The 71626-nt window shown below is 46.3% G+C and overlaps 2 protein-coding genes across 10 annotated transcripts; one reads left to right on the plus strand and one right to left on the minus strand.

The window, feature by feature from the left end:
- The first annotated feature begins 15524 nt into the window (after nt 1-15524).
- Nucleotides 15525-33899, plus strand: LOC112883130. Of its 2 annotated transcripts, none has more exons than XM_025948364.1 (18): nt 15525-16215; nt 16532-16768; nt 17018-17208; nt 17359-17518; nt 18594-18731; nt 18824-19010; nt 19518-19663; nt 19809-19991; nt 21048-21158; nt 21692-21811; nt 21906-22050; nt 22686-22849; nt 24718-24804; nt 31206-31534; nt 32323-32404; nt 32520-32650; nt 32825-33080; nt 33195-33899. In XM_025948364.1, exons 1-18 carry the CDS (start codon nt 15910-15912, stop codon nt 33531-33533), a joined length of 3312 nt encoding a protein of 1103 aa, XP_025804149.1. In that variant the 5' UTR covers nt 15525-15909; the 3' UTR covers nt 33534-33899. The 2 variants fall into 2 exon arrangements, with proteins under 2 accessions (XP_025804149.1, XP_025804148.1); XM_025948363.1 differs by having other exon boundaries at nt 15528-16215; nt 32511-32650.
- Nucleotides 33900-34054: 155 nt separating this feature from the next.
- Nucleotides 34055-41081, minus strand: LOC112883132 (BTB/POZ domain-containing protein At5g47800-like). 8 transcript variants are annotated; one of them, XM_025948370.1, is made up of 8 exons: nt 40654-41081; nt 39620-39715; nt 38586-38734; nt 37922-38004; nt 37727-37796; nt 36452-36517; nt 34810-35964; nt 34055-34720 (listed from the first exon to the last, which is right to left on the minus strand). In XM_025948370.1, the coding sequence occupies exons 4-8, from the start codon at nt 37978-37980 to the stop codon at nt 34280-34282; spliced, it is 1791 nt and encodes a 596-aa protein (XP_025804155.1). In that variant the 5' UTR covers nt 37981-38004; nt 38586-38734; nt 39620-39715; nt 40654-41081; the 3' UTR covers nt 34055-34279. The 8 variants fall into 8 exon arrangements, with proteins under 8 accessions (XP_025804155.1, XP_025804151.1, XP_025804150.1 ...); XM_025948366.1 differs by lacking the exon at nt 38586-38734; XM_025948365.1 differs by lacking the exon at nt 38586-38734 and having other exon boundaries at nt 37922-38007.
- Nucleotides 41082-71626: the final 30545 nt, after the last annotated feature.

Genomic DNA, 71626 nt, shown 5'->3' on the forward strand with positions numbered 1-71626 from the left:
GAATCAACTTCTCCTCGATAGGTGCCACCCCGACCCTATCTCGAATCTCTTCGTTCCGGACTCTATCCCTTCTTGTATGCTCGCAGAACCAACGCAGCATACGCATCTCTGCTACACTCAGTTGCTGGACATGTCACCTTTTTGTAGGCCAACATTCAGCACCTTATAGGATCGCTGGGCGAATCGCCGTCCTATAGAACTTACCTTTTAGCCTCTGTAGCACCTTCTTGTCATAGAGGACGCTAGAAGTCTGCCGCCACTTCAACCAACCGGCTGAAATTCTATGCCTGACATCTTCATCAATGTCTCCATCTTTCTAAAGCATTGATCCTAGATACCGAAAAGTATCCTTCTTGGCCACCACTTGACCTTCGAGGCTAACGTCCCCATCCTCATGCCTAGTCGGGCTAAAGTCGCACATCATATACTCGGTCTTGGTCCTACTCAGTCTGAACCCCCTCGACTCTTAACGTGTGTCTCCACAGCTCTAACTTCATATTAACCCCTGCCCTACTCTCGTCAACTAGCACCACATCATCAGCAAAGAGCATACACCAAGGGATATCACCCTGTATGTCTCTTGTGACCTCATCCATCACCAAAGTAAATAGATAAGGGCTCAATGCTGACCCCTGATGTAGTCCTATTTTAATTGGAAAGTCACTGGTATCGCCATCACATGTTCGAACACAAGTCATCGCATCCTTGTACATATCCTTGATGAGGGTGATATACTTAGTCGGGACTTTGTGCTTTTCCAAGGACCACCACATGATGTCTCTCGGTACTTTGTCATATGCCTTCTCTAGCTCAATAAAGACCATGTGTAAGCCCTTCTTCTCCTCTCTATAGCTCCCCATCAACTATCGTACTAAGAAAATCACCTCCATGGTCGACCTCCCAGGCATGAACCCAAACTGATTTTGGGTCACCCTTGTCAATCTTCTTAGGCGATGCTTGATAACCCTCTCCTAAAGCTTCATCGTATGGCTCATCAGCTTAATCCCCCGGTAGTTAGTACAACTTTGAACATCTTCCTTGTTCTTGAAGATCGGTACTAATATATTTCTCCTCCATTCCTCCGGCATCTTGTTTGACCGGAAAATTAGGTTAAAGCTTAGTTAACCATACTACTGCCCTCTCGCCCAGACATCTCCACACCTCGATGGGGATGCCATCAGGACCCATCGCTTTACCTCCCTTCATCCTCTTCAAAGCCTCCCCAATCTGTGCCTCCTGAATCCTCCTCACAAAGTGTCTGTTGGTATCATCAAATGAGTCGTACAACTCGAAGGTAGGACCCTCATTTTCCCCATTAAACAACTTGTCGAAGTATTCTCGCCATCTGTCCTTGATCTCCTCATCCTTCACTAGAAGTCGATCTGTCCCATCCTTGATGCATTTGATTTGGTTTATGTCCCTTGTCTTCCTCTCGCGGGTCCTAGCGATCCTATAAATGTCCTTCTCTCTTTCCTTCGTATCTAGCCATTGATAAAGGTCATCAAAAGCCTGACCTTTCGCTACACTTACAGCTCGCTTTGCAGACCTCTTCGCTAATCTATAGCCCTCGATGTTGGTTGCGCTCTTGTTGAGGTGAAGGCGTTTGAAACACTCTTTCTTCTCCTTAATAGCCCTTTGCACCTCATCATTCCACCACCAAGTCTCTTTCACTTCCTGCTTGCCTCCCCTACTCACACAAACACTTCTGAGGCCACCTTCCGAACATATGTCGCCATCTTTAGCCACATATCATCTACATCTGCTCCTTCTTCCCAAGGACCCTCGCCTAGCATCCTCTCCTTAAACTTTTGTGCCTCTTCCCCTCTAAGCTTCCACCACTTCGTTCCCACAATCTTGGCACGTTTGTCCCGATGGGCACGTACCCGAAAACAAAAATCCGCCACCACAAGCTTGTGTTGGGGGACAACACACTCCCCAGGTATCACCTTACAATCTAAGCAGGCACGTCTATCCTCTCTCCTAGCAAGGATAAAGTCGATTTGGCTCGAGTATTGTCCACTATGGAAGGTCACTAGATGGGACTCCCTCTTTCTAAAGAGGGTATTCACTAACAGCAGGTCGTAGGCCAACGCAAAATTCAAAACATCCTCCCCCCTTGTTCCTACTACCATACTCGAAACCCCCGTGTACTCGCTCATATCCTACATTAGTCGCACCCACATGGCCATTGAGGTCTCCTCCTATGAAGAGCTTCTCACTGATAGACACGGTACTAACCATGCTATCAAGATCTTTCCAAAACTGACTCTTGGAGCTCTCACTAAGACCTACCTGAGGGGCATAGGCACTGATCACATTCAGAACCAAATCTCCAATGATCAACCGCACTAGGATAATCCGGTCGCCTTGCCTCCTAACATCTACAACTCCATCCTTAAGGCTCTTATCGATCAAGATGCCTACACCATTCCTACCCGAAGTTGTCCTCGTGTACCAAAGCTTAAAGCCAGAACCCTCCACCTCCTTCACCTTTTGGCCCTTCCATTTAGTCTCCTACACGTATAGAATATTTACACGCCTCCTAATTGCTACGTCGACTAGTTCTCTTAACTTACCTGTTAGCGACCCTACGTTCCAACTACCTAGACGAATCCTAGTTGGCTCAGCTAGCTTCCTTACCCTTCGCACCCGTCGAGAGAAATGCGAAGACCCTTGCTCATTTTTCACTACACCCGGGCGCAGATGTAGCGCGCCACAGAGGCTACGACGACCCAACCCTTGCTCACTTATCATCGTACCCGGATCACGATACGATGTGCCCCTGAGGGGATGACGACCCGGCCCTTGCCCATTTAACACCACACCCAGGTTCTGATGTAGCGCGTCGCTAAGTGGGTTACACCCCAATGAATTTCTTATGGGTTTCATTTCCATTAGAGTGGCTGATTTTTTACGCTGGTTCGCCAAACCTAACACAACCCTCCACATTTTCTCATCACGGGCTTGGGACCGGCAAAGGCAGTGTTAATGGACAAATATATATATATAGACACACACACACACACTACCGACATGGCTGGTCTTCATGGCCATCTCTCTAAAACTTAACTTCAATGAACCCTAATTACAATGGAGAAGCTGCCGAGCAAGAATCTCCTTATAAATTTAAAAAAAAATAGTCACCCAAATTATGTCATTTACAAATCTAACTATTATAGCATGCATTATTCAAAAAAATTCAAAAATAGTAGTAACATGAAAAATAAAAAAATGTTAACATATGCCCTAGGCCCAGCCCATCTGCGTTTTCCCCGTGGGGGTGGATCCCCGCGGGGACCCGACCCAAATACGGCGGGGACGGGGCTAATTTTTTCCCCGCAGGGATATTGGATCAGGCCCTAAAATCCTTTCGGGGCGGGGTGGGGGTGAGTTTTCCCATGCGGAACACCGATGGGGACCCGAAAAATCCTTCTTAACAGCAATTTCCCTAGTGGCCCAATAACTAAGTGCAGCCTAAAAGCCCAATAGCTCCATATATGTACTTTGTTCCCATAAACCCTAGCTCTATCCTCTCATTTTCTTCCCCACCCCACTCCTCATTGCAGCAAGCAGGCGGCGGCCGCCACCAGCCACCAGTCGTCCCTATTGCCTCACCAGCCTTCTTGCACCCTCGCCGGCCATCTCTTCGCTGCTCCTCGTGCTGCCGGCCTCCTCACGCAGTCGCTCCCGCGCTACTCCTCGTCGGCCGTCCCCTTTCGCCGCCGGCCTCCGCGCGCCCGCGCCTCACGCGTCCGTCCCCTTGCTGCTCCTCGCGCCGGTGCCACCAGCCTCCTCGCTGCTCCTCGCCGGCCGGAGTCGAGGCAGCTTCCCCCACGGGGCCCCGCTGGGGACATCCCCGTCAGGGCCGGGGATGGGGATGGTCCCCCCCCTGTTAAGCGTATCAAGGCCGGGACGGGGAATGAGATTCGGGGATTGGAGAGGGGACGGGAGCTATGTCCCTGACCTGCCCCACCCCTTTGCCACCCTAACTTCCGCGTGCTGTGGGCGTAGCCTACTTTGGTTGTGCATTGCCAATTTTGTTACATGTTCCTCCAAGAAAAGGAAGAAATTCACATGGGATCTATTTGCCACGGAAAAACGAGAGAGACGGTTTAGCCTATAGATGTCCAACAGTGCGGGCCATGCCGGCATGGCCTGTGGCGGGCCAAGCACGGCACAGATCGTGCCGGGCCAGGCACGGCACGAATCATCTATCAGGCCGTGCCGTGCCGGCCCGCGTGCTGCTGCCTCTGCCCAACCATGGCATGACCTGGGCCAAATTGGGCCGTGCCATGCCGGTGGCCCAGCCGGCCCTATAGTACCATGCCGCCCGCCGGCCCAGCACCTTCAAAACACCTCAAATTGCATGTTTCAATACAAGGATGCCAAAAATAATAGAATTTAACAAAATTGCATGTTTCAATCCAAGGATGCCAAAAATAACAGAATTTAACACAAAGTCACAAACACAACAGAAATGACAAACGAATATTATTGGAGCTGTAGTGCAATGCTGCCTCGTTAAAAACCTTCCTAGGTAAAAACTCACACCTCGTGAGAAAACCCTAGAAAGGAAAAGAGTACAGCTAGCCCCTAGAAAGGAAAGATCTTCCACCCCCTCTTTCTTGCTGCTCTTTGTCCCTATTGTTGTTGACATCTCCATCCACTAGGTACATTGCTTCAAAGGTGGCTTCAAATTCCTTGATCTCTTTCTCCACAGTGTGCTGACTTCGCATATCAGCGAGCTCCCAATCCTTTATGCAGGACAAGACTTCAACCAAATCAGGAGTTAGCCACCGCCACCGGTCCTCAAGCACCCTGCCAGCTAAACTAAAAGTTGACTTTGATGATACAGTAGAAGCAGGCACAGTTAGAACATCTTTAGCAAGTATAGAAAGCACAGGATAGGTCAACTTGTGCCGTTGCCACCAATTTAGAACACTGAACTCAGAGTCAAACTGGGTGACTGTATCACTATCAAGATATGAAGACAACTCAGATATAGCAGCAGCAGTAGATGATACAGATACAGGAGTACCTGCTGGCCTTCCAGGCAAGACATCCTCTTCATAGATGTCATCCCATGCCTCTGAACATTACCTTCGCTTCCAGCGGATTTATGTTGTTGTGCACTCAAGAGTGCAGCACCAAATTTCATTTCATATATCTGAAAAATCTTAGTTATCTTGGAACAAATAGATGTAGGATATCTTGAATAATCTGTGCCCGTTAGTCCAGATAACTTCACAAGAAGCTTATTGAACCCCCTCATTTTAGCTCTAGGATCCAATACAAAAGCAAAACAATATAGCATGGGTATGTTCGTCCAATATTTCAAAAATTTTGTTTTCATAGGAACAACAGCATCTCTTAGCAGTCTATCATTCTCAAAAGCAGTTAGATGTCTAGCAATTTTAAGTATATGATGTAGCATTAATGTTGAAGTGGGGTAATAAATTCCAGACAATGCAACAGACGTATCATAGAACAATTTGAGAAATAATACCTTTTCAACAACATCCCAGTGGTCATCAGTCAATAAAAAAGAGTCATCTTTCTTAGCTAGACAGTTAGTTTGGATAAAGACAGAAAATGTGCTTCGATAAGAAACAAGATGCTTAAGCATTAAGTAAGCAGAATTCCACCTAACATCCATATCCACACCAAACTTGCTAGGGGGCACTCCTAAACTCAAACAAAAGCTTTTAAATGCAGCAATACGCTGGTTTGAAGCATTTAAGAATGTAATTGTAGTTCTAAAATCATCAAGATAATGCTTCAGTCGTTTCAAACTAGATTTAATAATAAGATTAACAATGTGGCAATTACAGCGCTAATGCAAGAAAATATCAGATAAGTCATCTTCTTTATCCTCATGAGGAATTAAATGGCCAATGTACTTAGAAAACACAGGTTTTAGAACAGATACTGCAGTTCTATTAGCTGAGGCATTGTCAAGAACAATAGAAAATATTTTATCAGCAATGCTATAATCATCTACCACCATGGCAACTCTGTCAGCAATGTGTCAGCAATGTTCCTGCCAGTATGTGCCACTTCAATTGGCCTTAAACCAAGCAACCTCTTTTCTAACCCCCAATCAGAATTGACAAAATGAGCAACCACACTAATGTAGTCCTCTTTAGCCTTACCACACCATATATCAGAAGTAATAGCAACAGATGAAACTGAATTTTTTAAGGTTTCAGTAAGTTTCTCCATACGTTCATTAAAAAGTTTGATCAAATCTCTAGCAGTAGTTTGCCTAGATGTCTTAACAAATCTAGGATTATGAGCATTCACAATATATTCTTGAAATGCATCAGATTCAGCAAAATAAAGAGGCAGATCAGTTCTAGCAATCAAACGGCATAATTCAGTATGTGCTACTGCATCAGAGTACTCCCAACGCACAAGAAAACTGCATCAGAGTACTCCCAACGCACAAGAAAACCATCAGGATTATATTTAAGAACAGATTGAATTCTACCGATACGTTCCTTTTCTTTCTTAACAGGGCAATTATGGCGGAGCAAATATCCAGTGCCAGAAGAGAATTTAGCAAACAGGGTTTGCTTGCAGTGATTGCAGATGGCAGTGATTCTTACCTTTTTCCCTTTCTCAATGGTGGTGACCTCTGTGAAGTCATCCCACACTTTGGACCTTTTCTTAGATCCTCCTCCTCCCCCAGCCGCCGAAGCTGTGCTTGCGTCAATTGGGCTCGAGGATCCAGTTCCCGTCCCTGTTCCCGCATCGGCGTCCACATCGATAGCAGCATGCGCGCCGCTACCGAGGATGAAGCACCTAGCATCCTCTGCGTCGTTCTGGTCTTGAAGCATCAACTCCTCATCCTCGGCAGCCCGATCTAGTTCCATGGTCGCCACCTCCTCTGCGCCTCCGGTTCCTCAACGGCGCACGCGGCACACCCTCGATGCAAGCATTGAGCAGCACCTACGAGAGACAGATAGAGGATTAGGGTTAGGGTTACAGGCCATGACGAACATAGAAGCTTAGAGACGAAGAGCACGTTACCTGCGCAACCGCCGGAGCACCAAAGTCGCTGATGAGGGGACAATGGAGAGATCTTGACCAGAACGCGATGGATAGATGGAGGATTAGGGTTAGGGTTAGGCGAGAGGAGGAACGCCAGGGAGAGGATGAGAAGAGGAGAGGAAGGATAGGGAAGGTTGGAAGGAGATCCACGAGGAGCTATGCGGCGCCGCCGTGCTGGCGAGGCGGCTATGCCGATTCGCCGTCACCTCCGTAGCAACTGGGAGAGGGGCAGAGGGCGAGCGGCTGCGGCTGCGGTCGAGAGAGGGGAGAAATGAGCGCTAGGGTTAGGGCATGAGAGCAGGGGATGGACGGGAGGGTATTTATACCCTGGCGGCTAGGTGGGTTAGGTCTCATTTCTTACCAGGCCGAGGCCGTGCCTACTGTTGGCACCATGTCGGGCTCGTGTCAGCCCAGCTTGCCGGCCTTCGCGTCCAAGCACGGCACACTAGTCACGTCGGGCCGGCCCGGGCACGGTGCAGGCTGAGCCGTGCTGGGGTCGTACCGGGCTAAAACCGTGCCGGGCCTCAGGCCAAACGGCGGCCTGCACTGTTTGGACATCTATAGTTTAGCCTCATCGCATATAGCGGGTAGATAACGCCAGAACGCCTAAGGCAACATGGTCTTCCGCGGCATAAAAAAGTTTCAAATCCCTATTTGAGATAATATAGAAGTAGAAGCTCGAGTAAGTTTAGTGATGCCGTGTCATACCCCAGCGCCCAGCCCAACCCAACTAGGCCCCTAGTCCAAGTTGCAGCAAAAAAAATCTTATCCTACTGATTTGTTTGCTCAAAGGTTCTTAGTGACCAGAAGCTATTTCAAAATATGGTAATGTTACTTGGTAATCCAAATATCTGGAAGACTAGGAGTCTATGCATATCTATACATGATCTATATTCTCTATATTAAAAGAAATCAAGTTATTCCTCCAATGTTTATCCACCGTAATCTCAAGCAATTACCCGGTCAGTTACCAGCTGATCTTAATATCATCACTAATCACCTCATGCATGACTGTTATTTTCTTGATCCGGCCAAGCATGGAAGCCTCGTTCTCTATTCCCCCGAGTGACACTCATAGCATGCTTGTTTCCTTGACTCCTCAATCAATTATTTAATCTTGCATGCATACACGTACTCCATCCTTGATATATGCCTTAACACTTGAGCTTCATTGTTAGTTTGTCCGTTTAGAATGCCAACAATCTGCAATTACTCTAGCATTGTCGTCTCTCTCCATTATTTAGCCTCATTGCTCCACCGCCTATGCTAGAGTATACTAAGTACGTACCTAAGCCACCAGTGTGTGTTGTTTCACACGCACCAAGGAGAGCAGAGAGAGAGCAAGCAAAAGAGAGGGACTTGGAGAGTTGGAGAAGAAGCTCGGATCATCAGATGCATCGCTACCGAAGGATGCGCCGCCACGGTCATCATCGACGCGCTTGGTGATCAAGCCGAAGGTGACGTGCACTTTGGCTTAGCTTCGATCAAGCATGGCTGTGGAACCGGTGGACGTTTGGGATTCTTTACAAATGCAAGGCAAGCTGATGCGTACCCACCTTTGATGCATTTTGAGCCTTTCGAAGCATAAAATGTTTAAGTACTGTTTCTTTTAGTATTGCAATATTTTTTTATGAATAAGATGTTGCATATGCTTGTGACTATGGCCACTGTTGTTGCATGCAGAGGCGGATCCAGCGTGGGGGTGGGGGGCTCCAGCTCCCTATCCCTATCGCCATGTATCCTACGGAGTGCCCCCCCTCCCCTGATTCCCTATCCCCATGTATCCTACGGAGTGCCCCCCCCCCCCCTCCCCTGATTTTTCAGCTATGGGATAGGGAGCTGGAGACCCCCCCCCCCCCCCTCCCCTAATTTTTCAGCTATGGGAGATGAATAAGAGGAAGAAGAAAATAAGGAGGAAAAGGAAGAAAAGGAGTAGAGGAGCATAAAGGAAGAAGAAGAAATAAGCCCCATCTACTTGAAGTCTTGGATCCGCCACTGGTTGCATGGGACTGTGGTTGGTCGGGAAAGTAGTATGCGGCAGCTCGGTGGTGGTAGATATGGTGGAAAACATCAACTAAGGTTAATGCCAATTTGGTGGCCGATCATTGTACGTATACTAGTATCGCTATGATCCTGAATGTGCATGTATAGGCTAGTACCTACATAGAGAATCGATGGTGTAACCTCACTCTGGGCGTTCGGGTTAGCCCGAACTTTCGGGTCGGGTTATTCGGGCTTTTGAAAGTTCGGGCTTTCAGAACCTAAGCCCGAAATGGGCCTGCACGTACTACTACCCGAAAATTCGGGTACCCGAAAACTTCGGGTTCGGGTTCGGGTAGCCCGTACTACCCGAACTACTCATGCTCCTAGAGTCCTGGAGGCTGGAGGGGGGCGAGCAGGGAGGCGCCGATGGCCCCTGGTCCGTGCTGGCGTGTGGCGTGCTCCTGAGCGGGGAGGCCGGCTGCGGGGGGCGGGGACCGGGGAGGCCGGCAGCGGCGCGCGGGGAGCGGGGAGGCCGGCGGCGGGGGGGCGGGGAGGCCGGCGGCAGCGCGTGGGGAGGCCGGTTGCGGGGCGCTGGGAGGCCGGCGGCGGCGCGCGGGGAGGCCGGCGGCGGGGCGCGGGGAGGCCGACTGCGGGGGAGTGGGGAGGCCGGCGGCGGCGCGCGGGGAGGCCGGAGGAGCACGCGGCTAGGGTTGGGAGTTGGGAGTCGCTGCGTCTGGGAGGCTGGGGCCTGGCCGCCTGGGAGCTGGGAGCCTGGGACTGGGAGAGTGGGATGCCGGGAGAGTGGGCTGGGCCATGATCCGTTCCGTGGGCCGTGAGACGGAAAGAAAAAAAAAAGTATGGGCTAAACGGGTAGTTCGGGTACCGCGACCCTAAACCTGAAAAGCCCGAAATTAGTTCGGGTTTTGACAATTGCAACCCGAGAAACATGTTCGGGTATCGGGTAATGGGCTGAATGGGTTCGGGTTCGGGTTTTTCAGGTTTTGGTCTTCGGGCTCGGGTTTTCTGCCCAGTGTGAGTGTAACCCACATTGAGAAAACGGCGCTGAATGTAGGGCCGGCCGTGAGTTGGACATAGGCCAGCTGTGTCAGTATTTGGAGTTAGTGGTGAATATTAACGGTTGGATCATCGACGTGTCGGACCAGCCGGGTGGGCTCTATACTGTAACTCGTGTTTGGGAACACCTCTATATTCCTCGGGTTGGTCAACGCGTAAACGGTCAGACGAGATACTCGGGGAAATTCATGGAAAATGGTACATCTTTGGAGAGTGTAAAAGTGTGTGCTGCACCCGGGCTGTACATGGATTGGCTACTTATAATATTGGACCCCACCAAATCAAGTTTCATAAATTAAAATAAATACCTTTTCTCAATTAATTGTTTTAATAAAGTCATTATCATCCTCGGAGATGGAGCCGCTGGCTCACTTGGGAGGAGAAAATCTCTTGATGAACGAGCATGTAAATTCCTTTTTAGTCTCTTTTTTCTTGCTGTACTTTGTACTCATAGGTTAGTTGCATGGTGGGGTAGCAGTTATGAGATTGGCACGGATCTCGAGATGATGAGCATGGAGGAGATATGAATAAGCATCGGTACGTATGTGTTTATAAATTTTAAGATGACATGGTAAATTTTAGTTTAGTTGTTCCATATTCTGTAATCCATTTTCTATGAACTTGTTTTAGAATCCAATTTGTTATCGGGCCATGGTTCGTGGAAATCGAACTCCGAAAACTTCTAGGCCCTCTTTTGGGGGTGTGACACGCGGTCATTAGTTATCTGAAAATATGTTTTACTTAAAGTTTTGTCTTTTGGAAGTGTGACACGCGGTCATTAGTTATCTGAAAACATGTTCTGTTTTCAGTTTTATTACCATAGTGTGAATTGAAGGAATAAATCAACCACTAGTACTCTTCCTATGCTTGGTTGAACTTGGTTGAACTCCATTTCTATTATTCAGTTCTTTTAAACTTGGTCGAGAATTGTAACAAGCACATGCATGCCAACTTGGTCATATGCATGCAGCTTGCTAGTACTCTTCCTATATGTATGCATATCTAATTAAAGGTAAAATAGACGCTCTGATCCCTCAACTTTACTTCAAAGGGCAAGTTCATCATTCAACTTTTAAAAAGGTCAATTTAGTCCCTCAACTTTCAACTTTTATTTTTAGGTCAAATTCATCACTAATGTGATGCTCTATAATACCATGAGACTAATGCGAAAAGTCCTCTTTATCCTTGATTATTTCCTTTCACAATTTGCATGTTGAGCAGTGCTACGAAAAGTTGATCAAATATACGCATGTAATTTTATATGATTTAGATTAAACTAAATACGGAAGGATGCTTCAACACATATGAGAGACAACAAGCCAGGATACAGAATATTGGACCTGTTGTGTCCTATCATTGATTAATTGTAGCGATACAACAATGGAAATTGAGTATGAGAAGGAGCTAAGGGTAAAAATGACTTTTGGAATTAGTCTCATGGTATTATGGAGCATCAAATTAGTATAAGGATGAATTTGACCTAAAAATAAAAGTTGAGGGACTAAATTGGTCTATTTGAGAGTTGAGGGATGAACTTGACCCTCGGAGTGAAGTTGAAGGATCGATATGCCTATTTTGCCCTAATTAAACTTGTGTGCTGGTTGTTGGTGTGGTCAGTTCAATCCTCCAATCAAATTCGCAAATTCAATCTACTTTCTGACTTGATGACAACATGACAATGTTGGAAATATTCCAATATTTTCTGTTAAAGATTGTGATCTTCATTGTTAAAGCGTTTAACCACCTAAATAAGATTAGGGGAAACCTAATGGATTGTGATCAGTAGGCTCATAAATCTATTCCAAACAGAGATTGGTCCCAGCCCCACAGTATCTATATATACTTAAGGTCGTAACTATTATTAACATATGTTTTCTAAAACTCTAGTCACCTCAAATCTAATCGCTAGGAGCGCTGAAGGGGTCTAGAAGGCCAAGTACTTGCCAGGGCAGTGTCGTTGACCCAAAGGCCGTCACCACCCTATTGCTACATCTGTACCGATAAGAACGTCTACTTCCTCTATGACTCAGGCGTCATCAAGGAGCTCCTAAACCGCTATTGCTAACGTTGGTATAAGATCTGCCCACCAAATTCCGCATTATGTGATTGATATCATGTTTAGGCTAAGGATCCTATTTAGTTGCTAATTATGTTCATTAGCAGAAACAACATTTGGTAACTAGAGCCATTCTTCTGCCTTACGTGATTCAATCTATTAAGAAAATGCCTATAAAGTTCTCTATGTGGTCGGTTTAGATTGGTTTAAGGTGTTGCCCAGATTAGATCCTAATGTGCAACAACATCTGGTTTTATCTTCATGTGCAATTAGCCCCTGCAGATTGGTTAAAGTACTAGAGATGCACTATATTAGATCTAAACTGTGGTAATCAATTTAATATTCATGCATTTAGAGCTAATCCATCTCGGTTAAGGTAAAGGTTAGGATTTCTGATTCCCCAAAATTAAATCCCTATTTAAGTTTTACCACAATTAGACCCAAATTTCATGCAATTAGTCAATGAGTACAGCACTAGAAGGGGAAAGCCAAGTGCATTAGGCTGTCTCCAACGGGAGACTCTAAACTGTTCTCTACCCTATATACAGAGAAGATTTCGTTCTCTATATGCTCCAGCAGCGTTCTCTAAATCGTCCTCTAAAATAGAGAACGTTACAGGTTTTCTCTATATATAGAGATTTTCTCTCCTCTTCTCTATTTTTTCTTTACGTTTTAAACACTGGATTAAATAAAAATAAAATATGTTCATAGCATTGATGTATGATAAATACGTACGTATAAAAAATTGGAATAAAATACGTTTCTAATATAGGGTTTAATGTATAGAGAATGAGATTTAGAAAATGTTGTTGGAGAGAAATAAGATATAGAGGAGAGAATCTTATAAAGAAGTCTGTAAATGACGGATATAAAGAACGATATAGAGAACGACGGTTGGAGATAGCCTTAGATGCCAAGGCGGATCCCCTCGACGGGGAGCCGCGCGACTTTCGCACGTCACCCCGGCGAGAGGGCCCGCAGTGGTGCATCAGGAGGCGACCCGGGGCGCGGCGCATGAGCACACCCGCGGGCCCGACACGGCGCCTGCGCACCACCGGCGCTGCGCCTGCGGCCGCACACGCGCGCCCCACACAACTGGCGGCCAAGGCCGGCCGTGCACGCTGCGTGAGGAGCAGCGGCAGGGCCGAGACCCTGGCGGCGCGGCGCATGAGGAGGCCGCGGCGGCGCGGCGCTGGCGGGCGCGGCCAAAGGGCGGCGACCGGATCCAGCGGCGGCGCATCAGCACGCGCGCCTACGGTGGCGCTGGCGGCCCGCAGTGACGCATGCAGCAGCTCGGCCGGCGAGCCATAGCCTGCGCGGGCGCGCAGCGTCCTGCTGCCACATCCTCAACCGCCTGGCACTGGCAGCAGCGGCCTCCCTCACCAGCAAGTTGCAGTGTCCCTCCGCCCACACCTCAAGTGCTCCGCCATCAGATGTAGCAGAGAGAGAAGAAGCAAGAGTTGTAGTCTCGAGCACGAAGCAATTAAGCACACACGGAGATAGGAGAAAGAAAAGAAGGCTGAGCTGCGTGCATGGAAGCGCTCGTGCAGGTCGGCGAGGTCGCAGCCGCCGCCGCCACAGGTCGGCGAGGTTGCCGCCGCCGCTGGGTGAGGTCGAGAGGTGGCAGACATCTCTTGTTTCAGCATTTTGGGCCGCCGTGGAGGCGTATTCTGAAGAGGCCTGCGGCCCACGCTGAATTCGGCTCGTGTGCTACTGTAGTGGGCTAAATTAGTCTTTATTTAGCGATTTTAGCAGGCTAATTACCGCTATTGGCGGAAACTAGGTCTCGGCGCCAAAGCTAAGCATTGTAGGTTCAGCCCTTCCTAAACGCTATAGCTAGCTATAGCAGACCCTATAACCATTTTGAACCTTGGTGTGGTCCGGAACAATTGGAAGCCACCTCCTGAGGACACCTACGAAATTAGTTTTGATGGGTCGTTCGATCCGAGTCGAAGATCAGGAGGTTAGGAGTTTGTTGTGAGAAACACTACCGGTGAGGTTCTAGCTGCAGGGGTGGGTAACATCACCTATGCGGCGTCACCCTTGCAAGCTGAAGCTGTTGCAGTGTACAAGAGCATCTTTTCAGGCAGCACGTTTAGGTATGACACGAATAATCTTGGAAATGGATGCCACAGTTCTTGTTTCTGCCCTCACTATTGGTTATTTGGTGCATAGGATACGAGACGTTATACCTTTAGAGTTCTCATTTTGTATTGTCTCTGTGTGTAATTGAGTTGTAATTAGGTGGCTGATTGCATAGGGTATGTTTTGGTAGAGCTCCATCTAATTCTGATTCTCTGTAAAAGCTGATTATTTGAGAGAAGTGATTATACGTCTGAAAATAATTCTGTTTAATTCTCTAGCATAACTTTTAAAATCAGGATAGATAATCACTTCACATAACCCGAAAAAGCTATTTTTTTCTAGCTACAAGCCTCTTAGTTTATTTCACATAATCACTTTACGGAATCTACTCACAGAATCAATAGAGAATCACTTTTTTCTGAATCAGGTCTGGAGCTTTGCCAAAGGCATCCCTTAGCAACCCATGGAGCGTATGTGTTGACCTCATGTTTACCAGCCAAATCCCAGACTATGGCCATGTTTGGATCCTCCCGAACTAATGATTAGCTAACTAATTGATAAAATCGAGATGGATAATCACTTCACAAAATCCGGATAAGCTATATTTTTTCTAGCTCCGAGCCTCTTAATTTCACAAAATCACTTCACAAAATTAGTAGAGAATCACTTCTTTCTAAATCAGCTTTGGAGCTCTACCAAACGCATCCCTTAGCGACCCCATGGAGCATATGCGTTGACCTCATGTTTATGAGCCAAATCCCAGACTATGGCCATATTTGGATCTCCCGAACTAATGATTAGCTAGCTAATTGATAATTGTATCTTTTAGCTAGCTAAAGATTAGCTAACGAGTTATTAGTTGGATCCACCAAGTAATTATTAATTGCTAATATCAATAGACTTTGCTACCCCTGTATTTTTTTGCCAGCAGATATGGTATCCCAGGTGTGTAGTATGGTGGGAAAATAAACGGAACGGGTGAGGATAATATGATCTTTTGAAAGTTTTAGCTATGATTAGCAGGGTTCAACCAGCTAATAAGATTACACTATTTTGATTAGCTAGATTACCATTAGCTACTCCATTAGCTGATCCAATCTCCTAGCTAACTAATAGTCAGAGGATCTTGTTTTGGGCGATTTGCATAACTATGGTGTCTAATGCAGGATTGCTTTGTAATAAAAAAAAGATCTCCGAACGCGCCGGCCGCCGGCGACCGGCGGTCCTCTGTTTGTCCCGCCGTCTGTCCACCCTGCTTCAAAAATGGATATTCGTGCGCCTCTAAATCCCATAGGCCACTGCCGGCCGGCCCCAGCAGCCAGTGGCCCTGGCCTGCAACTCCCCTCCAAAACCAGGCACGAAAGAAAGCAAGCTCCCCACATCGCCGCCGCTTCCCTCGCACTACCGCCCCACCCCCACCACCACCTCCACATCTCCGCCACCCGTCCTCCTCCGCGGGTTCTCCGCAGGGCGCGACCCATGGCCGCGGCATTCGCCTGAGGGAACCTCTGTTCCCGCGAGGCATTCCACCCTCCGTCCCAGGATCCCCCGAGCTGCCCCCACGGTGCAAGATCTCGTCCGCGATCCGAAGGCCCCACCGATTGTTTTCCCTCTGATCTTGCTCGATCTTGGAGCAAGGCTCGAACTTTTCTTCTCCCATGGGAGGCGGCGGCGGCGGGTTCCGGGGCAGCTGCCGGGTTGGGACCGTGCTGCTCTTCTCCGCCTGGGTCGCGCTTGCGGCGCTCAGCAGGTTGCTGCAGCCGGTGCCCAACGGCTGCGTCATGACCTACATGTACCCGACCTACATCCCCATCGCCGCCGCGCCCAGGAATGTCTCCTCCGACAGGTACGGGCTGTTCCTGTACCACGAGGGCTGGAAGCAGATCGACTTCGCAAAACACATTAGGGGACTTAGAGGCGTGCCCGTGCTCTTCATTCCCGGCAACGGAGGAAGCTACAAACAGGTGATCAAGTCCCGCTTCTTTGGCTTGTTTTCGTCGTCCTTGGTTCAGAACTTTGTTCTGGAATCAAATGTGGTCCATTTAGTGATAAACAACTCGGATTGGTTGGTGAAGTCCATATAGACTTGGCATAATCATGTCTTGTGCATCTCTGTTCTGCCTAGTGTGCTATTGTCAGAGGGTATTATGTGCAAATTGAATTCTTATAAGATAAAAGATGGCTGACGGTACACAAGTTATACACTTATGGTTCAGCTTATTTTGTTCCAAATGCACGCAACTACTGCTGTTACTGACGATTATCATATTTTGCATCTAGGTCCGGTCATTGGCTGCAGAATCTTTTCGAGCCTATCAGAATGGCCCACTTGAGCCCACGTTTTATCAGGAAGCATCTAGCATTGTATCAGGAAATGAACTCAAAGGTTTTTCAGTTCCATCACGATATGGGCGCATGCTGGATTGGTATGCTGTTGACCTTGAAGGAGAGCACTCTGCAATGGATGGTCGGATACTTGAGGAGCATACTGAATATGTTGTCTATGCCATTCACAGGGTACCAGTTCCAACCTTTAAGATTGTATCTTAGCTTACGTATTTGTCCCTTTGCTCATTACTGTCATAATATAACCTTCTGTAAGAATCATCGCCAAATAGGAAAGTTACAGCATTGGATTTTTGAAATGTTGTTGGATTTTTGAAATGTTGAAGAAGACTATAGTTTCGAACTTTCCATGGACATTGCAATGCTTAAGATTTTCATCTAGGTTTAAATTTCACAATGACTTGATCTTGTGCTTTGCAGATCCTTGACCAATATAAAGAATCACATTTAGAGAGAACAAAGGGTGGTGCTCAATCTTCTCATGACTTGCCATCTAGTGTTATACTTGTTGGCCATTCAATGGGTGGCTTTGTTGCTCGAGCTGCTCTTGTCCACCCAAACTTGAGGAAATCGGCGGTGGAAACTATACTTACACTTTCCAGCCCACACCAGTACTCTCTCTCTCTCTCTCTCTCTCTCTCTCTCTCTCTCTCTTTGTTGTAGGTTTTTTTAACTGGTGGGGGGGGGGGGTCCTTTAATGTGTATTGCTTGTCATTGGGTGGATGAGCAATTGGTTCTCAGGATGATAATCCCTTATCCAGGTACCCTCCCATTGCACTTCAGCCATCCTTGGGTCATTTTTTCTCCCATGTCAATGAGGAATGGAGAAAGGGATACAAGATGGGTGTATCACATGCAAGCAGTCCAAAGTTGTCAAATGTTGTTGTTATATCTGTATCGGGTGGGATTCATGATTATCAGGTACCTTTTCACTGCTGTCATTAATCTTTATGCAGATTTAGTTATGCCCATGTTATCTTCAAGGACAAGATGGCTTTTTGGGTTAACATTTACATTCTACGATTGCTTGCTTTCCAATAACCTATGGTTTCAGCAAAACCTTTTTGGGTGAACATTACATTCTATGATTGCTCACTTCCAATCACTTATGGTGACAGCAAAAATCTTAGCTAATATTGAGAAAAAGAGAATCATGTCCATAACATACTGAATCAACACTATAAAACGTATACTCCTTATTCTACATTTATTTAATGTGCTGTAATCTGTATGTGACATGTCACCAATGAACAAGTGTCGTGACAACTCTAGTATATTATCATGTTACTTAGCCATGTTGATGTTTCGATATTTTTTACTTAGCCGTGTTGATTATTCGATATTTGACATATGGGATTATTTATCACTTTCTGTTTATAAATTTTGAAATAAAGTTGCCTTGATCCTTGTTCTAAGTTTTAAATACATAATAAACTCATTAAAATTTTAGTTCATTTCTAGTGGCCATTTTCCATTGCATTTTTGTTTTCCATTGTTCGACTGCCTGCAAGGCTAGGCTAGTGACATTGACCTGACCAAGGTCTCAGGCAAATGGGTCAGCGTCAGTTAGTTAGCGCACCTAGCCGCATGAATGATGGATTCTTTAGATGCCATGGTTGAAGTCATACATGACACTGGGGTATTTCGTTTTGGTGCATAATCTTGGTCTGCAGCTACCTCAGCGGTTTGCAGAAAAACTGCTGATCTGACATATATACTTAACCGGTTCAGTGGGAGTACTATTTGAATGATCAAGTAGCATGCCCAGCCCATATAAGGGCCTGCTCTTCTCTGGTTGGACAGTTTGTTGGGTTCCAGTTCTGATATTTAGTCTGGGGTTCCATAGAATTATAGATCATTTATTTAAGATTTTTCTTTTATTTAACTTTGTAATGTTTATTAAACTTTGGACGTTCGCAGCCACTTTGTGACATGAATGTGTTCGTTTTGGAAGTAGGATAATCTAATTGGAGATTTCTCACTCACTTTGATTCAGATTAGGTCAAGATTGGCATCACTGGATGGAATTGTGCCTTCTACGCATGGCTTTATGGTAGGAAGCTCCAGTATGAAGAATGTTTGGTTATCCATGGAGCATCAATCTATCCTATGGTGCAATCAATTAGCTGTACAGGTCAGAAATGTGTGTTAATGACAATTGACAAATTTTGAATGTTTTGGACTGTGTGGTAGCATTAATAGTTATGTTGACTTAATGTTCTCCAGGTTGCTCACACTCTTCTTAGCATCATAGATCCTGTAAATGGGCAGCCATTTTCAAGTACACAAAAAAGAGTTTTTGTGTTCACAAAAATGCTCCAAAGTGCAGTTCCTCAGTCTTTGAGTTCGATGACTCATGTTCCTGGTTCTCTATCATCTAATTTACCAGCCAGTGATAACCGGGAAGCTGGAGGTACAGCTCATTCTTTTCCTCAAGTCCTCTGCAGTTAGAGCAATTGGAAAGTTGGTTGCTTACAACATGAATTATTTATGGAATGAGCACATACTTCTTGGCCAGATCTGAAATCTATGGAGACCTTTTTTTTCATAAAACTAATTCTGTTTGTAAACGTTCTAATGTGAAAACATTTTCTTTGTCTCCAAATTAATTGGACTTATATAATGAACTAAGATGGTTTGTTTGCTCTAGTTTCTGACTTTCTGTTGTCTTTCCATGATCGTCTTTATTTAATTTTTGTGTCTAACAGCAGTACACTGCTATAACATGGGGCTCATGGAATTGGTAACTTTTTATGCTGTAGGGAAAGCCTGTCAAACTGCTACTTTAGTATAACATATTTATATCGCACTTATTCAATCAAATGTTATGTAAACCCTTGTAGTTAATTAGGGTATTATCGAGTTACATAGTGTGAATTATTCTTCTTATCTGAACGTATTGATATATTTTTTTGTGTAGAACTACAGAAAAAAGATTCACTTCCTTGCCCGCCATCCACTCAATGGACAAGTGATGGCCTTGAAAAGGACCTGTATATTCAGTCAAATTCAGTTACTGTTTTAGCAATGGATGGCAGGAGAAGATGGTTAGATATTAAAAAGCTGGTAGGTGACTGGCCTTCTAGTTTTCAACTGCAATCTGTATTTGATGGAAGTTTTGTTTATCATTTAGAAACTTTCATTGAAGTTAGATTGGATTACTACCCACATATGATGAATAGCTGACAGCTTTGCTTTTTTCTTGTGGAAGGGATCAAATGGCAGAGGACACTTTGTTTTTGTAACAAATCTTGCTCCATGTTCTGGAGTAAGGATTCATTTGTGGCCAGAAAAGCATCATTCACCTGTGCAAAATGAAGTGCCTGCCAGTAAAAAGATAGTGGAAGTTACATCGAAGATGGTCCAAATTCCTGCAGGACCTGCTCCAAAACAGGTAATATTTCAAATTGTTCACCTAATCATTATCATTATTTTACATTCTGTCAGTAATCCCTTTGTCTGAGGAATTTGGGTAGACATTACACCAGTCATCTTTGTAATGTGACGGTCCAATTGAGGACAACTAAATCGGTGTCTTTTGTTACTGTTAACTGCAATTTCTATGCCTTATTTTTGTATAGTGTGTTAGGCCAGTCTATGAACATGATTCTTGCATTTTTTAGGTTATATAGATGGATATTAAATATACTTCTTGAAAAGCTTGTGCTTTTATGTTGTGGAAATGCCAGTCAGTTCCTGCTACCTTTTGTCTTGGGGACAATTGCACTCTTGCCCCTGTATATTTTTTCACCTTTTATGTGTGCCTGCATTTTTGAATGTGAACCTACGGTCTTGCTCTGCCCCTATATCTTAGTGCCGTTTGCTGCAGTCTGTCTAATTTACATATGTGGATAATTTAAAGAAAATCTCATTGACGGACAAAAGACTGAAGTGCCCACACTATTACAACATGCCATCTCTTCATCCTCTCTTCCTCTTCTCTTCTCTTTTTTTCTCTGTCTCTACAACGGATCTGGGCAAGAGAGCAGGTGCTGGCATGCATGAGATGGGGCTATGTTAGCACACAAAATATTTTGTTATCTATCATTATGTACTTTTAGTTTAATTTATGCTATCTCTATATATACTGTTCTAAGCTGACATGTTATCACTATTAAATTAAAGTTTCTAAATTTTTAATTCAGAAAATTGAGTTATTTTTAATTTATGTTTTAAAAATAAATGATTGAGCTAAATGTAGATATACACATTGAAATGCCGAAGTTCTAAACTTTTTTATTTAATTATTTGCTGTAAAAACATATATATCAACAAAAACGTGCCTTTGTTAATAAAATATGTACATTACGTGCCTTTGTTAATAAAATATGTACATTCTTTAAATCTAATAGGATCATGATCGATACGATCCCTTCCATGTCTAACAAAAATAAATCACAACATTGACAACCTTGAACCTTCATAATTATGTGTTATGCTTTTTGAGTAGGTTGAACCTGGGAGTCAAACTGAGCAACCACCACCTTCTGCATTTCTTCTTTTGAGTCCAGAAGAAATGAATGGTTTCAGCTTCATGACCATATCAGTGGCGCCTCGACCGGTATTCTCTTGTGCCATTCCTGTCTTGCACTAGAATGTTTTTGGTACAGTTAAATGCTCTTAAAAGATTTTTTTGCAAATCAACCTTTTGGACATAGCATGTCCACCACATTGATCCCTTTACAGAAAATTTGCAGCTTTTACAACTAAACACAACTGAATAAAAACAGAGTAAATGCACAAAAGGCACAACACCCTGTGAGGTGGGTACACTAGACCACAGAACATGATAGGGCCTCAGTAGGACTTTGTTTTTACTGTGTAGATTGGTCATTTATTTGTCCTATTTACACAAATGAACTTGCAATAGTTCTCCATGACCAGAGCACCTATACTCTCACATCAGTCAGTAAATTAGGTTTTCTTATATTTCTTAACTATATAGGCAATTTCAATTTAATTCATATCCCACCTATCATCTTCGGCACCCTGTTATGGCAATTATTTTTTTAATCAGTGGAAACAAATTATGACTGCTCTGAACTGCTGATAGAATTTTTAAACCCACTGCTTGCTCTGAACTTCGTTATTCAGACAATTTCAGGTAGGCCTCCCCCAGCGGCCTCTATGGCAGTGGGACAGTTCTTCAATCCAGAGGAAGGGGCTAGTGCACTTTCTACTGGCAGGATTATCCGCTCCCGCTTTGCTCCTGAAGTTAGTAACTAGTAACTACCGAAATTTAGAGTATGATGTTTCGTCTATTGTATGCTATGTAATATTGGTCAAATCTTATAATTCTTGATCTCAGGAAATATTTCTGTCAGAGGATCATCCGTTGGCTCTTAACTTGTCATTTTCTGCAAGTCTCGGCCTTGTACCAGTAACATTATCACTGAAAACTGCTGGATGTGGAATAAAAAATGCTGGTGACCAAATGGAAGCTGAGAGAAATAGTGAGACATTACTTCACTTTTGTTCTGTATAAATACTGATTTTGAGAGCAAGTTACTTTTTGCTCTTGTCCTAGTCTTTACTGGTAACTTTGGTGATAGTAATAGCTGATAAAACAAATGTGGACTTAACCTCTATACTAGTGTGTGGTGAGATATCATCAATTAGTATGTGTCCAATAACATTGAATAGCATGTAATACTGCCAACACTCCTGTAGTGTAGTGGTAAGCTTCCCAGTTGAGGAAGACACCAACCAGGGTTCAAATCCTGGTGGCAGCAAACAACCCCCTCGCTGGCAACCCAAAAAATAGTGGCAGGGCGCCGGCGTGTGGCACCTGTGGTTGGTTTGGGCCATCCTACCAAGGGGTAGTTGCAGTGGTCGCTAACACAGTGGGTCGTGGTTGGCCCAGGTTACGGTGCGGCCCTATAGGGTGAAGCCGGGGTTCGGGGGGTTTCTCGGCCGGCCTGGCGGAGGCTTCTTCTTGATGCAATGCCGTGGGGGCGGTCTTTCCCCCGCCGGTCGAGCTTTTTTTTTTTAATACTGTCTACATAACCAGACTAGTAATTATGCTGATTACCGGCTGACCTTGTTTGCACTACCTCAATGACCTTTCATATGTTTTTTTGTATTGTAGATCTTTGTAAATTGCGGTGCTTTCCACCTGTTGCTTTGGCATGGGATTCTGTATCAGGCCTACACATCATTCCAAATATGTACTCAGAGACTCTAGTGGTTGATTCATCACCTGCTTTTTGGGACTCAGCTGAAGGGACGGACAGAACTACAGTAATGATCCTGGTAAGGTTCTGTTTCTATGTTGTGTGCCTTTAGATTAACAGTAAAGTAAGTTAGTGAGTCAAATATGCTCTGTATATGGAAACTGCCATGCAAAAGATCAGTTTGTTGTATGGTATCGCAGAATACAGGTTCTATTATTTTTAGGACATAGGATCTATGAGGCACTATATGTTTTTGTACACTGACTTTTCTTGTTTTTGCACGAACTTAGCATTTTACTAAATTCATTGATCCCTGTGTTTATGACTGCTGCTAGCTGTTGTGCACTGCCAGATGCTAGCTGTTAGCCTTTTACAGACCTCCAGCATATGTTTGCAGATCAATACTAGCAACCATACCCGTAACATTTTCTTGTGAAAAGTACAATACTAGCAACCTGCTTGAGTTACTTGCCAACTCGTTATGGTTGCAGATCAATACTAGCAATTGTACACACATTGCCCTGCTTGAGTTACCACCCCATCATTTTAACAAAATGAATTTACTTTTGAGTTTTGCTAGCAACTGTACCAGACTACCAGTACCCATTTCCTGTGAAACTTAGAAACGCTTTTTTCCCATACATTAGTGGTCAACAGCAGGAATACTAAATACATTTACTCCCTCTGGTCCAAATACATGTCATTTAGGATTCCTACCAATCATTTTTTTTTAAATTTGACCATCAATATGTGAAAGATTACAAAGGTTGACAATGTAAGATAAATGCTACTAGATTCATCATGATAAGTACTCTCCGAAAATTTATTTTCCATTTTTGAAATGTCATATTTCATAGATTGGTCAAATCAATATGAAATGACCATCCATGCCCTTATTGAATGATATGATACAACTACTTCTCTTCTTTAAGAGCAATTAGTTAAGGAAGAAGTCTACATCACCCCTCAAACTATTGCAAGTGGGCTACTTAGCTCCTACTATAAAACCGGGTATTTACACCCTCATCTTTGTCAAACCATTCAAATAACCCCTAGAATGGTTTTACACAGCGGTTTTGCACAGTGGCGCACTGACATGTGGGTTCTCATCCTCCTCTTGGTCGTCGCCATTTGCTGCTTCGCCGCTGCCTCCACATGAATGCCGACTGGCCGCCGCCCTCCCGAGCTGCTCCGCCACCGGCCCCACCTGAGGTTCTCCACCACCATACATGGCCGCCAGCCCTCTTGTCGTGCTCCCTCTCCCCTCATGCATACACAGAAGCAGCATGCTTGCTCCCAAAGGACGCCGAGCTCGCACGTGCTGCTGCCCCCACGCCAAAGGACGTAATCTTGCTGCTGCCATGGGCTCATTGGGCAGGTTGGCCAGCTGGCTGCCATGACAAAATACTGCAACAACTAAATTCTTGATTCTTCAATGGACAAATTTGTGGAACATATTCTCCTGAAGCTACGGACAAACGTAGCAGAACGGAGGGAGTAGTTTATAGTACTACTTTTGTATTTCCAACAGTGCAGGCAGTTAGCTTGTGGTCACCCATTTACTTAACAGATAATTTGGTTGTTCAAACCTGTTGCCTTTGAGGGGTTTGATTATTTTGCAAGCTTTATCTGGCACCAGTCTATTTTCAAAGCCCACTGATTCAGCTCTATCCACCCAAGTTCAAGTACTTAAAAAGTAAACCCATGTGGACCATCTTAATTAATCCTAAATTGGAATTTTAGAATTTCTAGTGTTGTAGTGTCAGCTTCTAACAAATACTCCTATTTAACTTACAGTCTCACAGAACATTATCAGACATTTTGGATGTCAAGTTGTGTGATATACATTTTTCATTTGTCAGAGTTAATTTCTCGTTTTTTAAATTATCCATAGTAAGAAATTAAAACAAGTTCTCTCTCAAATGTAACTCGTCTCAAAATTTGTAGGCTGACCCGCATTGCTCATACAAAGTCACTGCTCGTGCTTCACTAAGTGCTGCGGCAAGCAGGTTCTTTTTATTGTACTCATCAGAGGTAACCTTGTTGTTTCTTTGTACTTTGATCCACGCATGACAGCATGCTGTTACCCTTTCCCCTGAGTTGTATTCATGTATTGATGATGATACAGTAGTGTTATGTCTGCTAGATCACACTGATTGCTGAAAGCTATGTGATATGGATTAGGTTGGATACGGTTCCAAGAACTGAGAGTAGAGCACCCCCTGTCAACTGATCGCTGGCAGGACGCATCCCCATGGCCTGATTAAGAAGGGATGTTTCATCTATTCCTTGCTTAATCCATGAGAGATGCAGGCTGAACTTTATATACCATAGATGGATGTTTTGACCACCAAGGAAGTTGCCTGTAACCATGGAATCCTAAAAATATGCAGCTAACATGACAATGACTCACAAATTGTGAATATGCAACAGCTAACTGTGGCACCTCAATTTGCCCTGATGCACTGATAACCATGATGTTTATCATGTTGGATCTTTCTCATGCATTGCTGGTGGCTATAGCTCACTTATGATCTTGGAGTAGGTTTTCAGTATTTAATTTTCCCAAGGACTATTTGACCCACCAATGGCCAATTAAGCCTCTGTTGTTGCTGCACCACACAATGCTACTGCGTGAATGCTGTCTGTCACTGTAGTACAGCTGTATTATGTAATATACAGTAGTAATAAAAAAAATACTTGCCTATTGATTTTTCTATGTTTTGATTACCTGTTTAATTGACCTAATAAAATCATAGAATTTGTTCAATTTGAACATTTCGGTTGCATATGTATTTGCTGTACCATATACAAAAGCCTTAAAAAAAGATGGTTTCTGCGATAGTTAAGTCTAGTAGCTTTATTAGCTTTTATTTCCTTTAGATACTTTGCTTAGCCACCAAGCTACCTCTTGGTTGGCTGCCTATATATGTACCTAAACCTGCCTGTTGGGCCTTGAGTGAAATGAAAAATCCATTTAGGCCAACAATTGGTATCTAGAGCCTAGGGTTCCTCATCTCTCTCCACCCTATCCCTTCCGCTGTTCCTCCTGAGATCCAGCCGGCGGCGCATCTTCCAGTCCTGAGCGCTCCACTTTCGGCTGGCGCGAGGATCTAAGTTGGCTCGGCGTGCGCGGATCAAGGATGTGGGCCCGCGGACCCTGCCCCAAGGCGGCGGCGCGGCCCCCTCCTCGACTCAGAGTGGGGCGTGAGCTCCCGTGCGCGGACGACGCAGCGTGGCGAGCTCCCGTGCGCACGGACCCAGAGACGCGGCGGCACGAGATCCACGAGGCAGGCTGCTCCTCTCTGCGTGGGCCTGATGTCGGCCCAGGCTCCCAGCGCTCGGACGCGGACTTGCGAGCGGCAGCCTCCCTTGCAGGCGCGGAGGCTGAGTGGTGGCGTGCTGCTCCCCGGGCGGCGGAAGAGGCTGAGGAGGCCGAGCAGCGGCTGCGGCAGCTTGGCGGCGCGCTGCGCGCGAGGGCCAGCATGCTCAGGAGCGAGGGGCACGTGTCGCAGCGGCCCAGCAGGCCGTGGCTGAGGCCATGGCGGCGCTGCGCGCGGCGGAGACAGGCGACAACGACCTTGGCTCGGGCGCCGGTGATGACGACGGTGACGACAACGGTGACCTGGGGTCGGAGGACGGCATCGACGTAGAGGCCGAGCTCCGGCGGGCGGAGAGGCATTGATGCTTCTCCCCATCGCCGGAGCGGCGCCGGTGTGCCTCTCCTTCACCGGAGCGGGGACGCCTAGGGCGGCGGGGTGGATCCCCCGTTGTTCAGATGATCTTCAAGGACTCCAGCGGCGAACTATGCCGGTGCTCACGAAGACAAACTACGCTTGCTGACTGGAGCTCGATCATGAAGGTCAAGCTGCAGGTGCGGCAGATGTGGTACGCGGTGAAGTACGGTAACGTTGACCGCCACGAAGACTGGCGTGCCCTCGAGGCCCTTCTTGCGGTCATCCTGCCGGAGATGGCGCCCATCTTCGCCGACAAGCCCACCGCCAAGGAAGCTTGGGAGCGATCGTGCGCGTATCGGCAGCGATCGTGCGCGGCGGTCCATTCTCCAGAAGCTTCGGCACGAGTGGGATCGCTTGGCTTTCCGGCCGGGCGAGGACATCGACGACTTCACCCTCCGCCTCTCCAGCTTGATGCAGCAGCTGAAGCGGTTCGGCGACGATGACGTCGAGGAATGGGCGGTCGAGAAGCTCCTCCGCATCGTCCCCGACAAGTACACTCAGCTCGCCCTGGTGGTGGAGATGCTACTGGACCTCTCTGAGCTCACGATCGAGGAGGTGACAAGCCATCTCAAGGCTGTCGGCGACCGCAAGCTATCTCCCGTCGAGCCGACCACCGCGGTCGGCAAGCTTCTACTCACCGAGGAGCAGTGGCGTGCTCATCAGGGTGAGCGGAAAAGGGGAGGCTTTAGGCTCGTCGAGGGGCCGCGCACGTCGACCACGCAAGAAGGGCAAGGCTCCTCGTCCGCGTGACGGCACCGGTGGCGCCGCCGACGGCGAGCGCAAGGCCGCCAGCGATGATACCTGCCACAACTGTGGAAGGGCTGGCCATTGGGCCAAGGACTGCATACGGCCGCAGCGCGGCGGTTTGGCTCACGTCATGGAGGCTCGAGTCGACGACGAGCCGGCCTTGTTCCTGATGCACGGGAGTGTCGAGATACGCTCCTCTCCTGTGCCGGCCATCACTGCGCTCCTCCACTTCGACGAGCCGCGAGCTCACGCCTTCCTTGGGAAGGGTGCGAGCGACAAAAAGATCGACGGATGGTACCTCGACACCGGTGCCACCCACCACATGACCGGGCGACGTGAGTACTTCTCCGACGTGGACTCCACCGTGAGATGCTCCGTCAAGTTCTTGGACGCCTCCGCCGTGGAGATCGAGGGTGCCGGATCCATCATCTTCGTCACGAAGACCGGCGGGCATTGGATGCTCACCGGTGTCTACTACATTCCAGCGATGCGGAACTCGATCATCAGCTTGGGACAGCTGAATGAGAATGGGTTGTGCGTGGAGATCGAGGACGGGTTGCTACGCATTTGGGACACTCGTCGCCATCTTCTTGCCAAGGTGAGCAGAGGGAGCAACTGCCTCTACGTCCTTCACGCAGAGGTGGCGCAGCCCTGTTGCCTTGTAGCTCGACGCGATGATGACGCGTGGTGGTGGCACGAGCGCCTTGGGCACCTCAACTTTGAGGCCCTGAGGCAGCTCGGTGCCAAGGAGATGGTGCGGGGCCTGCCGCACATCGACCATGTGGAGCAGTTCTGCGACACGTGTGTGCTGACAAAGCAACGGCGGCTCCCTTCCCGCACTAGGCGAGATTCTGCGCCAAGGAGAAGCTGGAGCTTGTACACGGCGACCTCTGCAGCCCCGTCACATCGGCTACTCCTGGAGGCCGACGCTACTTCCTCCTCGTCGATGATGTCTCTCGCTACATGTGGGCGATCCTCTTCGACACCAAGGCAGCTGCTTCAGACGCCATCAAGCGTCATCAACTGCTGCGGAGGAGTGCGGCTGCAAGCTCCGTGTGCTGCGCACGGACAACGCCGGCGAGTTCACGGCGTTTGAGTTCTTGGCGTACTGCGCCGACGAGGGCATCCAGCGCCACTACTCCGTGCCGCACACTGCAGTAGAACGGTGTCGTCGAGCGCCGCAACTAGACGATGGTGGCCACTGCGTGTGCCCTCCTCAAGCAGAGGGGATGCTGGCCATCTACTAGGGTGAGGCAGTGATGACCGCTGTTCACCTGCTCAACCGCTCGCCTACCGAGGCACTCGACGGCAAGACGCCATGCGAGGTGTGGCATGACCGCACGCCGGCGGTCAGCCACCTCCACGTCTTCGGCTGCGTCGCGTTTGTCAAGGAGCTTGGCCATGTTGGCAAGCTCGACGACAGGAGCACACCAGGAGTCTTCATCGACTACGTGGACGGCGTGAAGGCCTACCTCATCCTCGACCCTGTGACACAGTGTGTGCGCATCGCACGCGATGTTGTGTTCGACGAGGTGCGAGGTTCGGCGTGGGACAAGACGGTGGACGACGGCTCGACTTTGACGATCAGCGACTTCACCATCGACTATGTCTACTTTGAGCGGGCTGGGGGAGTTAGCAGCTCTTCCTCGACGAGCGTGCCTCCCTAGTGCCCGAGTCTCCACCAGCCTCGACATGCTCTACCCCAACTCCGACGAGTACCCCAACGCCGCCGGTCACGCCATGCTCTCCTTCGTCGACACCGGTCCACGACGAGCGACACTCGGTGGAGTTCTCCACTTCGCTCTCCAAGGACGAGGACCGCGTCGACGCGTACCACGACGGCGAGTCTCTGCGGTACCGCACCATGGAGGACATCCTCGGCGAGCAACCGGTACCGGGACCGGTACCGCACGTCTTGGAGGCGGAGCTGCACCTGGCGCACGACGATGGCGAGCCGCGTCCCTTCGCTGAGGTAGAGGGGCATGTTGCGTGGCGCGCCGCGATGCAGCTAAAGATGGACGCCGTTGAGAAGAACCGGACTTGGGAGCTGGCGAATCTCCCTGCCGGTCACCGCGCGATCACCCTCAAATAGGTGTTCAAGCTGAAGAAAGATGAAGTCGGTGCGGTCGTCAAAGCACAAGGTCCGACTGGTTACACGTGGGTTTGTGCAACAGGAGGGAATTGACTTTGACGACGCCTTTGTACTCGTCGCACGGATGGAGTCCGTGCGTCTCCTCCACGCCTTGGCAGCCCAGGAGGGCTTGCGCGTCCACCACATGGATGTCAAGTCCGCCTTTCTCAACGGCGACTTGAAGGAGGAGGTCTACGTCCACCAGCCGCCGGGATTCGTCATCCCCAGCAAGGAGGGCAAGGTCCTTCACTTGCGCAAGGCCCTCTACGGCTTGCGGTAGGCACCCCGGGCGTGGAACGCCAAGTTGGGCACTACCCTAAAGACCATGGGGTTCATACAAAGCCCGCACGAAGCGGCCGTCTACCGGTGGGGCAACAGGACGAGGTGGAGGCATTCAACGAGGAGATGAAGGCTGCCTTCCAGATGAGCGACCTGAGGCTACTCTCCTTCTACTTGGGGATCGAGGTGCACCACGACAACTCCAGTATCAGTCTCCGACAGATTGCCTACGCCAAGCGCATCGTTGAGCTAGGTTGGCTCACCGACTGCAACCCCTCTCTCACTCCGATGGAGGAGAGGCTGAAGCTGAGCCGCGACAGCACCGCGGAGGAGGTCGACGCCACGCAGTACTGACGCCTTGTGGGGAGCCTTCGTTGCCTCACCCATACGCGGCCGGACTTGGCGTTTGCCATCGGCTACGTCAGTCGGTTCATGCAGCGACCGACAGTGGAGCATCTGCAAGCTGTTAAGAGGATCATCCGCTACGTCGCGGGCACTCTCAACTACGGCCTACACTACCCGAGGTGTCCTGGCGCGGCACACTTCATCGGCTATAGCGACAGCGACCACGCCGGCGACATCGACACAAGCAAGACACGAGCAAGAGCACGAGCGGGATGATGTTCTTCCTTGGCAAGTGTCTTGTCAGCTGGCAGTCGGTCAAGCAACAGGTGGTGGCTCTGTCCAGCTGTGAGGCAGAGTACATCGCCGCTACTTCTGCTTCGACGCAGGCGGCTGGCTCGACTGCTTGGTGATCTCCTTGGTAGAGATGCCGAAGCAGTGGAGCTCCGGGTGGACAGCAAGTCCGCTCTGGCCCTGGCGAAGAACCCCGTCTTCCATGAGCGCAGCAAGCACATCAGGGTGAAGTATCACTTCATAAGGGGCTGCTTGGAGGATGGGAGCGTCAAGGCCAACTACATCAGCACGCAGGAGCAGCTCGCTGACTTCCTCACCAAATCCCTTGGCAGAGTCAAGTTTCAGGAGCTGCGGTCCAGGATTGAGATGCTTCCTCTCAAGACCTAGAGGAAGATCAATAGAATAAAGGCTTTTAGTTTTTGGTGCCTGTGAGCACTCTGTCCTGTGGGTGGTTCGTGCCTACGTGCACCTTATCACCATTTCATGCTTTCTATGTAAAAGCTGCTAGACTTGGGGGGAGATTGATGGTTAAGTCTAGTAGCTTTATTAGCTTTTATTTCCTTTAGCTACTTTGCTTAGCCACCAAGCTACCTCTTGGTTGGCTGCCTATATATGTACCTAAACCTGCCTATTGGGCCTTGAGTGAAATGAAAAATCCATTTGGGCCAACATTCTGGGCTCTGGTCTGCATCTGCATATTTTGAGGCTAGGTTATTTTCTACTTTTCCTTGCTATAGTATATTGGCACTGGAATCTGTGTCTTTCACAATACCGTGTTAGTGAATATATATTTAACATGTCACTGCATGTTTACTTGGAACTGCTAACTACTGCAGTAACATAACTACATAAGAGGTCAGTAATGCTTTGTTATTTTTTTTAAACTATAGCCTGTTCAATTGCAGATTCTTGGTTTCATGGTGGCCATAATGTTTTTTGGCCTGATGCGACAGTCATCAGCATGGGAATGTGATTCTTCTGTGCCATCCATTTTGTCAGCTATAGAGTCTAATCTTGGGGTCCCAAAGCCATTCGTGTTTCTTTGCATCATGCCGATACTTCTATTTCTTGCCCTTTCATTTTTCTCAACGGAGCAAAAACCACCATTCTGGACCTTCTTGTTGGTTACTATGATCTGCTATATAGTTGCTAATGGTTTCACAATTTTGTTGATACTAAGTTCAAAATTATTACTGTATGCGGTTGCCATTCTACATGTCTTCATCAAGAGAAGGTCAGTACACACTTCTATATCCTTTTTTTTATCAGGAACATTTTTTTTATCTCTTCCATCCTTTTCTTGTTAAAAAGACCGCCCCCCATGGTATTTCACTAAGAAGAGCTCAATAGGAGCCAGGCAAAGAAAAAAAGATTAACCCATGCTTTGAGGCCTAGCCCACTACCAACCCTTTACATGAGGGTCCGCCACCACAAGTCAGCTCACCCATGCCGTATAGGGGGACCAGGAGTAACTTTTTTTTACCCAGCCTGAAATTTGCTCTCACAGGGATTCGAACCCAGACACCCAGTACCTGGGGTGCTACTAAGGTCACTGCAACCACTAGGCTGCAGGCCCCTTTGCAGGTGGTATTAGTCTTGAAATTACTAATTATCTTGATTAGATTGCTTTGCTTCTTGTATAAGTAGATAGCTTTTATTAGAAACATTATTCGGATTAACAATGCCATCAGACAATATTTTTTCTTATATTTTCCCGTATAAGAATATCTATAAGGAAGATGACCAGTTTTGGTTTCAGAACTCCCAGCCTTAATTCTACTGCAAATGATTAGTTATTATTTCATTTCAAGTAATCTGCAAATTGATTTATGGTTATTACCTATGTTCAATCATCTTTACTTGTTTATTTGCGAGTCCAACTTTTGATTTCTTGTCCATTGTCACTCGATAGGTGATTTGTTATGAAGCATAAGTAATCGCTGTATTGTTATATGGACTCTATGCTTACCATAAAATCATACATCATTGTTCTTCCTCTAATCTTGCAACGATGATTTACAGATGGCAATCATGGGGGGATGGTGTTCAATCTGCATTTCTTCGTCAATTCTTCACTTTCTCTTTTTCATTGCAGTCACTGAAGGTAAACATCCTTCTATAAGTGGAGTACATAGAAACCTGCTTATCTTGTCTTTCCTTTTCTTTTAGTCCCTTATATTCAGGTGCTAACTAACGTGCTTATGGAAAAGATTGTGCAGATGCTCAAGAACAATCCAAATATAATTGTAGCAATTACTACTTTACCACTTGTCTGTTTGGTTCATCCGGCTATTGGCCTTGGTCTGCTACTTCTCTCTCATATATTCCATGCTCATTCAAATCTATGCAGGTGCGTTTTAACTTTTAAGGCTGCTTTTGACAGTTTCAATTGCTGAAATATATTTGTACTGTGAGCAGAATATACTTAATTTATGCTTTATCTCCAACTGCTCCCACCATGTATATTTTATTTCATTTGTGGCTGCAACTCAATATCTAAAGTGGAATTCTTGTCTTGTCGCAGCTTTTTAGCAGCTTCTTTTCGTAGTATCACTCAGAAAAAGGACTTGTACAAATCCAAGATGGGTGATGGTCCAGTTCTGCTGTCCAAAAGTATATCAGATGGGCTCCAGCAACTTCTGCCGATGGATGATAGCCCAAGAGCTCCTAAAAGCTTTACCGACAGTCAACTAGAATTGTTTGATTATCGGCATGGGATCATGATCTTGCATCTTCTAACCACACTCATGTTTGCGCCTTCACTTGTTGCTTGGCTACAGGTTTGTCATTCTTAACTACCTGAACGTCATGAAGCAAATTCCTCCAAGTTTCCAGTTTTCTTTATTAGATTGTCTTAATCAGTGATGATTCCATATGTTCCTTCTTTTGTACAGAGGATTGGTATGGGGCAGAATTTTCCCTGGTTGATAGATTCTGCTATTTGCGTTGGTGTTATACTGCATGGACTATTTGGATCCCAACCAAATGTCAGCTGTTGTATATCTTTCAAGCTACCTGGAAGGAGAGGGCATGAAGTTGGTCTGAGCTTCCTTTACCTCCTGGCTGGCTATTATTCCTTCGTAAGCTCTATGGCTTTGGCGCCATATCGATCCTTGTATGCCATGGCAATCATTGGTTACATATGTTTTGCTTCCAGAATTATTGAGAGAAGAAATATGGTGAGGGGTGACATTAGTTCTAGGAGAAGTAGGAAGCACTCGCATAGACACTGACAACGTGGAAGTAGTAGTTTTGCTATAGTGTGGAACAGATTTGTGTATGATAGTGGCTTTTGGTTTCTGGTTAATGGTTCGAAACTGCAAAAGCCTGCTTGGGTCCTGAGGCCAGTTTTGGGAGTGAGCAAGGTAGATTCTCTTATTTGTGCAGTTTTGTCGGTAGCGATGAGGATGAGATTGTGATTTTGTGGAGATTACTCGTAGCTGAAAGGTGAGGTTGACAATCGGGCTTTTTAACCCTGTGGTTTGAGTCTGGTTTTCTTGTAACTGTTTTGTCCGGAACGATGAATCAGTTACTGTACATTGTTCAATTGCAAGCGAGTGGCCCATGAAATGACTTTCGGCAAGGTGCATTTGATTGAACTATGCCATATATCAACTTATCTGTACAAAAGTTTGTTAGAATTGGCTGATATTTGGAAGGCTATGAAAGAGAGGAGCTTGATTGGACAAAGATTTAAAATTCAAAGTAAAACCAGGATCTATTTGGTGTCATACTAACCAATTGAGGTAGAATATGATGAACATGAAAAATTTTCATTGTTGAGCTATCCTAGATTGTATGAGTGTAGCCACTTATTAATCTCCCACCCATTTTAATTACAAAATCTACCCCCTCATTCTCTTTCAAGTTTCAACAAGGATGCCTCTTACATCTCCCACCAAAAATGGGATGCACAGAAATATTTTTTTTAAAAAAAATCAAGAATCACAAGTATTAACAAACTGCACACTCGGCTTCATCACTCCTTGTTCCTCATTCTGCTCCCCCTCTCCTCTGTCGTCCTCTCCTTTCTCCCTGCCACCGGTGTCTTGGTCGACGCCGACAGCGACCTCGTCATGGCTGCCGTCGCTCCGTCAGCCACCCGGGTGTGATCACGGCGTGGCCGGTGCACGTCCGACTTGTGGTCGGCGGATGAGGCCGGTTCGTCCTCGTTGGTTCTTGGCGCGAGCCGGGAGATGGCGTCGACCGAGGCCCGGTCTGGTGCGACGGCAGCTCCATGGCTGGCGCCAGCGGCGGCACCCATGGTCCTCTCCTGCTCGACGAAGAGAAGCTGCACGATGGTGCGCAGCGGCATCCGGTCGTTGGATATCGCCTGCGCCCGCACGTCCGTTGACAGCTTCCGGCAGTCGATCAGCCGGCACAGCCGCTTCTTGTCCGCCTTGCTAAGCTCTGGGTGCTCCTGCACGTACGCCATCATCGCCGCCATTGATCAACTCCTCAATCCATGATATAAAATTAAAGTTTGCATGTTTGTTGGAGAGTTCGGACCTTGAGATAGATGTCGATCGCGTAGTAGAGGCTGTCGTGGTCACTGCGGGCGATGTCCGGCAAGCACTCGACGAGATCGACGAACTTGGCGACGGGGAAGTCGCGGTCGAGCGCGATGGTCCGCAGGCACTCGTCGAATATCCTGGCCACTTTGTCCATGGCGGCGCTCATCCGCTGCCGCTCGTCGGGCGCCGCGGGGCGCTGGAACTGCGCCAGGAAGTGCTCCACCACGGCCTCCACCGCGCCGACGTCGTACGCCTGCGGGTCCGACGGCAGCGGGATGAGCAGGTCCGCGGCCCTCGCCTCGTCGAGCTGGGACCCGGCCTGCCGGATCAGCTGCGCGCGCGTGGACGACGACGCGCTGACGTAGTTCGCCACCCGCAGCAGTCGGAGCAGGAACCGGCCGGTGACCGACCCCGGCTCGCCGGGGATCATCGTGACGATGGACTCCAGCACGCGGCGCTGCTTGGCCAGCGTCTCCTCGGCCGCCGAGCTCTGCGCCTGGTGGAGGACGCCGCCGTTGGCGACGGCGCCGGCACGCAGCGGGTCGACGAGGTGCTTGCACGCGTAGACGTGCAGCGCCTCGCCGATGAGCGGTGGCGGGAGCAGGCGCGACGCGCGGACGGTGGAGATGACCGAGCGGAACACCTCGATGTCCAGCTCCGAGATGTCCTCCGTCCACCAGTCCTTGGGGACCGACTGGTGGGGTTTCCTCGTGTACCCCGGCCGGGTGTACGTGTAGGACCAGGTGACCTTGGACGGCGGCATGAGGATCTTCTCGACGATGGAGTCGATGCAGGGCTGGACGATGCGGCTCTCGCTCCAGCCGGAGATCCGCCACGCCGCTTGCAGCGCGGCGACGGAGTCCTTCCACCCCTGCAGGACGCATGAGTCGAAGAAGGTCTCCAGCTTGGCCACCAGGTTCCCCTTGGCGACGGCCTCCGTCATCCGGAGGAACCGCGCCGCCAGCATCGCCGGCACCAGGTTCGCCGCGCTGATACTGATGGAGATGCCGTAGCAGAACTTGGCGCAAAGCTCGAAGGCCTCCTCGCCGCCCGGGATGTCGTGCAGCGCCACGGGCACCGGCTCCTCGTCGCCGTCGTCGGTGTCGGAGCAGAGGCGCTGCAGGAGGCCGCACTTGAGCAGCAGGGGGAACTACAGGTAAACAACACCTGAAATCAAGAGGCTGGACTAGATTGGAAAGGGGCGAGGCCACAAAAGTATATTGCTGCCGTATTCGCTTGTCAGCATTTCTTCTCGTCTATTTCTGCACTATATACGCAATTTTCGTCAGGTCTTTGAATTTGCAATTGTGAGCTCAAGCCCTCAAAACATGCTCTTCCTGCTTATTCACCTTCCTGGAGGCAGTGGCATGATGTTCCAGTAGAAGTTATCTAATAAGCATTTTAAGGTACCGGGAAATCGCAAAATGAATGCGAGACTGTTTTGTTGATTCATATTCAGTTACACTGAAACCAACAACATACGGGTCTGCACTTTGTAGTTTACTTTGTTATATGCTATGTTGCTCTGATGTCTATTGCTGCACCAAAAAAAAAGCAAGTGATCATCGGTTCTTTTCGTGTTTCTTTGTTCGTATTGTTTCTGAAAAGGTCACTGCTCTAGATATTCGTCTGCATACTTTGTAAGCCTGATTGCAATCGATGTCGTCAGACGCAGCGTTTTCATAGTGCTGACCAAATTTCAACTGCAAATAATGTAGAAGCAAGAAAGTGCAAATGTTCAGAATTATGTCTACACAAGTTACCGACGAGTTCAAAAGTAAAATTTATGCAAATCTGGCAAAATAGTTTCGGATGTAATTCTCTATAACTCTTTGCTTTGCAAAATGCCAAACGCTTGATTCAACCTGAATGCTTCTTTGTTTGCATATTCACCAAGAATACTAGTAGAAATTAGGTAATCATCTCGGAGACTTGGGGGAAATAATAGGATTAATGGAAAGACCAGCAGCAAGTGCACAGCCAGAATACTGCCGAACCACCATGGACGGTCAGTACCTGAATACCAACCTTTGAAACTAGAGGCAGAGCATAGCTTTCACCACTTGATCACTTTACAAATGGCCAGTAAACTACTCACATCAGTGGCATTCACAAGACGACCTAAAGAAGAACTGGACAAACTATTCTTCCAGCATCTTTACTAGCTAGGTTTGCATGTTATTCAGAAGAAGCTTTTGAAGCGTGCATCTGAAAAAGCGCGAGACAGGCTTTCTTTATGCCATTGTGTGTTCCGATCTGCATGTGAATTATGACAATCTTAGGTAAAGCAGATCCTCAGCCCGATGAACCAGCCGAGATTCGTTCATTCAATAAGCATTTTAATTAGTAAACAAAGATAGAGTTGGTTTGATGCCATCATTGGGCTTTGATCTACACTAATCATTGCAAGCGGCGACTTTGTAAAAGCGGTTTAGTTCATAGCATCATTAGATCCGTGACAATGGAAAGAAAGTGGCGAAGGGGAACATTTGACGCGATGAACTATCAGAGAAAGATGGATCAAGTGCAGCGCCCCCATCGTAAACTATGATCGAATGCCTTAATTATTTGGAGTTTTGTAAAGGTAGTGGCTATCAGATCTATGAGCCTTTACAAGTGGTTGCAACTGCAGTTGATTGACAAGAATATTTTCCCAATCAACTTTGTGCTTTCAGTGTGGAGCAAATCTTTTCAGGGGAGATGTTCCTTGCATTGGATTGATATGGGTATTTAAGTTGACTAACAAGCTTTTAAAACTACTTTTGAGTCACTGAAACCTAGACAAATAGATGTCCGTGTCAAAAACTTCGAAAAAGATGAACTGTTTGATTAACATCCCACGAGGAAAGTATGAATGTTTCATAAGAGGAAACAATGACAACTTTGCATAAATAAAAAAGAACTATTAGTACCTTGTGTAGCTGATACTTCGTGTTGTTGACATGGATGATGAGATCCGCGGGTACGTCTGACACTACTGACCTGATAAGCCATAACAATTGAAAACTGCTAAGTAACTCGATAGTTATTTTCAAAAAGTATTTTATGCTACATGGAGCAGATGTTAGTATTTCCATACAGAAAACCAAATGCTACATGATAGTTACCTGATTGCTTCTTCAGTGTAGAATGTATCGGGTTTTGTTCCAAGCTTCATGTATTTCATTGTGATGATCTTCTTAACGAAGTCCTGCTAATAATATAAGATCTCTTAATCCACTAGCTGCTTCAGCTGAATTACTTGACCACATTAACATATTGGAAAATAAGAGGAGCACCAAAATTAACCGAACAACAAATAGTCGGTTTCCTCCATTTTGAGTAAAAAACAGAGACAAACACCATGTTGAGTCATTGAGTGCTTCCTTCATTATCAAGTAATACTTCAGAAAAAAATTATGTGATAATCTCACAAAATTTTGCACATCCATCAAACAATGTCAAAGTTGAATGATTACAAAACCAAAACAGGGCTACATATTGTTCTGTAGCTAGGATTTCCAGCGACAGGCTGCTAGCAGTCAGTCACTCATTTTCAGATCCTTCCCTACAACAGAACAGCTGGACCTTCAAAAGCACAAAATCTTAAATCATACAAACTTCACAAATAAACCTTTTCAAGGACAAATTCTTAGAACTTAATTGATACCAAAAAGAATGAAAAGGCTTTAAAAGCGCGACTAACAAAATGCCAGCAAATTGTTCAGAACTTCCAAATTCAAGAAAAGCTTTTTCTTCAAGCAAAACTGGTGCGGTAAAGTGGATCCATACCTTGATGAATTAAAAAGGAAAACTCTGAAAACTTATAATCTGCCAGCTAAAAGCTGGACCTCATGCTCATGGAAAATGTGAGGTGACTGAGGTGTGGCCCTTCTTATTTGGAGAAAAAGCGCCAATCAGCCCCTGCAAATTTATATACTCTGGGAGGAGAGGAGCTTTCAGGACCACAGTTCACTTGTGCATGTGTATGTTTGTGTGGTGTGCTCTTGCTTGATAGCTAGCTTTGGGTGAGCTCCATATCCCATCCTAGCGCTCTCTCTCTCTCTCTCTCTCTCTCTCTCTCTCTCTCTCTCTCGGTCCTTTCGCCTTCTGAATATCTTCACGGAGTGTATATTATTGACATGTTTATTGTATGCACTTCTTTGAAGTTTATGCAAGCATGACTTCACAACCAGCGTCACACGCATACACATGGTGGCATCTTCTTGTGGGTTGATTAGGCTGACTCACCTTTTGCTGATGGTGTAGTGCTGATGTGACCTGTGCCCAGACCACACAACACACACACACACTCATAATCCAATATAGAGACAGGATGCTGGCCACATTAGTGACAAAGGTGTGAGTGGAAGATCAGTCCTAGCCTCATTACAGGCAGCTTTTTAAGGAAGCAAAAATCCAAGATAAGGTAATTTAGATTTTCTTTTGATCAAGGATAGATGCTAATGCTAGCGTTTTAATTTCTTAGAAGAAAAATCCAAACAAAAGAACAGGATTTCTAGGAGCTGGGAATCCCTGAAATCTGTTTAGTCAGTTTTGTGCTTGTTCTGTGCCCCTAGCCTTTCCCTAGTGCCCAAAGCGTCAGGGCATTAGGGAAGACATATGGGGGGCCTCCATGCAACTCATGTCCCTTGAAGCCTCATCATGCACCAAACTCCAGCTTGTAGCATCAACATGGAGAGAGAGAGAGAGAGAGAGAGAGAGAGAGAGAGAGAGAGAGAGAGATGAAAAGGCAGGAGGACAAACAGTGGTGATGGCACTAATACTCTGTGCTGCTTTCAGATGTAACAGTGCTAGTAGCTCACCTCAAGCAGGCCTCACCCCACAAGGCTCCACCAGACATGCATGCATCACCGGTTGCTTGCTTGCTTCCTCCCCTCCTTTTGCTTCTCACTCTTGCTCTGCACAAGATGTTGGCAACTTGGCATCACCCTTGTGTCCATTTATGTATGCAGGCTTGCCATGAGTGATTTGGGCACATGCAAATAATGGGGGGATTCTTTGGTTTGCTTTCAAGCATATCAACACTAGTCACAAGTTTTGCTGATTGCGACGCCTTTCGGTTTCTTTGAAATACTGAATTTGCCCCTTAACTAGAGGGATGTGGACTGAAGGTCTGAAATTAACATCAAGTGCAGCTAGCATGGAATGCATGCACTGAAGATGCCAGGTTCATTGCAAGTGAATAAGTGGGGGTTGGTGTGGGAGAGAATTGCATATCATGATGGAAATACTGGACCATGCGACACAGGGATTTAATGTTTGCAGCTGGTGCCATTGGAGAAATTGGTACAAGTAGTATTCAATGAATCAACAGCTAATTCTTTGGAAAAAATAATTTTCCTCTTGAGTAATGGACAAAAAAAATGCAAAATAATTTATATGAAGGGCATACTAGACGCGTGTCTCTGGGCTGTGGCAATTAAAGAGCATTACTTTTCCAGCATGGGAGAAGTGAACTCCATAGGCATTTTTATATCTCAAATTAAATGAGCACAGAAAAATCGTGTATGCCTTTGGATTGTAGTGTACCCATGCATATTAAATTTAGCTGCGGCCATTAGAAAGCCACCAAGGTCGTCCCAAACATTATTTGTTTGGCGAAAATTGGGATGGAAGAGCCGAGAAACTAAACTTCAACTTTTTTGCAAGATGCCAAACTTCTGTTGCAACGACGAGAAAGAACCATGGGCGAGCAGTGATCATGGTGTGGTTGCAGGACTGACCAATCCTGCAAACTCTCCATGGATCTAAAGCTTTGTGCTGAAGCAGGCGTGCAGCATGGAGCTATGGAACCGAGATGGCAGTTCTTTGAGAGTGACGGAGAGAGAAAGTTTACCTCAATTAGGATCCGCGCATGCTGCAGCTATGGGAGAGAGAGACCCCAACCTTCGTTCCCACTCGCTGATCCAGAAAATTTGGTTGAGATGTTATAGGGGTCTGCTTGGAGGCTCTTCCTTTGCCTCTCTCTGTGCGTGTGTAGAGAGAGAGAGAGTTAGAGAGAGAGAGGTGGAGAGAGAGAGAGAGAGACTCTTGCAGTATGAGGAGTGCGGAGAGGGTGGGTTTAGGCCTCCATGAGCTGAGGAAGTTATATGGAGGGAAGAAATGGGAGGATGCTGACAATCAAGCTAGAGATATCCCCCTCCCTCAAAATGATTCTTCTCGCTCTCACATGTTCTACATATAAGATTCCAATCTTATGGAGCGAAATCGAGAGAGAGAGAGTTGCGTGTGGTGAAGGAATGGGAGCAATGTGGCAACGAGAGAGGGGGTGGGGGGGGGGGGGGGGAGGCCAGGATCTCCTTGTTGGCTCCACAAGTCGGCGGAGGATCACTATTATTTGCCATCACTAGCTCGATCGACCTCTCAATAGGCCAAGAAAGCAGCATGATTAGTCCATGGGAAAACTAGGAAAAGAGTTGCAGTTGGCTTCTTTCCCATGTTTTTATCCGAAAACGTTTTGAACTTTTGATTACCATCTTCTATAATAAATAAAGTGGTTCTCTAATCTATCGGCTTAAATTTAGCCGTGCTATACCTCTTTTACCAGAAAAGAAAATTTGAAAAGTACACATCCCCGGCCTAAGGAAAACTCGATTGTTCCTTACACATATGTATGTTTTTTATTGCTACTCCCTCCGAATCCTTTTATAAGGCGTGTGAGCTTGCATTCCATATACCAAGAATAATTAACCCCGATACCATTTTATCAATTGGCGTGTGGAACCATCATCAATTTGCATGCATGCATGCAGTGAGGTTTGTGGCTGACCAAGTTGGAAGAAGATCCAATAGCTAGACCTATCCAACTGAGCTTTAATCATCCAGACGCATACAAACACAAGCTTCCGTGCGACTTGAATGACCGGAAATAAAATACATCGGCATATACGCCAATACCTTACATATTAGTTAAAATAGAAAATGAAAATACACCTTACGAAAGGGTCCGGAGGGAGTATATAGATGGATTAGTCCTTTTTGCTAAAGTAATGTAGTTCTGGAGAAGGCTCTCTCTCTCTCACTCTCTCTATATATATTCATGTGCTTCAAGGAGAAAATTAAAGCATTCGTCCTCGAGGCAGCACTCCGAACGTCAATTGTTCAAGTACGAGTGAAATTGCTATATTCTCCTTAAATTTGAACATCTAGATGAGGAGCTACTTAATTATTTACATAGTGCATTCTGATGGAAAATTGCAGCTGCTAACACTTTTCAATGATGGAACCAAGGGCAGCATTGCGAGATGGAAAGGTACTATATATCTGTCCATATTCATAATTCAAACTCCATCCATGAAAAAAAGAGAGCCATTTGATCATGATTTTTATCAAAGTTTCTATATACAAATTGTTTACTTATATTTCTTTTTGTAAACACTCGAGTACAGATAAATAAACAGTAGTTCACATATGAAAAACTCCCACTCATTAGCCACAAAAGTATGTCGTCACGAAGAAGGGTGTGGATTCAATTGAGATGTTGTTTTTGAAAGATAATTTGGAATATTTGTAAATCTAAGTTTTAGAAAATGCAATCAAAACTATTTTGAGCTCAGCTTTTGTAATATAATTTTATTAATCGGTAGTTTTTCTGGGATATTTATTGACACATAGAATTTATTGATAGGTAGGTAGATATTCATTATTAGCCTTGACACGAGATTAAAAATATCTATATATGCATGCCAAGTAAGGCCTCTGAAATAAAGATACAAATCAAAGATCACATAATTAAATACTTGATGACGTTAAGCAGATGAGAGTCAGGTTAGTTTCTTTTAATGTGTAGGAGCCAAATTAATATTGGTGGTGGTCCGTACCAAACAAGAAATGAGCTACTATATATATAGCATTCCCTTCCTGTGATAGCTTACTGCGTCCACAGGCTCACAAGAGGTCACAACCTCATTATTTGGCTGCTTTCATAGCATTAGCCGGGACAGATAGGGATGCACTACTTCCTAACCTCGTCAAATCATACTCCATGCCATCGTGCCCTTTCTCGGCAAATCTCTAGAACAATCGTCTATGACTGCATGAAAACAAAGGGCACTCACTAGTTTTCCCATGAATTCCCATCATTCTCAAAATGCTTATGTGCTTTTTTTTGAAAATTAAGCTTCACTACACGCAACAAAAAGAAGAGTATGGAAACAACATTTGTGCCAGGAAAAGAATGTATCATCCTTAATTATTAGTACCATTTTTTCTACAGTTGCTGGAGAGATGCCACTGGTCATCATGTGAGGTACCGAAAAGTTTGATACTAGGTACCAAATCTCAAGTTCTAGTTCTGATATCTCTTAGTATCTTTAGAAGAATCCTAAAAACACTCTAATTAGTCAGTTTTTCCACCCTAGTTGCACCTTGCTGGGTATGTTCGTTCCACTCATCAACTATTACGCCCTCCGCTATATTTAAAAAAGGAGGGAGTATCTACTATTTTCTTTTCAAGATCACAGATTTTGCACCAATTTGTTGCTGGATCATTCACGTGTCAGTTATATAATTAAGCCGGCACATGAGAATAGGACATGCATGTAATGCTGCAAATTCAAGGCCAATTTGGAGTAGAACGTTGGGAAGAAATTTTCTGTCAAGAGTATTTTTGTTATTTTTTGCAAAGCTTATTATGTTAAATTCTTGTGTTTCAAATGGGGTTGGCAATGATTAGTAAGTACCATGCCGACACACTAGATTCTTAATGTCTTGGATAACATGATGGGTTCTCATGAAAGAAAAGGCATGATGGGCATCAGGTCATATTGCAGAGAGAAAGACTATTATAAACTCCGTCTTGTCGACAATTACAGACCGATGTAAAAAGGCACTTTTTTTCATGTGCTGTAAGATGTTACAAGATGCAGGCCAATGAGATCTTGCAGCTGCCTGTTGGGTGCATTTCCTGTCATATGCATGGTCCACTTTAGCCCAGAGCTCTAGATCCCTTGGACCAGTTCTCGTATAGGTTGTCTGCTTGTTCTATTTCCTTCGCAAATTTCATGGGTAATCCAGTAAAACATGTGTTTACGCCTTAATGCTATATACTTTCGTCATTTAAATATTAAAAATGGTATATGTATTCCCAACGTTACCCTGAGTAATATTTTTTTTTTCAAAAGCAAAGTAAGTTTCGAAAAATGATTTTACTAGTCTTCTTACTCAGAGAGTAACAATTAACTTTTGGCATCAAAATAGTTGCACATTATTTTAGATTCAGCTTGAATGTTTGATTAATTTTCCAATTAGAAAGATAGATGGTAAAATTTTATGACATGACAATTGCAACGCTGGACATTTTGAGAACCTAAAAAATATACTTCATTTCCTAAATTCATGATAGTGTAACTATAAATACATTAAACCTATAATACATTTTTACATTTTAATGGTATCACAGTAGCTTGACACTAAATTCAATACGAATTTTGTAAATTCAATAAATTTATTTCGTCAAAGCATCACATAAAAACTTTATGTTTAAGTAGTAATGACAATATTGTCAAGGTTAACTAGCGCCAACATTTCTAGCTCATAAGAAGCTTCACTCAAGGTTGTAGGCCAGTTGACCCCACAATATTTCTTGAAACACCCAAATTAATTATATGCAAATGAGAAAAAAAGCGATATAATTCTTTATTTAAAAGGTGGGATATCTAGGTGCGCAAGCAAAGTTCAGGACATGGTTCAGGCTGGAAAGCGTCGACCTTGTGTGCATTCAAAGGACAACGGCATGTACAGCCTTGACCTAGGCGCGGACCAAGCCCGCACCCAGCCCAGGGGTCCAGCCAACCTGCCATCTAACTGGGCCAAATGCTAGTGTAGTCTATGAGCAACAAGTGACAATGCCGCATGATCATGTCTCAGATCGATTATGCCAGAAAACCCTAACAGAAAAAAAATGATATTTCACAGAAGGCCACCAGCCACACTAGTAGTGCGCCTAGCTACTCACACATTCAGCTGAACATAACCGTCCGGTGCAGTAGACTGCAGAACAAGTCCTGCCTGCCAAAGATATTTGCATCAACCAAAGAAGTACCCCTCCCATGGGAAAGTGCTCCTGCAGGCACAAAAAGCTTTCAATGCAGTTCCAAAGGATCAGGCACTGCATCATGCCGCCATGGAATCATGGGCAAAAGCAAAGAGGCCTATGATGACTCATTGCCTATACAAGGAACTGCCCCATACATGGGGAAGGGAACGAAGCTACAGGCCATGCATCAAGGCAAAAGCTGACTATTTCATGAGCAACACACAGTGCTCGCTTTCCACAGTGATAGTGGGAGACACTACCAGCCTACCGTCCCCATCTCTCATCAGCTCCACCAGCACCACCACTACTTCTCTGCCTGCGGCACCAAATGAGGGAGGGGATATTCCGTGTCACCGGCCACACACTCCGGCCCGGCTCAGCTAGCTGGGCTACCTCACGGATCGCGTTGTCGGCGATCGACACCGGTGAGGGCAGGCCGAACATCGACAGAGATCGATAGGCCATCGCAGATTCTCCCAGTTTGATGTTGTCCCCTTCTAGTGGCTAGCTTGGAGCTGCCCTTGCCCTCCCTCCACTAGTACTCCTTGCCTCACTTCTGCGTGCACTTGATGAGTAGTTGGAAAAAAAAGAGGTTTTGATGGTTGCCAATATTTTGTCCTAGGTTAAAAGGCCCTCAAAAAGGGGGCTTTGTAGGGTTAGAATTCGACCGGCGTAGGCCATGATGCGCCCATGATGGGTAACTTGGTGATCAGATTACTTCTGACCTGGAGATAGAAAACAACTGAACATTGTTGCGATATAACTGATCGATTGCATCATGCTTTGATTTACCTGTTCACAGGTGGAGTCGAAGTGATGAGGCTAGCTAGTACGAAAGCTACGAGAAATTTGTTGTCCTGGAAACTAAAGCAGATTCCCTGCTGAATTCTGCTTTGCTGCGGGATGACACAAGAGTTTTAATTTCTCCGTGCAAAAGTATTTTGGCTTTCAGCCAGCTGGCCAATTGTTGAACACATTTGTCAGAAAAACATGATATATATGATGGATGCTGTTGCCTGTTGTTGCATATCAATGGATTTAACTGTCCATTCTTAGAACTTGTCTTCAGGAAGCAGGCGTGGCGATAAAAGTCAGCAAAGTGGAATATGAAGCACTTAGTTTGCCTGTTGTGACAAAGACATGTTTTCCTTTTACTTCACAAACGACATGTATAAATCGGCTACACGTTTCTTCAGATCCAAGTGTATATATGTTTTCTTTGAATATGTGCCAAATAAGTGCGCATGGTTGGTTATGCGCGTACAACATAACTCTTGCTTTTCCACTAAATTTTGGCACATCAACGCGTTTTTTAGGAAAATAAAAACAGAAGAATATTCAGGTGAAAATGAGCTTTCCGCATATGCACCTAAATGAACTTCGGCAAGTTTGGTGACAAGATGCCTCTCGACTGCAGTTGAACTGCGGTTTGGCCTAGCCATGCGTCTTCTATCACTTTATTCAGTTGCCAAATTAGAATGATCTATATGATGCTCTTGTTGAGATAATAAAAGCAGATATATTATTTTTCTAAGCGTGAGTTAGAAAGATAAGCTTAGAATTAGAGCTAGTATATGAGCAGGGCCACCGCCCTGTGGTCTGCCACCTGGCAGGCCACCTAGGGAGGTTCGACTGCTACGTGTTGGACCTCCTCAGTCCTCACGCCTGCACAACCTTCATCGCTCCATAAGACGACACTAATCATCCTCAAGACTATTGGCATGAGCATTGTTTTTTTGAGGCAAGGCATGAGCATTTTTGTCCTGTAACAACTAACAATTAGGTAGGTGATAATTTTTCTACTTTCTTCCTTGAATCAAAAAATTACAAAGAAACAAATCTAAGGTGAAACAACATTACGAGATGGTTCTCTTCATGCTTGCTGATATTTTTTTATGAGATGCAAGAAACACAAACCTTGTGTTTCTGAATTTGTTGTTTCCAACGGATATACACGTCACACTAGTCAATTGCTGGAACCTTTTGTCTTTGTTGTCAATGATCAATTGAGCTGTAACGTATCATATATATGTACATACAGCATGAATGGGTTAAATTCACATTGCACATAGTTGATGAGTACCCTCATCAGATTGTATTAGCAATCTTTGGAGGTCTTGATTTAGTATTTATGGTAATTAACTTTTGATGTTATAAAATTGGTGTCTCTGGCCTTCTAGTTTAGCACGTACAAGCTAACGGTAACAAACGCAGAAACGATGTTCTGCAGCATTGCATCGTAATTCTATAGACCTTTAATTCGCTGTAGTTGGCTTGTTTCCCATAGCTGTTAATTATTCAGGAGTCAAGAAAAGAAAATAGTGGTGTTGGTTCATCTACGAAATATGTACTCCTCCGTTCTTAAATATATGATGTTCAGGACAAGCTAATTAAATTATCCTAATTCCTAAATATCTTATACTTAAGGACGAAGGCAGTATGTTATTACTGATCCATCACTGTCGTTTTTCAATTTCTGACATTCGAACATCTTGTCTGTCTATTAGTCTCCCAATTAAGTCCTTAGCCACAGTACTAGATTTTTGCAATAGTATGCATCACCAAATATCATCTGCAACATGATTTATTCCCCATTCTTTTCTGAAGCAATCTCTTCTGTGCATCGCAAGTTTGTCGCTGTCTTTTGGGACATTTGTAGAAAGTTGTGTACGACGGGTAAGCGGTAGTGGAATTGGCTTGGACAGTGCCCATGAACGATATGCTCCCTGACTGGGCTTACAACCTGTATCCAAACCTTTGCTGTCGATCAATCAGAGGAATCTGGAATTTTTGGCCGGCCTCCATGTTTCCTTCTCCTTTTTCTCTCTTCTGGTCCCCTTGTACCTGGCATTTGTCATGTTCTGGAAAGTATGAGTGCAAATTGAACATGAGAAACAATGTGGGCATGCATGTCAGATTACTAGGTTAGGCCAGCGTGTGAGCTACCGTGGGCATTTCTGGTCTCGTCTCTAGATAACTCAGGTATTGGAAATTAAAGAATTTGGTCTGAGTTTTGTAGGCTATGGAAAATTTGATATCATGATGGTTTGAAAGTCTAGCACGACATACTAACAGAGGATGAATTATGACATTAAGCTCTAAAAGCAACACTAGATAAACCTATTTTAGTTAAGCACAAGGATTTATACGATGATATCCATGGATCAAGCAGTGCCAACCCTACTCCATGTTGCAGTAGCCACCACGGCTATTGCTCTTGATCGTCAAGCTTCGTACGGTCGTGGATATTGAGCAACCCACACACACTGTTAAAAAACGATTTATAGGGGTGTTCTATTTTTTTAGGCGCAGCCCAAAAGATAACCTGCTCCTACAAATGGAGCGGTGTCACTGTAGCAATTCATACGCTCCTAAAAATATTTTTAGAGATGGGTAATAGCGTCATCCGCCCATAAAATACATTTCTAGGACGAGTGATGGCATGACTCGTCCTACAAATGGTTCCATTTAAAAAAATCATAACTTTTTCATATGATCTCAGATGAAGTCAAACTTTATACCAAAATTATTGAGGTTGATGAGATCTAAAACTTTATAGTTGATACCTTTTCATTTAAGATCATTTAATAATCTAAAAAATTATTATAAGTTCTTTAGTAGCTATGACTATATAGTATTTTATATAATTCAAGTCATACTTTAGAAATATATTTTTACCTGCGTCTAAATTTTTTTTTATAGTGACAAAAGGGCCTGCCGGATAAGCCACCCGCATGACTGCATAAAAGGCAAGTCTTGCAGAACCTATCTTCTGATCACTTATAAATACTTTCTCCGGTCCGGTATCTTAGGCATATCTCAGTTTTCTACTTTGTCCATTATATTAGGCGTTTGCATGTTTCCAATGCAGGCAATTACCCCTTCTATTCTTTTGACGGGTAGAATACGAAGAGTTTTTTTTATCCTTGTGAATGATTAAACCGCTGACCCTCCTACACGTGTGCATGCAAAATTACTCAACGACCGCAGTATCCACGGCAACGAGCGAAACAGCGCCAGTATCAAGGCAAAATTGTTCATGTCTTGATCTCCTAACCCTTCTGTGTACGTCTAAGCGTGTATTTGGTTCAAGGGTTGAAGTAGGTTGGGTTGGACCGAATCTATTTTTAGAGGTGTTTGGTTTCAGATTGAGGTGGGTTAGATCCATCCCTCGAGGGGAATATTCCGCTTAGATGTGGGTCGAAGTGGTCCGCCCAAATCGAGCGGACCACCCTGACGCACTTGAACAGAGTTGGTGTGCCGTCTTCCTCATATAAGAGCGTGCGCCAGCGGCCATGCGTGTCGAAGCTTGTGCCGGCACGGCGCGCGTAGGGGCTCCTCCTAGCAGCACGCGCGGAGCTCGCCGTCGGCCCCACGCGGCAGCTCTTGCGGGAACATGCTCCGGCGGTCGCGTGCAAGGGCTCCTGGCAGCTCCCGCGAGCTCAGGCTGCACCGGCGCCGGCGCGATAGCACTAGGAAGCCGGCCGAGCTTGGCTCGTAGTGGCGCGGTGGTCGGAGGAGCGGCGAGCTCGAGCCTCGGTGGCCATCTCAGGTGGAGGATCGACACATGGTAGGGTAAGCTCCGCGCGGCCCATGACGGCTAGCTTGGCGCGGCGGGAGGAGCTTGCCCCATGGCAGGCGGAGGAGCGACACAAGGAGGGAGGGAGCTCGGCTTGCAGCGGGGGCTCGTGTGGAGGAGCGGCGCGGCGGGGCAAGCTCGGTCTGCGGCGGCCAGCTCATGCAGAGGAGAAGCACGCCGGCGCAGGAGCACGGTGGAGGGGCGGAGTGTCGACGGAGGGGCACGGGGGAGGGGCAGAGCGCCAGCTGATGAGCAGATCGCGCGGCGGCGGCGCTCGGCGTGAGCAACAGAGGAAGGAGATGAGGTTCACAGGAGGATGACAGGTGGGGCCCATGGGTGGATGTTGCTAGCGGTGTGAAATTGGCATCCATACCATCCCTCCAAATCTCTATAACCAAACATAAAACTAAACATAAAACTAGGTTGGACCCTTCCGTCTAACCAAATACTACATGGGTTGGATCCAACCTAGAAAAATAGGGATAGAACCAACCTATTTCCAAACCAAACATGTGCTAAGATACCGGACCAGAGGAAGTAGTATATAGGTAACCCCTCAAACCTACTGTAGCTCCAATGGCTCAAATTCGTTCTAATGCCGGAAGATCGACGACCAAGACTTATACATTGCCGGACCACTGGTGTGACCAATTTTCTATACATACCTCTCCGGCGTTACTGTGAAATATGCAATCATCCACTTTGCTGGACCTTCCAGCATGTAGGACCTTCATTAGCCGTTAGAGGCAAGAATATTTTATGTGTATAAAGTATTCTAGACCATTCAGTGGGGCTTTGAACTTGTGCGGCTCTCTGGAAGTCAACTCCCACGAAGCTTCCAGCGTGTTGAACTTGATCCCTGAACTATTCAAGGTGTAAAAGCTTCGTGGGTACTTGATCTTCATTGCTCCAGCATGCACAACTTCGTTGCACCGAATTGTCCAATGTTGCATGGAGGCAATGCTTCATCATGTACAAAATTTCTATAATTCTATTATCCTGCATTCATTTTCTCCATGAGAGTTGACTAATCAATCCAATCTTTATCCCGGCTTCGGTGTCTTCTTTTTATTGCATACTGAAGAGTCTCCAAAACATAAACTTGACAAACATACACTACCGGAATCAGAGGCTTTGCCGAGTGTCTGGGACACTCGGCAAAGCCACTATTACACTCGGCAAAGCCTTTGCCGAGGTGTCTTCTTTTTATTGCATACTGAAGAGTCTCCAAAACATAAACTTGACAAACATACACTACCGGAATCAGAGGCTTTGCCGAGTGTCTGGGACACTCGGCAAAGCCACTATTACACTCGGCAAAGCCTTTGCCGAGTGTAACACTCGGCAAAGGGCACTCGGCAGCGATTTCGTCGGCAAAGACGTCTTTGCCGAGCACTCGGCAAAGAGAAGCACTCGGCAAAATGTAAATCGAAAAAAATCCAAAAAATGAAATAGGAAAAAAAGAATTTATTGGGGGAGGCATGCACATCCAGCTAGGGACCCATCTAATGGGTTGCACATTTTTTTCAGCAATTTTTCATAATTTATCGATGATAGGTTTCGAACTCACAACCTCCTGTATACAAACAACTCACTCTACCACTGCACCATTAGACCACATGTGTCAACATTACGTTTTTATTCTCCACATATTATAATTAACCGAGTGTAAATTGTTTGTTTGAGATAGTAAATAAATTCAAATAAAAAAGTTGTAAACTACAAAGTGGCATAACTTTTCGAGATCTACAACTTTTATTTTGGTAGTTTCTTCATCCGAGATCGTTTACAAAATTTGAATTTCAAATTTGAAAACTTCAAACGTATTTTAATATGACACAATGATTTCAAATCAAAAAGTTGTCAACTACAAACTTTCATAACTTTTTGAGATCTACAAATTTTATTTTGGAAGTTTCTTCATCCGAGATCGTTTACAAAATTTGAATTTCAAATTTGAAAATTTCAAACGTATTTTAATATAACACAATGATTTCAAATCAAAAAGTTGTCAACTACAAACTTTCATAACTTTTTGAGATCTACAAAGTTTATTTTGGTTGTTTTATCATTTCTTCATCTGACATGATAATTCTAATATTGTTCACAAATCTTATATATCTCTCTTCTAGTTTCATAAACTACGAGAGAGATATATGTTTTGTGAACAAATGTATATTTATTTTGTCAAATAAAGAAATGTCCAAAATAAGAATTGTGCATCTTGATGAGTTATACAACTTTGTAGTTGAAAATATTTTTATTTAAATTAATTTACTACTTCAAAATATAATTTGAAAATTATCTTTGCCGAGTGTCTGAAAAGCACTCGGCAAAGAGCTTTTTTGCCGAGTGGCTTCTTTGCCGAGTGTCTAAATAGGGCACTCGGCAAAGAGCTTCTTTGCCGAGTGTCTTGAAAAAGGCACTCGGCAAAGAGCTTCTTTGCCGAGTGTCTATAAAAGGCACTCGGCAAAGAAGCTCTTTGCCGAGTGTCCGAAAAAAAACACTCGGTAAAATATTTGACACTCGGCAAAGATCTTTTTTCCGGTAGTGATATGCGTCCCGTTGACCTGTCATTCAATCACTAGAAACTTTTACTGAGACAACATAACCCAAGCAAACTAAGATCAAAATAAAGATAATGCTCGGGTTAGGGCGTCCGACAGCCCAACCAAAACTCAGGTACCCCAAGCCAAGCGGCGATTTGAGGTGGGATTTTTTTACACGTATTTTTATTGTGATAGCCATGCGATGATGCTGCGGAGTGATGCTTCGACCCCAATGACGGATGTTGGTGGGAAATTTTTACACGTATTTTTGTTGCAACGGACAACGATGATGTTGCAACAAGAGTTTCAACTGATTATTGATGTTGCAACAGTTGTTTTAGGATGCTACAACGGGTTGATATGTGAAGTTGTAGTGATTTATTTTTATGATGCTTAATATATGATAAGATGTTGCAACAACTACTTTAGCATGTTGCAAAAGTTTATTCTAGATTATTCAATAGTTAATTTACCATGATGCACCTTTTCCGTCTAATACTTGACCAATTCTATTTGTTTCACTGAAATTTTGTTAGTTTTAAATGTGCTTTTAGAATGTTGCAGCTTTAGTTTCAAAATGTTGCGATTATAATTTTTGAATATTGTAAAAAGGAAGCCGTTGTTGCAAACTTTGTTGCTGCTCTAGTAAAATGTGTATGTGCAACTTTTTTGTGAAGATGAAGATGAACATTTTCTTAGAAGCGTCTCGTGCAAGCCCCCCTTATATATTTACACTCTCCAACTATTAATACTTAACATTTAGACAAATGTGCAATCTTATTTGTGTAACTTTTACCACAATTTTGTAGTAGATATTATCTAGAAAATCTAATGTATTTGATAACATTATTATGAAAGCATTTTCAGATAAATGCACACATATGATTTTTCAGTTTTTAATATGATAAAGTAATTGATAGTTGAAGTTTCAAAAGTTTGACCAAAGTTATATTGGGATATCTTTTGGGGCATTCTGCCAAAGAAAAAGGAAAAAAAAGAGAAATAAGACTTCTAATTTCTAAAGAGATTTTGATGTACACTTGTGAAGGACCATCCACTTATTTTGAACTCTTAATCCACATTAGCTGTAAAAGTGCTGTACTTACACTGAATACTCACCTAATATGATCACTCTTGCTTTGGTTGATTCGACCCACCACTTTAATTTATTATAAACTTCACTTGAGCGGCAACTAAAGGTTTGAAATTAAGTAAGGCTTCTGACTGATCATTTGACAGATCCGATCAAAAGCTAGCAGAATCACACGCGCCGCACAATCAAATATTCCCCCAAACGTTTTTCAGATATCTCCGTACTTTTATATTGGTTTTGCAGACGCTTCCTTTCTGCAGTCCATGAAGTATCAATGATCTAGAAGAAATGGAAAAGGTGCTCAATTTCCGAATGGAATCAATTCGATCGACTGGCCATTTTGACCTGATAAAAAGAAACACAAAATCCAATCTCATGCTTTTGGCCGCTTGGGCAAAAGGAGGCAGGATTCGAGTAGGGAAAGAAAAGGGTGATCGATGAGGAACGAGTTATTACGTCCACAGATGCAAAAGCCAATCTACTTTTAGTTTACTTGGAACCTTTATTTGTGTATATAACTATTCTCCTTGCAGCCGCAGTGCCATCTTGCATTGCCTGCGTCGTGTGTAAGTTCTGGCCATCAGAACTCAATGCCATGGAGTTCATTCCATCTGGCGATCGACACCAATTTGGCAGCTGTAGAGCATTATGACCGTCCATAACTTAATCCAATGGTTTCTTTTCAAATATTTTGGTCCCTCAAAGTACACCTTGCATTGACTTTTCTTTTTATGCTATCATTAGGACAAAAGCAAGCTATCTAATTTGGCAATTAATTAATTAACTAATTTAAATATTAGATGGAATATTTGGCATGTATGCATAGATTCGTCTCAATAGTAGTTTTCACATTTTTGCTATGTTTTATACCCATGCAACTAGTTAGATCTCAGTAAAGTAGTCGGATGGTCGAATTCAAGAAAAGCCCAGGGTGCAAGGGAGAGCCCAGACAAACTTATGTTCAGGAATGCATCATGAGAGTAGCCCACGCTAATGCAGCCAAATATACCCTGAGGGCTTACCCCAAATCAAATCCATTGTTTAAGACTCAAGTACTAATGTTAAACTTCCATTTTCAAACACATTTTGGTGAGCTTAGCACAAGGTTCGCCGCTAACGGGCGAACGGTCGCTTGTTAGGCTACGAACAGACCCAACCAGCTGCTGTCCGTCAGAGAAGATGGCTTCCGAGAACCACTAGGAAAGCGAGAACAAGGTTGATAGTCAATTCTAGAACCACTCTGAATATGGCTTCAGGGAACCACTTACAACGACTCCTGTACCTATACACTTCTGAATTTTATGCAGCGTAACAAACATATCCTACACTATATATGCTAATTAACTGCACCATTCTTGTTGGGACTTGGGACCTTCAATTCAAGTAGCTTGTTTTGCATCAAAAGTCCACTGACCAATCATTGGGCCTATCTTCCAAATCTACTATAAAACTTGCATCACTGAACTTCATCAGGTTCATGCGCAGCTATTTCTAGGATTGGCAGGTCTGTTCTTGTTGGATGCCCAAGAGGCAATCATAACAATTCGGATTAAAGGCTCAAAGTATATTGATCCATAAAGGATTAGGGTTACTAATGGGCCTACAAGGTGGAAGCCCATTAGTGCACTCTATATAAATGTGGGAGGGGCTAGGGTAAAGATGGCAACGGGTAAAATCTGCGCGGATATCAACTTCATAAACCCGTACCCGCATGCTAAAATCCGTACCCGCACCCGCACCCGCACCCGCGCCTGCAACTCGTCACGGGTAGGAAATAACTCCCGCACCCGCTACCCGCGGATACCTGCGTGCCCGCGGATACCCGTACCCGTGCGCAGGAGCAGGACGAAGAGCACCTGGCCTGGGCGCGGGCGTCGGGCGCCGCAGGCGCGTGGCCTGGGCGCGGGCATCAGGCACCGCCGGCGCGTGGCCTGGGTGCGGCCAGCGCGGGAACCTCGACGCGGCCAGCACAGGGCCTGGGTGTGGGCGTCGGGCGCTGCCCTCGTCTCCTGGGACGGCAGGGCCGCGTCAGGCCTGGGAGCGGCCGTGCGCCCGTGCCCCATCCCCGTGTGCCGAATCTGAGTGGCGGGTGGCCGGGCCTGCGGCGCGTGTCCCTGTGCCACGCCCCCATCCCCGTGCGCCGGATCTGAGCGGCGGGTGGCCGGGCCGCGGCGCGCGTCCCTATGCTGTGCAGACGCGGGCGCGGCTGCACGCGGCGCTGCCGCGCCGGGCGGCAGGAAGCGCGGGCCGCGGTCACGATGCCTGGGCGGAGGGAGGATGTTGGCGGCCGGCCGGCGGGAGGGACAGCGGAAGGAGGCGGTGGCGCACAAGGACTCGGGGAGGAGCTTGTCTTGATGGGGACGGCGGCGCCAAGCCCGAGCGGCATAGGGAGGAGGGGGAAGGACCGAGACGGCGCACAGGCCGGAGGAGGAGGAGAGGGGCGACGGGCGGCGGCACGTAGGAAGGGGAAAGGAGGATGAAGACAGGAAAGGGGTGTGGGCGGTGGCGCACACGGGGAAGAGTGGGCGCTCGGGTGAGGCGGGTAGGTGCGGGAGAAGGAAAGGAATGAGGGGATAGGTGAAACCCTAAATGAAGTCTATATATTAGGGGTTTAGGATCAACACGTGAGCCGCTAAATCGTGTATGGCGGGTTTGCCAATGCGGTTATTATTTTTTCAAACCTGTTAGTAGATATCTGTCAGGTTTAAGGTTGTACCCGCGCCCGCGGGCATAAATGCAAACCCGTATCCGCGCCCGTCAGGTTTGCTATCCACGGGCACGCGGATATTTTGTACCCGTTGCCATCTTTAGGCTAGGGGCGCTATGATCAGTTCCACCACGCCCAAACCTGTCACACCCGATTTTGGAAAGGAACCGAATACATCTCATATATGCACCAGGATCAAGTTCACACACATATGATAGACAATACAAGCGTATATCCAAAACAATATCATAACGGGAGAGAGTATTATAGTACTTTATTACATGATCAAAAGTCTTAATCTTAAGCGAAAGAATAAATGTTTACAATAAGTAGCGGAACTTCAACTTCACAGGCAGATGACTGGGAGACATACGCCTTGAACTCCTCAAAATCTTCAGGAAACTCTGGACAATTATCTTGTTCTGAACACCATTGATTTTAATAAAGCAAGCGTGAGTACACTTATGGTTGGTACTCAGCAAGTGGAGTAAATTATATGACATGCAAGGCCAAAATCAAGGAAAAGCTGACATGGTTTGACTACGATAAGCATTTTTAGTTGGCCAAGTTTTATTTAGCAAGCATTAACTATATGTTAGTTTATACCAACTTTAAATGAATAAAACAGATAAGTAAAAGAACATCAATTTAGATCATATTTAAGTTCAATTATCATGTGAGGGTCCAAACCGCTTTTAACCGTGAGCGCGGCTAATATATGAGTTTTCACTCCGCAGAGGTTGTACACTTTACCCACAACTCGTGTTTTCCTTGATGCTCGGGTTTGCAAGACCCTTAAACACATCCGAGGTGAGTGGCAGGGATTCACTACGAGGCCTTTATAAAGATTCCCTAACTTATGACAATCCGCTAAGGTTTCAAGTCAAAGCGGTCATAACTCTCTCTAATGAGGCAGACGCCTTAATCAGGATCATATCATACCCCCAAGAGGAGGGGACCGAACTATACCTCGACGATGCAACCCCTCTTGCCCTTTCGGTAAGATTATCATAAACTAAAGTTTCTAATTAATTAGCCAAGACCAAAGCCATAGAGTATTATGGTTGCACTATTTTTCTAGGTGGTTCTCCATGTTCCAATTAATGCAATGATCTTAAAGTTATCACCATAAAGGTATTCCAGAACATGAAATAAAACAAGTGTAGCATAGTTTCCATATTATCCAACCAAATTCTAAGTAAAGCAACTAGCGTAGATACAACATAAGTAAACAACCCAGGTTTAATCAAGGAAGTTCAAAAGAAACTAGGCATATCCTTAGTTTGGGACCATCATATTATAGACACATGTATGCATATAAAGTAAATATATGTATTTAGAAAGTTATTAGGACCGGAATATGATCAAGGACCACTTGCCTTCTTCAAAGTACTGCTGATGCTGCTCAGGGGTGTCTTCAAAGCCTTGCTCTTGCGGACCCTCAAACTGTGCACCGTCTATCGCAACACACAAGTACATACAAACAAAAAACATACAATAAATAAGAAACAGTACACCAAAAACTATGTAAACAGAGCAAAACAACATTATAAAGCTACTGTATGCGTCGCAAGGATCGTGTGAGCACGAGAATCGATGACAAAGTAGTTTAAACGGAGAAGTTATGACTAAAACATGATTCCAGGGGCTTATTTGTAATAGATTTTAAACTAGAAGGGCTTTGAACAACGAAACCGAGGTCTAAAATATGAACAAACCTTAGATCTAGGGTTTAGATTGAAAAACAGAGGGGTTAGGAACGACGGGTTCTATTTTGAAAAAAATAGGGGTCAAAACAGAAGAAAAAGGATCTGTTTATGAATACTTTTGAACTGCCATGCATCGCGGGTTGATTCTAATAAAACCGAGGCTTTCTGTTGCAAAAAGACCTAGGGTTTGACCGGTATGGGGTTCTGTTGACTCGGGGTAGATAGGATGTGGGCCATCCGATCTAGATCGGACGGTGGGTGGCGGCTGAGCGGCACGGGCGGCGGCAGTCTTGCCGGACTTGGTCGAAAACGGCCGTCCAGGCTTGGTTTCAAGCGCGGGTTGCACGGGAAGAACGAGGGCGCTACGGGGAACACATCTAGGGGCTCAGGACGGTGAGACAGGGATCAGAGTGGCTGTCCATAGCAAGGCGCGGTGATGCAGCGACGGCAAGCAATTGCGCGTACGGGAAGGCAGGGATAAGAGGGGAAGAGGGCCGGCGGCGATGCTTATCACCGTGCAAAGCTTCGGCAGCGGGCGGGGGTGACGGAGCGGCGCCGGAGCGGCAAGACGGTGGCATCCCCGAGCTTGGCGGTGAAGGCGGCGGTGCGGGCTAGGGTTGCAAGGGCGAGGGCGGTGGCTGCGGGCTGAGGTGAGATCAAGTGCGTGAGGCGGCGCCTATTTATGAGGCTGAGGGGGCCTCAACGTGCGGGCCTAGGTGCCGTGCGGCGAAGGCGGCATGCCGCGGCCGGACTCAGGGTTGGACCCAAGTCTGGCTCAAGGTAGAGGGTGAACTCGACGGGCGGGGCTCGCCTGGTGGTGAGAGGGAGAGAGAGGAGGGGGCGCCTGGTTGTGCCGGGAAAGGACGGGGGGTGAAGCGGCCAGCTGGGCTGGACCGCGCGGGGAAAAGAAAGGGGAGGGGAAAGAGAGAGAAAAAAGATAGGGTGGGCTGGGTAGGCCGTGGGGAGGAAAAGAAAAGGGAAGGGGGAAAATGGGCTGGGCCTAAGAGGAGAAAAGGAGAGAGAGAGAAAGAATTGCATTCAAATGCAATTGATTTGAATTTGAAATTTAAATTCAAATGAAAGACAAGCAAGAAAACAATGCAATGTGGCATGAAATGCACAAGATCTATATTTCCTTATGTTTCTTTTTCTGGCTAAGTAAATTATTGTTAATTCACAATAAATGTTCTAAAATCAAAAGAAATTGAATAGAAACCTTATGGATGCTGCAAAAATCTAGCAAAATTTATTTAGGGTTCTTGATTCAAAAATTAGGGTGTTACAAAATCTTACCCGCCCCTCCCCTTCGGTCGACGCCCGAAACCTGAGCTGTGCGTGTGGTGCTAGCACACTGACACATGGTGTTCCATCCCTATAGATGTGCACAACGTGGAAGTGCTGCTGCTGTTGCTGCTGTGCCAAACAGCTATAGCGGCGTGAGGCTATTGCTGGGACGAGGATGAGGAGATCGGTTTGCGGGATGAGATCGACTACTTCCTCTACACCGACGCTGTTGTCGGTCAAAACCCATCGGCGAGAAGCGACAGGCAACACGAGGAGCTAGGAGGCTCCCGGGACTGCTGGTGGGCCCCGATCCCTCGATCAATGGCCCGAGATCCGGCACATGAGCTGGCGTCTGGGTTGATAGGAGTGCCACCTGACCTTATACCTGATCAGAAAGGTGTGGAAGTGATTTATGTTAGTTTCCTGCATGCCCACACACATGTAAACATTAGTCCGAGCCGTGATTGGCTCATTGGGTGACTCCCGATATCGGCTATAAAGAGCTGATTGTGTCCAGTATTTGATAGGATCTAAGTATTTGAATAAAGCCCGCATATCCGATGATAAAATAAAACTTGCTTTGTAACTAGTAAGCTAATGCGATCTACGACGGTTTAAGTTTTCACTACATAACCGGAACATCCTACACGTAATTGAGCCTAACAAATATAGGAGGTAACAGAATAGCAACCTAAACAGAGGCCTAAAAACCAACAGAGAGCCGATTCCCGGAACAATCCCTCTTTAGGTTGATACAAAGCATCAAACGTATTGCCGGAACATTCAACCCATTTGAAGGGCCTAATCATGCAGATGTTAAGCTAAATCTTCGATGAATAAAGACTAACCATAATAGATTGGATCTACTAATCAAGAACAAAGCAAGGTGCTACCCTCACACCCGAGATCGGGTACAAGGACAGCTAAACGTTTACAAATAACAAACGATGCATGAATAAAGCATGAAAGAGCCGATGGTACTCTATAAATGCTAGGATAACTAGTGTCACTTGCCATCAATAATGCTTCAGTACGAGAAACACAAAGGTAAATAGGCAGGAACGATGCTGCCCCGATCACGCGAAGCGTGATCGGGGCTGCACGTTACCCGAGAAACCCTAGAATAGGGGTGGCGATGCGCCGAGAGTTGTTGTGAATGATTTTTTTTGTTCATCTTTTATTCATAATCCAAGGTACATATTTATAGTCCGGAGACTTGCCTTCCCTAACCAATCCCAACTGACCATGACACGAATCCTGACTATCTCTCTCTAAACTATTTTAAACGCACACACCTATCTAGATACATGGCCAATCCTGACCTCAAACACCCACACAGGGGCCGATTTGCAAGCCCACTACTATTATCTTTTGAGCCCATCTTGCTTCGCGGCCCACCTTCTAGCCAAGATAAATTATGGCGATAACACATGCCCCCTGGTTTCAGCAATAATTATTCTGAAACCATTTTTTCTTTTTCATCGCCCCGCCTCTTCGACTTCCAAAATCCATACAGGCGTGCCTCTTCAACTTCCAGGGGATGTGATTGCTCTGCATCAAAACTCCTTGGAAACCGTCAGGGTGCCGATTCATATTCCACTCTATCTTTATAAACCTGCCCCCCGGTAGTTTTCTTTTTCTCAACCCCTTCCTTCACCATTTGACAACGAGTAGAGCTGATCTGCCCGATGCCCTTACAAGCCAAAGATGCTACAGCCTATTCACTGATCTTCTCCTTCCAATCCCCATCAACCTTTCGTTCACCTCTTCGGCCATCGGATTCGAGAGCTGGTGGTCATTGTGGAAGACTCATGTCTTCCGGAAAGCCCTGGGGCCGATGCTGCAACAGATCGATGCTGAATATGAAGCCCCTGAAGCAAAGGTATTACCAGCAGTTGAATATTTCCTCCTGACTCCACTCAGCCCCTTCTCTGATTCCAATCATTTTCTCTACAGCTGGAAGATGGTCCGGAGCCCAGGAACGATGATGGCTCCACCTTCCAGTTTTCACCAGTTGCCCCCATGGTCCTTTTCGGCAGAAACGCACCTCCCCGGTCAAAGGCCATCAAGCAGATCCAGCCTAGCTCCACGAAACCAACTCCCAAGCGGAAGAGATCCTCTAACATTGCTGCCCCCCCGAGCCCAAACGAAGGTGAAGAAGATGACTGCCAGAAAGATTCGGAAAGAAGCTGGACCATCTTCCACCGACCAAGAAGCTTCGATCGCCAACCAGGTTTAGATCGTCCCTCTTACAACTGATCCTCTGAACATGTATATTTCAGTTTAACTGCTCTTTCCTTGCTTGTAGGCTGATATCGTAGATGTTTCTAGCGGGGAAGAGCCAGCGTGCCTAGAAAACCCAACTCAAGAGGTCCCAGAGGATCCTTTGACGACGGTCAATGCCTTAGTCATACTTCAGGATCCAATCCTGATGACTCTGGAAGACCCCGCAATGATAGCTGATACCTTGGTTGGTCTTCAGGATCTGCAGGAGCCGATCGTCACCACATCGGCTGTCAGTCCTTCTCCGCAGGAGCCAATTGTCACCTTGTCGACTACCAGTCTTCCTCCAGAAAGGGTACATCTGCACGAGCCGACCGTCACTACATCGGCTATTACTCCTTCTCCAGATAGGGTGCGTCCGTAGGAGCCGATCGTCTCTTCATCAGCTGTCACTCCTTCTCCGGAACAAGTTTGTTCTATCATCAAGCCGCTTGCATCTCCCTTTCCCTGACCATATTAATTTTATACCTTCTTTCAGGGTCTAAACCTCTCAGAGTTACTTTCATTCGACCCTGCATCTGTCGACTTGGCCATACTAGAAGTTGATGATCATTAGCCAGATCCGACCGGTGTCGCCAGCCAACTTCTCCACGTGAAGGGCCTTCTATCAGCTATGATTGATGCCTTGGTCGAAGATTCCGACGCAGTGAGGCAGATTCTTGAGGAGATCAAGTCTCAACTTCTGGAAGTCCTTCAGATCAAGCTCTGGCCAACCGGGCACCTCCCTTTCTTTCGGGCAAAGGTAGAGCAGGCTCGACATAGGATTGAAGCTTGTCGCTCTCAAGCCCCCTTGAAGGCCGACATTGCTGAGAGGTGCCAATTGCTTAAAGGAAGAAGGTGACTCTGGACGCCAAGACTGATACATCTGTGCACTCTCAAAGGCTTCAACTTCTGGAGAAGGAGTTAGAGGACCTCAAGGCTAAGGTCCGGGCAACCGAGCAGCGCATCCAGGAAGAGAAGAACCTTATTGCCAGCTCCAAATGAGAAGCAGAAGACTTGACCGCCCAACTGAAGATAGAACTCGCAGAGCTAAGCGCTTTGAGTAGGCAGGTGGTGTCGGGAGAGGACAAGGACGATGAAGCAGTGATTGCTAAAGCTGATCGCGTTCGTCTTGAGGCCATCGCCGCCATTGACGAGTTCCTTCAGTAGACTTCCTTGTAATCATCGCTTGTAAGATAAGCCTGCATGTATCCGAATTAAGATTCTAAAGTTGACGGTTGTACATCGGCTATTCGACCAACTGAGTGCGTTGGGTACAAAGTACTTTTTTTATATTTGTGGGCCGACTGCACCTATCGGCCCTCTTTCCTTGTGTCTAGCTTGATGTGTAACGTCAGCTTTCACTCGTATGGGTCATCAGGTCCTATCGGCTCATATCCTAACGCGTAGCGTCGGCTTTCTCTTGTGTGGGCCAACTGATTGTATCGGTTCATTGCCTGATGCGTAGCATCGACTTTATTGCTCATCATCCCACATACTTGGAAAGTACTTCTTGAGATGATGACCGTTGACCGCCACCGGGAACTTGACGCCATCTAACTCCTCAAGCATATATGCGTTCCCAGATAGGACCTGGTCAACCCTATAAGGCTCGTGCCAGTTTGGAGACCATTTGCCATACGCTGCATCTTTAGTCCCCAATGGTAGCACCGCTTCCCAAACCAGATCTCCGACTTGGAATTCTTTTGGCTTGACTTTCTTATTGTACGCGCGGGCTACTTTGGCCTTATTTTCTTTGATCTTCTCAAGTGACCAAGTCTGAGCTCTGTGAGGTCCTCAATATTATCGTTCATCAGAGCAGCATACTCTTCAGCTGCTAAGTCATTTTGGAACTCTATGCACCTCGAGCCGGCCGTAATCTCCCATGTTAATACAGCCTCCTGTCTATACACTAGGTGATAAGGAGAAGTTTTTGTTGCTCCATGGCATGAAATACGGTATACCCACAATGCCTCTGATAAGACCTCATGCCAACGCCTAGGATGCTCATCGATCTTTCTTTTGATCAACTTGATAAGGCTCTGATTGGATGCTTCAGCTTGTCCATTTGCTTGGGCATAATATAGAGATGACCTAATCAGCTTGATGCCCATGTGAGTAGCGATCTTCTTGAACTCCTCTGAAATGAAGACCGAACCTCCATCTGTTGTAATGGTCTATGGAATCCCGAACCTGTGAATGACATGCTCTTTAACAAAATTAATGACATCCTTAGATGCTACCGACTTCATGGGAACTACGTTAACCCACTTAGTAAAATAATCTGTGATGGCCAGAATAAACTGGTGGCCTTTGCTGGATGGAGGATTAATTTTGCCGATCATGTCCATGCCCCAGTCTCTGAACGGCCATGGTTTGATGATAGGGTTCATTACCGACGCTGGTACCATCTGAATCTTCCCGAACCTCTAACATGCCTGACATCCTTCATAATATTTGAAGCAATCTTCGAGTATGGTGGGCCAGTAATACCCCGATCGCCTAATCAGCAACTTCATCTTATGAGCCGATTGGTGAGTCCCACAAGTGCCTTCGTGGACTTTGTGTAAGAGCCGATTGGATTCAATCGGCCCCAAGCATTTGAGCAACAAATCTTCTAAAGTCCTGTAGAACATGTCATCCCCTATTAGGACGTACTTCATTGCCTTGTAACATATCCTCTTGGGTGCCCCCCGAGCCAAATCGTTCAAGTAATTGAAGATATCAGCTCTCCAATCTCCTTGGTCCAGTAGGTGTACCTAAAGATCAGCTCTGTCCGCCACAGCCTTGTATCCCGAAGCCATCCTTGCTAGATCATTGGCCTTTGAATTTTGTGTCCTAGGTATCCAATAGAAATTTATGTACCTAAATTGGGCCATCAGCTCTTGACATTGTACCCATAACGGGAAGAGTAACTCACTCTCACACCTGTACTCTTCTGTGAGCTGAGAGATCACCAATTTTGAATCCCTGAAAATTTCGATTGCTTCAGCTCCGGCCTCAAGAAGCAACTCCATACCCTTACACACCGCTTCATATTCCGCCAGATTATTGGTGTAAGCGATAGGTAATCTGATTGAAAAAGAATACTTTGCCCCCCCAGGCGACACAAACGGGATACCCATGCCACATCCATCTCCACAAGCCGATCCGTCGAAGTACATGGCCCATGCGCGTACGAAGAGTGCTATTATGTCAGTATTGATCCTTTCTACGATGAGATCTGCCAGCGCTTGTCCTTTGACTGCCTTCATAGGTTGGTATCGAATATCGAACTCTGACAATGCAAATATCCACTTTCCAAGTCGGCCTTTCAACAGAGGAGCCGATAGCATGTGCTTGATGACATCCGATTTGCAGATGACAATTGTCTTGGCTGATAGTAGTATATGACGAAGCTTTGTACATGTAAAGAACAAACAAAGACATTACTTTTCAATGTCAGGGTACCTTGTCTCTACATTTAGCATTCTTCTACTGAGGTAGAACACAACCCTTTCTTTGCCGTCATGCACTTGTATTACAACTGAAGCAATGGAGGTGTCGCCTACTGATAAGTATACGTAGAATGGCTTATCCTGTTGGGGTGGAGCCAACATGGGTGGTTTTGACAGATACTCGTTAATCTCTTCAAATGCCCGTTGCTGTTCTGCCCCCCAGCGAACTCATCATTGGCTTTAATTTTCAACAACTTCATAAAAGGCTCAATCCGCCCAGAGAGGTTGGAAATAAACCTTCTGACAAAGTTGATTTTACCAATGAGTTGTTGGAGCTCCCTCTTTGTAGTAGGTGGCACCATTGTTCTCATAGCTTCTTGACTCTTTAGGCCGATCTCGATTCCTCTTTTATAAACCAGGAAACCTAGGAATTGACCGGCCGATACGCCGAAAGCGCATTTCTTTGGATTCATCCTAAGCCTGAACCTTCTCGTTCGTTCCAGAACTTGCCATAGGTCCCCCAGGTGCCCTTCAATCGACACAGATTTCACCATGAGATCGTCAATATAAATCTCCACCAACTTGCTGATCAGATCGTGAAAGATGTAGTTCATGGCACGTTGATACGTAGCGCCGGCATTCTTCAATCCAAAGGTCATAACCACATATTCGAACAGTCCTACTGCCCTAGGCACTCTGAACGTGGTCTTGTTTATATCCTCCGGAGCCATGAAGATTTGGTTATAGCCGGCGTTGCCGTCCATGAAACTCAAGATCTATGACCGGCAGCTGTGTTGAGCAATTTCTCCACGACAGGCATCGGGTATTCATCCTTTGGAGTAGCCCTGTTGAGGTCTCTGAAGTCTACACAGACTCACCATCGGCCATCTTTCTTTTGCATAGGTACAACACTTGAAATCCACTCGGCATACTTGCAGGGCCTGATGAATCCTGCTTCCAGCATCTTTTCCACCTCTTTCTTACTTCCACCAAAACTTCAACCTTCATTTGCCGCGCTCGCTGCTGAAATGGCCGAAATCCCTTCTTGAGAGGGAGCCGATGCTCAACAATGCTCCTGTCCAACCCAGGCATCTCCGTATAATCCCAGGTGAAGCAATCTGCGTACTCCTTTAGCAAAGCTATCGTCGGCTCTCATAGACACGGGCTTAACTGCATCGGCTCTTGCTGGTTTTGGACGCCATTCCTTCTTGGGAGGGCGCGACTCTCTTTTCTTGGTGTGATGGACTTTATCCGCCAAATCCGGGAGTGCCTTCCTCAGTGTCTCAAGACATCTGGCCTCAGCTTCCTCCAGACTGCGCAGCCCTGTACCCTGCATTTCTGGGAATGATTAAGTCCAACAGGGCACCAACGCGGCCGGTGATACTTATCCTCCTCCTCTTCAAGGTCCACCCTTCTGCGTGGTGTCTGAATCTGCTCATGCTGGGGTGGCACAAGTCCCAAATGTCGAAAAACCGAGACCCCATCTGCCTCACGCTTCCAGGATCCGCACTCTGGGCAATCCTTAGTAGTAGGCAATTGGCTCATGCCAGAGTCCCAGCAATACTTGAAGAACGGGCAATGCCACTGATCACGCATATCTTCCCGCTTCATCAAACTTTTTCCAGTATGGCATTCATATTTTTCCTCCTCCGACTCGCGCTGGAGACGTTGCTAGTACTGGTATTCATACTTTTTGAGGAGATCGGAAGAAGCTGGTCGTTGATTCTTGACATGCCTTACTTGTTCTTCCGTGATATATCCCTTTTCCCCTTTTTGGGGCCGATCGCAGGGATTGGCCTCTTCATTCCTAGTGCGGCAGCATGGTGCAAGCCCTGCCATGTTAATGCCGAGTGCGAGATCTAATTGTCGCCTCGCAGACCGGTCATAACCCTCCACCATATTCACACTTGGGAAAGGCTGGGTATCGACCTTCATGGCAGTTTGACCCAAGATCAATCGGCCTTGCTTGATAGCCGATTGAATCTGCCGATGAAGTTCTTTACAGTCGCTAGTGTTGTGAGTGAAAGAATGATGCCACTTGTAATATGATCTCCCCTGTAGCTCCTGTGTTGTAGGAAGCTTGCAACCTTCAGGTAAGTTCAACTGCTTCTCCTTCAATAACAGATCAAATATCTGTTCAACTTTGCTCACGTCAAAGTCAAAACCTTTTGTAGGTCCCTGCTGTTTCACCCACTTATAGGACACGGGATTTGCCCCCGAGTCCATTCTGCAACTGCTACTTCTTGGTCATCCCCAGAATCCTCAGCGTCTTCTGTGTCGATCTATGTTACTTGATGCTTGAACCTGTCCTGATATAGTTCTGGGTGGCGCTGCTCATATGTTGTTAACTTTTGTATGGCAGAACCAACCTGAATTACACCGGCTCAAGTGTGCTGTCCTTTCTCGGAAGGCATTAAAAGCTCAACTGCACTTCAAACAGTGTAACCCCGTGGTCTGTCGGGTAAAGTCCCGATAAAACCATCTATCACAGGATCAAAACAAGGTACCTCGCGTGAAGGCGAGTCCAGAGATACAACTGCCAACCATTTTTACATCATAGGCATAATATTACATTAGCATTCAAACATCGTAGCAAGACCTAGCTAATACGAATTTGTACAACACTATTTAGGTTAAAGTATCTGTAGCGGAAAACAAATTGCGATACTACCAGATGTCGCACGATGGATGTTTGAGCTAAGCCCATGCTCAACATCACTCGGAGGGACCTGTGTTGGCTAGGGACGGATCCCACTCCATGGACCAACCATCGGGAAGAGCATAGGGCCATGGCACGGGTAGAGTAGAGTCCTCAGGGGGATTACCTGGAACAATAGTCACAATGCAAGGCTGAGTATGCTAATACTCAGCAAGGCTTACCCGTTTCATGGTATACTTAGCCATGTAACTAGACTATGAAGGTTTTTAATGGTTCTGGGTATAGTTTTCAGCTGAAAAGCAACAAAGAGTAGATCCTTAATTTCAACTTTTAGCTTTCAGATTCTAGTTGATTATCCATTCTAAGTAAGCAACTATAACTATTCAAGCGTGGTAGAATCCTTTAAACAAACATCATCTTTGACCAATATCAGGTTTCTCTTGTTACTCTATGTGGCAAAGGGATCAAGCAGTCTCAATCTCCGCGAGAAATGGATGATTCTGAATCGAATTTCAAAACCTTGCAAGGCAAACCTAACTCACACGCTTGGAACATCCAATGATTGTTCCGAAGCAACCATTTGCCTTTCATTCCGACTTGTGGATCAGTGCCACCACAAGTGACTGTAGGACCATACGCACATCCAATGTGCAGGACATACGTCTGTAGCGCGACTACATGACCGTACTCCTATCCGCTGTGCGGAACGTACTCCCGCACGTCGGTGCATATGAAAAACCAAATTACGAGTGGTGGGGGGTATGTCCACTCCTCGGGCCGATTGGTTACTAGGCTTACCGCTTACCATATTTCGCGGCATGTGGCTAGTACTTTCAAACGAGTGATAGGATGTTCATGTTATACTTGCCTTCCTCAAACTCTCGTGGCTGCTGCTCCAATGTGTCTGAAGAAGGTGGCTCCTGGTACTCCTCTGGTGGCTCAACGTCTACTCATGATCGTAATGCCAAAACATAGCCCACACATGCACATACATGCAAACAATGGCAAAAGATAAGAAACAGTACAATAATACAATAAAACAACACACAAAACTGAGCTAAAGCTATTCTACGCGTTACAACGATCGCGTGGGCACGAAAACCATTTAAAATGGAGCTAAGACGCGAAAACTAGGGCTAAAACAGGGTCTAGGGGCTTAACTGCGAGAAAACTGAAGTTTCCAGGGGGTTCTGCGTAAAAACCGGGTACTAAAACATAATTAACCTATAAACTTTGGGGTTAGACTGCAAAACTACGCGTCCAGGGGCGGCGGACCCTATTACTGGAAAACTCAGGGGCTTGAGTGCAAAAATAGGGGCTTAACTGGAATTACTTTTGAACTAACATGGACTGCGGGTTGATTTCAAAGAAACTCACGGTCTCTTTAGCAAAACTGCCAGGCCGAATGGGTATCTTCTTATCTATGCCGTGGGATCTGGATCGGATGGTTCGGACCCGATCTGGATGGTAAAGCGGACGGTCCGATCTGAGCGGCAGTGGATCGGACAATCCGATCTCAGCGGTGAATCTGATCCGCTGGATCTGGATCTAAGGGCTCGGGTTTAAAAGGAAGGGCGAACCGGTACGCGGGAGGGGGGAGTTCCGATCCGTTGGATCTGGATCTGAGGGCTGGGATTTGATGAGGTTTAGATCTAATCTTGGGCGTTCACTTCGGATCGGGCGGTTTAGGATGGATCGGGCTGCGGCCGGCGGCGGGGGTCGCCGGAGCAGAGCTCCTGCGGCGGCGCCGCGCTGGGAACTTGTCGGAGTTCACCGAATTCGGTGCTCCTAGGGTCAAATCGACTCGTGCTCCGGTCTGGAATGCTCTACACGGCACGCGTCATCTATTGGTGGCCTAGGCTGGGCTCGGGAAGGCCGGTGGAGACGGAATCGTGGACGGGGGTGGAGCTGCACGGCGGCGCTCGTCGGCGTGCGTGTTCTGGCCGCGAGAACGGCCTAGTGTCTACAACATCTAGCACAAAAGGACCAGGGGAAAGACATGCTGCTCACCGAGGGCTTGGTTCAGGCGGAGCTGTAGCGCAGGGTGGCCGGCGTCGATGGCGGGCAGCGGAGATGGGGCGGCGCTCGCGGAAGAAGCTGCTGCAGGGGTTCCCCTAGCTCCTGGACTCCGTGGATCAACTCGGGGTGGCGCTGTGAAGGTACCGCGGGGGGTTAGGGAGGATGGGAACACACCAGCGGAGTAGAATTGGGTGGCGGAGCCACTCACCGGTGGCTGCGTCGGGCTCAATTCCGGCCACGGCAAGAGCCGGGGTCGAGGATGTCCGGCTTGAGGAGCATCCTGGTGAGGCGGCGAAGCTGCTGCGGGCCTTGGCCGGGTCTGGGGTGCGGCGGAGCGGCGGGTCCGCGGTGGCGCAGGGGTTCTACGCGGCGGAGCAAAGCGGGGCAACAGTTAGGGCTTCGGTGGCGGCCGTAGGTTTTAGGGTTAGGGCGTAGTGGCGCGGGGCGGTTTAAAGAGGAAAGTCGGGGATCTCGGGGGGGCGCGCTAGCGGAAGGCCGGCGAGGATCGCGGGGGGGGGGGGAATCCATCGGTTGTTGCGCGCGGCATTGGGGAGGAAGGAGGAGAAAGAAGGGGACGGACAGGTGGGGCCGAGCAGTCAGAGGAAGAGAGAGGAGCTCGGGTGCTGCTGGGCCGAGTGGGGAAAGGAGAGAAGTGGGCCGTGCGAGTGGGGGAAAAGAAGGAGGCTGCGGGTTGGGTTGCTGGGCCAGCTGGGCTGATTTGGGGTTTCCTATTTTTCTGGTTTCTTTTCTCCTTTGTCTTTCAAACGAACTCAAATTTATTTGAATTCAAATCAAATTCGAATTCAAACTCCTATGCACTCAACCAAATAAAAACATATGCACCAGCATGAATGTACAAACATGTTGAGCTAAAATGAAATTTTAATTCTTTGTGAAATAAATTATAATTATATGCAAGCTAAACAAAGAAAAACCTTAGAAACTTTATTAAAGCCAATTAAATTTAGTATAAAGTATGAAATTTACAGGGTGTTACAGCTACTGAGTGTTTTATACCAGCAAGGAAGGGTGGGGAAGCACGCACGGGGCCTAGGCACGACGACGGCAAGTGGCGGTCGGGCAGAACTCGAGCAGAGGCGGGGCGGCGTGGCACGCGTGGGGAAGAGCCAGAGGGGAGGAGCTAGAGTGGCGGCCGGCCTAGAGGCGACGCAGGGGAGCTACTAGAGTAGAAAATGGAGCCGGCAGAGCGGCAGCGACGGTGAGCAGCGGTGGCGACGGCAAGCAGCGGCTGGCGGCTCGGGGGAAGCCAGCAGGAAGGAGAGGAGGCGGTGGGCGGGCTCGGGGGCGACGCGTGGGGGTCAGGGGTGGCAGGTGGGAGCCCCGGGCGGCATGGCACGACGGCCTGCGGCAGCGCAGTCGCGCGGCAGACGGGAAGCAGAGGAGGAAGAAGAACCGGGGGGGGGGGGGGGTGGGGGGCCAGGGGCTGTTGTGAGATTTTAAAAATTCTAGGGACCTCACTGTAAACCTAAATTTCCCACTGTTCTAAAGCTTAAATGGGAAAATGGTCAAAATAAAAGTTGTAGAACGTTTCAAAGCCTACAACTTCTATTTAGGGTTCAACTAGAAAAACTCAAGGGATGGAGCTTTGTTTTAACACTTTGGACTCAACTTAAACTTTTCAAAGTTTTTGTCCTAAGTTAGATAAATTTCATGTATTTTTGGACTTAATTGCAAGTTCAGGTAATGTAATGATGACAAACATTTTTACACTTTGACGCCTAGTGAAATTTAAGAGTTACCTTTGTAATTCAAACATTTTACACAAAAGGACTCCTATTTTTGAAATAATTACACACAAGTCCTTATTTTCACATATACACTCAAATTTCACACATTTTAATATATACATTTTACATCCTTTCCTAATATTTTGCGATTTTGGACACCAAGGGTGTCACATTTTGCACCAAGTGCGCCAAAGAATTGAACTCCAATTGGAAAGCCAGATCTTTGATCGGCTTTAGTAGTCCCAAGGATGCCAACTCGACCGGCTCCTTCTCTGAAACACGGGTCGAGTAGCATCAGTTCTTGACCTCTCTGAAGTGTCGGATATATGCCGCCATGATTTCCCCATGCTTCTGCCGTACTTGTGCCAATTCAGCAATCCCTGCCTCTGCAGCTTCCGAATGATATTGAATATGAAACTACTCCTCCAGCTGCTTCCAGGTGTGGACCGAATCAGGGCCTAACAATGTGTACCATCCAAAGACCGACCCTGTGAGAGACTACGAGAAAAACCTTACTCGGAAGGGATCCGACACCGAGATCATTCCTAATTGCGCCAAGTATCGACTCACGTGCTCGATGGAGCTAGATCCTTCCGCTCCACTAAACTTGGTGAACTCAGGGAGCTGATACTTGGGTGGCAGGGGAATTACATCATAGTCACTGGGATACGGCTTAGTATAGCCGATCGCCCTCCTCTTTGGTAGAATGCCAAATTGATCTCTTAAG

Source organism: Panicum hallii, chromosome 2, assembly GCF_002211085.1.
Source record: "Panicum hallii strain FIL2 chromosome 2, PHallii_v3.1, whole genome shotgun sequence".
NCBI classification, from domain to species: Eukaryota; Viridiplantae; Streptophyta; class Magnoliopsida; order Poales; family Poaceae; genus Panicum; species Panicum hallii.

Excerpts from the sequence above, each read along its gene's own strand:
- LOC112883130 (XM_025948363.1), top strand. The coding sequence starts at position 15,910 with ATGGGAGGCGGCGGCGGCGGGTTCCGGGGCAGCTGCCGGGTTGGGACC. Across the intron at positions 18,732-18,823 it reads GCAATCAATTAGCTGTACAG|GTTGCTCACACTCTTCTTAG; the intron begins GTCAGAAATGTG and ends AATGTTCTCCAG. Across the intron at positions 19,664-19,808 it reads GGTTAGATATTAAAAAGCTG|GGATCAAATGGCAGAGGACA; the intron begins GTAGGTGACTGG and ends TTCTTGTGGAAG.
- LOC112883132 (XM_025948367.1), bottom strand. The coding sequence starts at position 37,980 with ATGAAATACATGAAGCTTGGAACAAAACCCGATACATTCTACACTGAA. Across the intron at positions 36,518-37,726 it reads CGAAGTATCAGCTACACAAG|TTGAAATTTGGTCAGCACTA; the intron begins GTACTAATAGTT and ends CATTATTTGCAG. Across the intron at positions 34,721-34,809 it reads CGATCGACATCTATCTCAAG|GAGCACCCAGAGCTTAGCAA; the intron begins GTCCGAACTCTC and ends GCGTACGTGCAG.